We start from the raw sequence: 72089 nt of genomic DNA, 5'->3' as shown, positions 1-72089 counted from the left end.
GCTGGTCGAACTGGCATCCTCTTCACTCGTTTTAAAATATCCTGCCCTGGGCCTCCACGGTAGGGCTCTCGATACAAAGGTGCCGGCAGCATTATTTCCACTAGGTCCTTATACAGCTTTTTCTTGCCAACACTGTACAAATATTCCCGGGAAAAACGCACTTCTAACAACTTGTAAGAGAGAACTACCTCGCGCAAATATCCTGTGACAGCACCACGCATGTTTTCACTTGAGGAGACAACAAATCCGGGTAACAGCCTTTGCAGCCGCACTTGCATGACTGTTCTTAAAAAGGTGTCATTTTGGTCGCGAAGAAAAAAAAAACCACGATACCACTTGGCGCAGAAAGAAATGAATCAAACCGACTCCTCCGCTTTTTAAAGAAAAAAATAAATTCGTTCGCCTCGTCTTTTCCCAGGTCGAAGTCCAACGAAAAACCGCAAACACACGAATTTTTTGAATGGCAGTTCGTGACGCACATAGAACATTCATTACATACCATATCTTTGAAATAAAAAAAACATTGCAGATGAACGCGCGTGAAAAGATTGACAGTTGCCTTCCCTGCCATGCTTCCGCTTTCTCTCGCACTCTATTTGTTTCTTCCTTCCAATGTAAGCTAGGATCGCGATAACATTGTAGGGGCACACCCAGATACTGCATTGGCACGGAAGACCATTGCAATCGGGAGAAAGAAGCCGGTTCAGCATCCCATAAGCCGTGCCAAAATCCGGAGCTTTTTTCCCAGTTAACCCGACATCCAGTCTGGTCACAAAACTTTTCAACAACGTTAACCAATTCACAAATGCTCTCTCTGTTTTCACAAAATACTGCAATGTCGTCCATGTATGCAAGTAGCTTCACATGCGCCGATTGAAGCTTGAAACTCGAGATGCATTCATTATTGAGAATGGCCAAGCATAATGGCTCGAGATAGGCTGCAAAAAGCAGAGGAGAGAGTGGGCATCCTTGCCTCACCGAAGAACGCACTGCGAGACTGTCAGTGAGATCGCCATTCACTATAATGCGCGTCGAGCAGTTTGCGTACGCCATTCTCACTCTCTCCACGATTACCGAGCCCAGGTTACAATGCTCTAGAATGGAGAAAAGGATGTCGTGTGATACGCGATCGAACACTTTTTCCAAATCCAGCTGAATCATGGCAGCCTGACTTCCAAGCGTGTCTACACATTCCAGTACGGTTCGTGCCGCATGTATATTTGTGGCGATGCTGCGACCTCTTATGCCGCACGTTTGGTGCGGTCCGACTAATTTGGCTACTACACTCTGCAATCTCTTCGCTAAAACCTTCATGAAGATTTTGTAATCAACATTTGTCAGGCTTATTAGCCTATAGGACTTCACCAACAGGCGTTTCTTCGGATCATCAGTTTTTGGAATAAGTACGATGTGTGACGTAGTAAATGATAATGGCACTTGTTTGCGTTCGTAGGCTTCTCTTATCACTTCCAACATAAGGCTGGAAACATGGTTTTTAAATGCTTTGTAAAAGGAGGCGCTCAGCCCATCTGGTCCAGGGGCTTTCCCACATGGGAGGTCATCTATGGCCCTTTCTATCTCTTGCAATGTAATAGGCATTTCAAGGCTCTCTTTCACATGATCTTCGAGCGTTGGCATTAGCCGTAAATATTCTTTTGGAAACCCTTCACTATGTTCGCGCGTATTACTCAGACGCTCAGCAAAATGTTTCAGAATCGCACACTTTATATCTTTAGCATCGTTTGTAATCTGCCCTTCATGTCTTATTTGCCTGATTTCCTTCTGGCAAGCATACCTTTTTTCATCTGATTGCGCTCGCTTTGTCGGCGCCTCGCCAGCCCACAGTTTATCGCTTCTTGCACGTATAACCGCGGCTCTGTACTTCTCAGCGTCGATTCTTTCTAAATGAGATTTCACATCTCTTATTTGCTTCGTGAACTTTCCTGGCGCACAGCTTTCCATGCACAACAGGCACTCAAGTTGTCCATGAAGTTCCTTTTCTGTTTCTTTCTGTTTGTGCGGAATAACACTGCTCTTTTCTATTGCTTTTATCTTCACCTGCTCTTTAAATCTTTCCCATTTATCTGCATGGCTTTCTTCATGCACCTTAAGCAAACATTCCAAATCGTTCGTGATTGCCTTAACAAACTCTTCGTCCTCCAAAATTTTTTCGTTCAGTTTCCATAGATACCAGTTGAAAACAGATTTCTCAACCTTCATTCCAAAAGTCGCACTAACAAGGCAATGATCACTAAACGAAATAGGTTTTACATTATAGTCGGTACAGATTGGAACGAGATCAATAGATACATACAGCCTGTCTAGTCTCGCATGACTATCGCGTTGAAAGTGCGTGTATTCCGGACGGGTTCCAGCAGAAAACACATTTCCAATGTCTTCCAAGCAATAGTCATGCACCAATACATTCAACAGTTCAGGCTCTTGTCTTTCACTGGTCTAATCTTCACTCGATCAGTAGCAGCACACACACAGTTAAAATCGCCCAATACAAGCGAAATTTTGTCACATTTCAAGTACGGCTCGACTGAATAAAAGAAGTTTTGACGATCACTTTCAACATTGGGGCGTACATACAGACAGCACGCCAAAATAAATTTGAGAACAAAAAGTCAACAACCAAGAGTCGGCCACTTTCGCATGCAAATACGCAGTGTACGCTTATACCCAAAGTATTGCGAATGAAAAGAAGGCATCCGCTTGGTGCCCCCACAGAGTGACAAACACACACATCAAAGTTTGCATGGAAAACAGACACCATGCGATCTGCATGGTCCTGAGATTCTATCTTCGACTCTTGAACGGCTAATAAGTCTTCATTATCTTGCAGCAGGCGATTCAACTGGCATTGCCGCCTTCGGGCTCCAAGCCCTCTAAAATTCAAGGTTGCTACACGTAATGGGACATCTAGCTTAATTGCTATTCATCTAGAGAAAAAGGCGGCCGATCCATGCGATGCCTACCTCAATCGTCCATGTTGCTCTGCTTGTCCGAGGTTCCAAAGCGTACGTGCTCGTATCCGGCCTCCCAAAGGGATGTCTGAATGCGTACTGAGGCGTGCCTGACCCCCGCACTTGCCACCTTCCATGAACACAGTCAAAGAGCCAAAGCCGAAAACAGGCTATGACGGCTGACGCACCCCCTGCACTCACATGCATTAGGTCACGTCCAAACTACGGAGGCGGTTTCCCCGCCTGCCGCGTCTCGGACGAAACGTTCATCCGAGGCCTCAGCGTCGAACGTCGAACCCCCGGTGCTTTCGATGGCGGCTCGTCACTGCCACCACCAGGCTGCAGATCCTCACCGGCGCTCTCATCATGGGGCCGCTTCCCAACGGGTAGGCCGCTTACTCCTGCGTTGAAGTCCATAACTTCGGAGTTGGGAGACTCCGCGCTGCTTGGCTTTCGAGCACAGGTTATCTGGCGTCCGCCACGCTGTTACTTGCGTCCAGTTGGGAACCATTCTCCACTGGTGCAGAATCCGCTGTCGCAACGGCCGTGGACGTCCTCCTCATTGTCAAAGGGGTCAACACAGGCCCATCATTCCTTGCCGGTTGCCCGGTTGTTTTGGCTGCCTCTTCCGCGTCCGCCTCATCCATCAGATGCTCGGAAAAATCTTCGCTGTTCCCAGGTCCAGCGATGCTTGCGTAGCTGCGAGAACACTGCCCTTCTTCGTGGCCAAAACGACGGCATGCTCCACAACGCGGAACCTTACACTCTCGGCGAATATGGCCGGTACTTCGACACCGGAGACATAACGGAGGCCTTCCAGGTACTACGACGAGCGCCAACTCACCGCCGACGTTCAGCTGGTGCGGCAAGTCGTCCAGTTTGACCCCCACTTTCATCTTCAAGGTGACAACCTGCTAGTTGAACCCTTATCCGATATGCCATGCACGCGCCAGCGCTCCCTGGCCACTTCGGAAACCTTTCCATACGGCGCGAAGGCCACACGCACATCTTCATCCGGAACGTTGTGAAGCAACCAGTGGAGCTTCAGCCTCACATCCTGGTTAGCGGGATCAATAACGAGGCAGCGACGTTGCTTCACACACAACTCACCCACTCCTGCAATCTTCTTCACAGCATCCGCGTCTTTCATAGTGATGGCCCAGACGTGTCTCATGCGATACGCCCCCATGGCGATAACGTCAGGGAGCAGCGAACGCTGAGCCAACGCGTCTCGGAAATCTTCCACCCGGTACGGGCGGGCCCTGATATCCGCGTGCAAAAAAACTGTGTTTAACACAAAACGCCCTGTTGGAAGACTTGGCAGAACAACCTGGTAGCCATTATTCTGTTCCATAGCCCTGTTACCGCGGCCCGACATGGCCGCTGAAGCCGCTCCTGCGGAGGCCTGCATCCTGCGTCCGTTCACTGGCGTGGCCGGAAGCAGAATGTCACTCAGCCACGAGTTCGATGCTTGAAAGCGGTACAAAAGCGCTTCAAGTGAATGCGGTGTTGCCTTAGAAACGTGCCGTAGAACGTTATACTGCGGTGTATATCGGTAATTATGAGCATGTTACTTACAGAAGTCGCAGTTACACGAGTAGCGAAGTACGTTTCCGCTACATTTCTTCTGCGCTCTGCGCACATGCGGAGCCATCTTGCGGCAAACACAGAAGAACCCCTCCTCGCAATGTGCGGCGCTGCCGCGACACGTGGCGCGCCACTCGCCCTTGACGTTTCGCCGTGCACCCTCACAGATTGTAGAATTAAGCGTCTTTCCTTTCGTTAGATCACTATCTTCGCTCACCCGCTTCTTCCCTTCGGGCCGCGCGGGTACCGATGCGAGGATGCCCCAATACCCTTGCGTTTAAAAGTTTTCGCTATCGCGTTCCACTCTTGAAGGCGAAGCTTAAGCGTCCTCCAATTTTTTTTCCCCGTCTTCCTACAGCCACAACAACAACAGTGGTAAGAGACCCGACTACTGTGCCGGAGTACCCGGGTTCGAACCCGACCTCGGAGGCTGCGTTTCGATGGAGGCGAAACGAAGAGGCGTCCATGTGCTGTACGATGCCAGCGTATGTTAAAGATCCCCAGGTGGTCGATTGATTGAATAACTATTTTATCAGGGTAGCCCTCCACTACAGCTCCTCCTCTTTCTTTCCATTTTCACTCCCACTTCATCCCTTCCCTTACGGCGCGGAGCAGGTGTTCAAAGAGCAAGTGTGACCGATAGTGCGCCTTTCCCCTCCTGTGAACCATTTTATATTATTATTAATATTATAGATATTATTATTATTAATAAAGCATGTCTGCCTGGCGTGGCCCCCTGGTGGGGCGACGCTCTGGGCACACGAGACAAGCGCCAGCTGCGTCTTCTTGTCTGAGCACGTAAGAAGATGGTCTCAGCTCTCTTCGGAGGGAGCTGGCAGTAGAGTAAGAGGGGTGGGGGTCTTCCCCTACATCCCCAAACGGTGTGTGCCAAGTGGCCTTTACTGCACAGTCACAATTGGGTGGGCTTAGGAGAGCAGCAATGATGCAGACGTTGCTTAAACCGTTCGTTTTCATTACCCAATTGCTGGTCGTCCCCTCCCCGTGGTATGCTGCCTTTCTTCAAGTGCCCTTGGAAACGCCGACACTGCTATCCATCGACGAAAGCCCTTACTCTGCCCCAGCAGCCTGTGGAATACCAGTTGTCGTTTCACCGCCCCCCATCGTTGGAGCAACACCAGGGCTCTGGCAGTACAAGATAACCGCATCAACAGTGACAGCGGCGACACTACCTTTGAATTACCTGTTCTCAAGCGCGCACACCAGTGGGCGTGGGAGAGCGGCAAGGATGCAGACGTCGCTTAAACCGTTCGTTTTCATTACCCATGTTAGTCACTGTTATCCCCTTTATTCTAAACGCACGAACAATAGGTGTTTTCTGGCTCATCCCATGCTCACAAATATTGTCATAATTTGTTGCTGAATGTGTGGATTTAGCTACGTTACTTTTGATGTCGGGTAGCGTTGAACTCAACCTCGGCTCTCCGGTGAATGATGGTGACAATTTTAGCAGCCATAAAATCCTTGGCAAATACAATGGAATCACGTCACGCAGAAGTAATGTTGACTTTTATTGAGGTGAAAGCCAGTCAAAAAATTCTCGAGGAACGTGTTTCCAATATTACCGCGAGGCTAGCAGCACTTGAGACCAGAGTGGACTCGCTGGAAGGGCTTCCCAATATTGCGGAACTTAACCGCGTGGTCACTGAAGCTGTTCAAGATCAGACATCCACGATCCAGTCTCGTTCCGATGAGTATGAAGATCGGTCACGCCGAGATAATTTAATTTTCTATTGATTTGAAGATGAACCAGATGAGAGTTGGGCCCAAACCGAACAAAAGTACGTTCATTCTTGACTGATATTCTCTTTGCAACTGAGTCATGAGGCAATATCCCGCGCACATAGATTAGGGCCATTCCTAGCAGCCAAAACCCGTTCGATAAATGTTAAGTTTCTTTCGCCCAAGACAAAGGACCACATCCTATCGAAGAAGTCGAAACTAAAAAACCGCCACATCTCTGTCCAAGAGATTTCTGTAAAGTGACTAGACAATCCCGGAAAAAGCATACAGAATTTGGAAAAAGCACCGGCTCGTTTTAGGACTTACGTTATAACAAACTATACGTGAACAGAAAATGCTACGTTTATTGTTCGCAAACTGATCGTGTGTGCGAAGTCGAGTCCGCTCTGACAGCATCCACAGATGCCCATGATACAGCAGCCTCTTCCAACTCGCCAGTTATTGGCCCTTAGGGGTCAGTGGCCTTTGACGTAGACTGTACAAGTAATGTCAGATTCATTTTCCCAAATATAAGAAGCCTTTTCAATAAACGCGATGCTTCATTGTCCCTGATAGACACGTCAGCAGCCGACGTGATTATTTTAACAGAAACTTGGTTGCCAAGCAGAGTTAATAATTCTGAACTGTTTGATTGTGAGCGGCACTGCACTGTTTATACAGTCTCGGGTGCTCTGGTGGCGGAATTTTGATAGCGGGTGCGGATGATTTTTCGTATGTCTTCATACCATCGAAGCTTGATTTATTTGTAAGTGTATAAAGATAAACCATAAAGAGACTGTTTTTTGTGTGTGTTACCGGCCGCCGCAATCGTCAAGACGTTTTTGTGATGACCTTTATGACTGCATTAACAAAATCATTGTGAGGGTTCCAAAAACGACAATTTTTTTTTGGCGACATTAATTTCCCTGCCATATTGTGGATGAAAGCCGGCCCTACGGTTATTTCCCCTTCATCAGAATCACTAGCCTTCATCAACTTATGCTTAACGTTCAACTTTTCGCAGCTTGTAAAACAGCCAACTCGCGTTACAGCATCAACTGCCAACATTTTAGACCTTGTTTTAACAACCTGCCCTGATTCTGTTTCATCTCTCACACTTCTACCAGGACTAAGTGATGATTTAGTTATCACTTTCACTATACCGTTTCGCTCTCCTCACCTAGTGAAACATCATAAAATAACTCAGGATTACAAAACAGATAATTAGTCTGCAATTAGCATTGAACTAGAACAATTTGCTGACGCGTTTTTTCCCGGATTTTGGGAACGTTCACTCCATTATAACTGGTTTCTAGGGATAGATGGAATGCGTATCGTGCTGTATCATCGCAGTTTAATAATGCTTTATCTAGTGCGAAACGCAAATTTTTTCAAGATACCTTGCCTAGATTACTGACCACTAACCCGCATAAGTTCTGGACTGTTCTTGACGTGAATCCGAAAAAAAAAAGCTATTGTACTGAAAAATATCCGAGGTGATCTCGTCCCATCGAACCAATGTTGCACGTTATTTAATCATGCGTTTTCTTCATGTTTCATGAGAGCTACGCCGGTTAACCTTCCTAACCTATCTTCCTCACATTTGTCATTGATGGATGCTATCACCATTGAGTGGGAGGGCATTTCTAAACTTATTGATAATGCTAAAGTGTCATCATCTGCAGGCGTTGACGGTATCAGCAACAAGTTATTGAAAAACACTGTCACATATTCTTCACTTATGTTGGCAGAACGTTTTAATCAATCATTGCAGTCCGGCACACTCCCTGACGACTGGAAGGTGGGCAAGGTGGTTGCGGGGCACAAGTCTGGTGATGTTCAACGCCCTTTAAATTACAGACCAATATGAATAACGTTTATACCATACAAATTACTTGAACATGCTATCTATTCTGCCTTGTAAAACGTCTTGAGTCCAATTCTTTTTCTAGTCAATCAACATGGTTTTCGACGTAATCATTCCTGCGAAACACAATTAATAGCATTTACTAATGATTTTTTTGCAGCTTTGGATCATTCATCGGTCGTTGATTGCATTTTCAAAGATTTCGCTGGGGCCTTTGACACCAAGTCTCTTCCTCTTCTACTCCTAAAACTTAGTAAACGTAACATAGATATTGACGTGTTACACTGGATTGAATGTTTTTTGGAGGGCAGCACACAATACGTGACAGCTAATGACCATAACTCCAATCTTTCATCAGTAACATCGGGCGTTCCTCAAGGATCTGTACTAGGACCTCTCCTCTTTCTAATCTATATTAATGACCTTCCTGATCTTGTAGCATCTTCTATCCAGCTGGTCGCTGATGACTATGTGATATATAGGGAAATTTCTAACCCATCAGATACTGTTGTTTTGCAGCGCGATATTATTAACATTTTTGCATGGTCTGAAACTTGGCTAATGAAACTTAACGTATCCAAATATAAAGCAATGAAAGTAACACGACTTCCTAAAAAGGTTAACTCACATCCGTACGTTCTTAATGGCTCTTCTTTAGACTTTGATTCAGTATATAAGTATTGTGGCGTATACATCAGCAGTGACCTCTCATAGAAAACGCATATCGAACATGTAAGTAACAACGCTAATCGCATGCTTGGCTTTCTTCGCCGTAATTTTTCACTTACTCCGGTTTCTTTAAAGCTACTACTCTACAAAATGATCGTTCGTAATAAGATGGAATACGCGTCTTTTGTGTGGGATTTTAACATCAATACACTTATTAATGTCTCAGAATCTGTCCAGAATCGTTCAGCTCATTTTATTTTGAATAACTACTCCCGTTCATCTAGTGTCACACTCGAGAAGAGATCTATAGATCTCCCATATCTTTCGGTGCGGCGTCATTTTTCTCGACTTCCCACATTCCACAAAATATATTACAGAAATGAATGCTTGAAACAAAGTCTTTTCACTGCTCCGAGTTACATATTACCGCGAATTGACCATTGTTTTAAAGTTAATGTTCTATACTGCAGGGCTAACCAGTATTTCTAGTCTTTCCTCCCCAAGACCAGCTCAGAATGGAGCCACCTGCCCGCCTGCATCGTTTCTATTTCAGAACCTAAAGCTTTCAAATCTGCGCTTCATCATTCTTCAACATCATCATCGCTCCTTAGTTCTAATTTTTGCACAAACAAATACCACTCCTACCTGTAGCGCCTCAACGGCCGTGATAGTAACCAAAAAGTATCAGTAAATAAATAAATAAATAAATAAATAAATAAATAAATAAATAAATAAATAAATAAATAAATAAATAAATAAATAAATAAATAAATAAATAAATAAATAGGGGCGTAGTCCCCATTCGCAACCAGTGCCAAGCTCGAATAGCTGAGAATAGAATTTGAAGTTTACGCAGCATGGTGGCCTGCGCTCTGTCAAGGTCAGGATGGGAATTCGGGAAGCGTCGTCTGTTCTCTGTGTAGATTAGTAATTTTAGCAAAAGTCAAGGGGGCCTCGACGAAGGCCTCTGGATCCGCGGAGCCGCCCGCTCGGTTTGTCAGTCCTCGGGCTAGTCGGTCGACCCCTTCATTCCCAGGGTTCCCCGCATGGGCGGGTACCAAGACTACGTGGATTTTGTGATCGGAAGTGCGGCTGCGGATTGTGCGTGCAGCGGTTGTGCAGATAAGGCCTTTCGAAGAATGTTGAATCGCGCGTTTAGAGTCAGTAAGGACTGTATGCGTACGCGGGGTGGGCGATGGCCAATGCGATCGCAGTTTCCTCCGCCGCGGTGGGAGAGGGAGCGCTAACTGTGGCAGCAGTGACAAGTGTCGAGTGTGGCGTGGCTACGCATACGGCATATAGATTGTCACTTTGTCTCGCTATATCCACATAGCATGCGTGGTCGTCTGCAAGGTAAGTGGTGTCAAGTATTTCGGCCTTGATTCGACGGCGTGCGTTGTTGCACTCAGCCAGCATATTCTTAGAATTGGGTTTAACCGTGAGGCGGCTGTAGACCCCTATAGAAAGGGGAGCTGCGTGATATGTATCCCCGATAGGAGTTATATGGTGGCGGTCAAGTATAAGGCGACCATACCTGGTGCGTGAGAGGCGGTGAATTTGGGCGATGTTATGTGCTTCGATGAGTTCTGCAAGAGGGTTGTAGACACCCAGGCGGAGCAGTCGCCGTGTACTAGCATAGTGGCGCAGTCCTAGCGCTGCCTTATACGGGGAAGACATTACGCTGTCCACTGTTTCCACATTCTTCTGGCGTAGATGGTAATAATGGAAGGCATAACAAGTGCGGCTAATTAGAAAAGCCTGGGTTATCCTACAAAGGTCCCCTTCTTTCATGCCTCGGCGGCGAGTGGCAATGCGTCAAATGAGGCCGGTAATTTGATGGGCTGTAGGCCAGAGATGTTTGATCCTCCATGTTTTGGGTGTCATTCCGCACCATCACACCGAGGACACGGATGATCGGGACTGAAGGTATGAGAATCTTATCCAGGTGGAGGTAAGTCTTGGATGTGCCGGCGCACCCTGCTGTTTCAGATGGTCAGTAATTATGATTTAGTGGACAAGCAAGAAAGACCTATGGCTCGGACAAAGGCCTGGACAGTGTAAATTGCCATTTGAAGGGAGGTCTCGATGTTCCCGTCCGAGTCGGAGTTTGTCCAGATGGTAATGTCGTCTGCATATAGTGAGTGTTTGACATGTGGTGTGGCGTCGAGGCGCGGCGGGAGGCCTCGCATTGTTGTTTTGAAGAAGAACGAGGATAATACTGCTCCCTGCAGTGTGCCATGAGTGCCTAGCATAATTTTGGCACTTCGGAGGTCTCCAATATGAAGCTCAGCCGTGTGATTGTGGAGACAATTTGCAATATAATATAAGGTGAGAGTGCCGACGCTCATTTGTGAGGGGTTGGTTAAGATGGATGTCATGCGACTTGTTGTCGAATGCTTTGCTGACGTCGAGACTTAACATAGTGCGTGTAGCCTGGATGGGACCTGGGTCGGGTATGTCATGTTGGAGTTGCCACATTACGTCTTGGGTAGAAAGACTAGCGCGGAAGCCAATCATAGTGGGAGGAAAAAGATTGTGCTTATCAGTGTATGCGTGAAGGCAATTAAGGATGACATGTTCCATAACCTTGCCCAAGCAAGATATGAGTGATATCCTTGCCCAGCACCAGCATTTTGCTTGGTTTAAGTATGAAAATGACTTTGACATATTTCTATGTGTGTGGTAGATTACCGTTATGCCAGTGAGGATTAAAACGGTCCGTAATTGCCTCGATTGAATGATCATCGAGGTTAGGGAGTATTTTATTGGTAAAGCGGTCGACACCTGCGACCTCGGCGGTCTTAATGGGATTCAGAGCAGCGCAAACCTCTGCTACTGTGATGCCAGAGTTCATGTCCGGGTTCTGGGTGCCCATTCAACTAGAGGGGAGAGGGATATCGGTAGAGGTATTGATATATTTGTCGCGCAGAGTATTGAGAAGTTCGTCATTTGTGCCCTGAAAAGCATGTCTGACCGGGGTAAGATTTTTTATGAAGCGGATTTGGTTTGGGCAGGTTCTAGCAGATGTTTCAGCAAGAACCAAGAATTCTTGCATCCTATCTACCCATGGAGGTTATCGCAGAGATGATGCCATTGCTCTTGATTTAAATAGGTTGAATATGCCTCGATCTCGCGTTCAAAGCGGATAATACGGAGCTTGAGGTTACTGTTATACTTACGGCGAAGCCAACGGGCGTGGAGGCTGCGCTGAGCTGCCCACATGTGCATTTTTGGCGTAGAGCATGGGGCTTTCCTCCTCCTGAGTTGCCGTGGAGGTGGCATTGGTAGCATCTTGAAGCAAGGAGTCTGTCCATGCGGCTAAATCATCGATAGGGGGTTGGGGTGCATTGCGCTCGCACATACCGAAACGCGTCCCAGTTGACGTGTATAATCGTGCGGCTTGGGGCCTTACAATGTGTATCAGCAAAAGTGGTGCTCAGAACATTGTCACGTGGTGGTGACAAGGCCGTAAACACCAAAAGAAGACACAAGCGTGATGGTACTGAAATTAACTCATTATTGGGCTGTCTTGCGCCCGCAAAAGGTCTAAGCAACTCGGTGGCAGCGATAGCAACAAATGTTCTCGTCTATCGTCGAACAAAGAATGCTCGTAGCACTCGTCAACGCTCAATTTAAAGGCTACTGTGAACGATCTAGATAACGTCGCAAACTGCCACTAGCACGGCCTGGAACATTGTAGAAACATAAGCGAGTGATCGGAATCTTCGTGACAAATCTCGGTGCATCGCTCGTGACAAAGAAAATGGTAAGGCGTCGTACCGTGACAACGAGCATGAACAAATCCGATACAAAATTTATAAGCGCGCCAGAATCACAATGATTAGGCCGCATGCCAGCGGCTGTCACACAGGAAAAAATAAAGATATAAACAGTTTTGGCAATATAATGATCACTACCAAAGTTCAAACCAAGGTTCTCCCAGCGGGCGTCCGGGATGGTACGAGTGAATGTGAGATCTGGGCAAGTGTCTTGCGTAACGCTGTTGCCGAAACGGGTGGGTTGGCCGGTATCGAGGAGTAAAGTGAGGCCCAGTATTTTAACCATCTCCCAAATCTTGGCTCCCTTGCGGCCACAAGTGGTTCTGTACCCCCATTCTGCGTGCAGTGTGTTAACGTCTCCAAGTACAAGGAGCATTCCCGTTCGGGCTCTCATGCAGACTTTTCTAAGTAGAATGGTTAGACGCGTGTTTTTGTCACTGGGCGCGCTATAGACGTGAACAACGTACAGCGGAGTCTGCGTACGAGTGTTTGGGAGGACCTGCACGAAAGTGTGCCGGACCTCGGAGTAGTCTAATTAGAGCTGATTGGCTGTGAGATTTCGATGAACGAGAATTGCGGTTTTAGGGCATTGGTCCCGTGCGATATGCCGTGTAGCTAGTGAGTTTGGCGTGAGTGCATGTTGGCTTTCGCCTAATAGCACGTTATTGGCCCAAAGTGCACTGTAGAACTTCTTGTGCTCAGCAGGTGTGACTAGTCTACTGAAAATTAAAGGCTCGAGGCCTGCACCAGGACAGGTGAGGACATTTCGGAAGGTCATTGGAAACTTGGTATACGAAGAAAAGATATATTTTAAGAATATTTTGCTACCGAATATTAGAGCACAAGAAGCAACCATATGTCATACACTCTTATAGTATCCCACTGTGATTTATTGGCTGGGAACTCGATGCGACCCGAACAGCTCGCATGCTTCATCATATGGTTTGTATAATTTCTGTGGGCTGCAGCTACTATTGAAGTATGTCATGCACTCGTTTGTAGGCCCATTGTGCCGTTGGTTGTCTCGAACGTACACTTCACAGTCAACATTACCTGAAATGGAGAATTAAAGTACTGCTAGATCTTGTTAGTTTAGTGGACCGCCATACGACGGCTTATAAAAATGCGTGACAGTAAACCGGAAATTGATCTCAACGAGAGACGAAATCACATTAAAGTGACTTTACATGCGTAGAAATGGCGGTAAATTTTTCTATGACAAAATATGCAGCACATAAGCGGCTGGCGTAGTTTCAGACTTCCCTTTTCATTTTTTGTTCGCATTGGGACCCTTTTATACGTCAACTCAACGTCCACAGTTGTCTGTCGAACATCTAGAAGTTAATCTTATTATACAGTAGAGAATTATGGTTATGTGTCGGTAAGTTCAGCGAGATGCCGAGCCAGCTTCAGCTTTGAGTACCCATGGAATATTCTGAAACGAAACACTGTTTTAGTTCATTCGCAGAGAAATTCTAGCACCATTAGCCTTGCCTTTGCTGCTTGGTATTTTTTCTGGTTGATAAATAGAGCTGTTAAACTCGACTGCGAATAAATATTGCGTATAAACTGCCATAACTTCAATCCACTTTCGTCAGATGCGGCTAATGCCAGAAAAAGACAGTGTAGGGAAATAAAAAACTATGTTATATCTGAAAGGTCCACTCTACAGCTGCTCATATTCACAGGCAACACAGTTAATTGATTTCATCTACCAATCATGCGATTACAGTGAACTGATATGAAAGCACCCGAAAGTGGCCTAAATATCCTTTATCACTTTGATATTTGTAAGTAAACTGCGTGAACTAGGGAGCAAAAATATTTTGTTGATAATACGGAACTCACCTTGACTCGTGTCATCTTCATAAAATGTGACTGAGAACACGCTACAGCCTCCATGTTCATCAGCGTACCCAAGCTTCATTGCAAACAGCGGGCCGCTACCTGCATACAAATATTCGCATTTATAATATTCACTTGATTTTTACCGTCACGTGCGCTTGTGGACAAAACTAAAGGAAGCAGGCAGTTACTCTAGAACTTTCGGAACAACTTTTGCTCTCGCTCCTGTTTTCGAGTCTGCAGCAGCATTGAACGTAAACTGAAGTTGTCAAATTGAGCGTGGTGTCTATAACTGGAGGATGTTCACCCCGGATCGTCCAGGTGGTGTTTACTGTGGAATGAGGGCAGCTTGGGGACGCGAAAGAGTGCGTAACCGGTGTGCTGTTATTGGGAAGAAGGTGGTCATAGTGAGAGCATAAGAAAACGGAAGTCGAGGGTGATTGTACTGGAACCATTCGTGGTGTGGTTGATGTGCAAGAGGGAAGACTGCTGAGTGCGAGTATACTGAGCAACCGGAGGGTAGCTTCAATAGGCGAAATCTGCAAAGGCGGCTCTCTTCTGTGCGAAGCAGAGGGAAAGTATGGCTACTGCGGGCAACTGTAGGATGGTCAGTCTACGGCGGATGCGGTGAACTGTTCCGCCAATGAAGTGTTTAGACGGAGGTCGCACCCCCCACACGGAACGGCGAACTGGAGTGAAATGCTGGTCAAAAGCGACATATAATGTGGAAAATCAGAAAAACGTTTTATTTTTGCACGAATATGCTTTATTTACTGAGGCTCCACCTCAAGTTACATAGAAAAAAAATCAGGAGTGCAAAAGTCTGCCTAGTGCAGTAATACAAAAACTTTGAAAGTTTTGTCACGCAACTTCGTGGATTTGCCCTACACTTCTTTAGCGAAACTCGACTGCATTCGGTACAGTTTGCGTATCTGGCGTATTTACTCAGGTTAAACGCGGAAGCGGCGCAGAAGCAAGCTCATGAAAACGACGATGTTTGATGCCCAGTGTATTGCAGTGAGAACGTGATAGGACGACTATGTTTATTGCCAAACGCAGGAGTGTGAGCAACTTGGCACAAGGCGTTCCGAATGGTCCCTTTTTCAATGTCCTCTGAAAATAGTAAACCGGCCCTTGGCCAAGGTACTGTTCCGGCTGCCACACGCAGCAATATGTATCGTACAGTTCTCCCGCGTCTTCATGCGGGTAAGCTCATCTACAGTGCTGTTTTTCTGCACTAGGCTTTTTCGGACACCCCTACCATGCTCAGGGCTTTGAGACACTATGCGTTCTTTCGTCGGCTTGAGTGATATTAGTTACAGGAAAATTTCAAGCGTCTCTTTGGTGGTTGGTTAACAGCAAGTCAACGTTAACAAAGTCAACACTCGATAACAATGAACAACTACACGTCAAAAGCCGTCGGTGCATCGTAATTGACATTGAGCCGAAAGTAGTGAACGTGAATCTCCTGTGGCTTCCAGAACAACAGCGAACAGATCAGCTTCGCCGGACCAGGCTCGAGATCTCAAGCCTGGGCCAAGGAAGCGGATCTGATCGCTAAAAGCTATTTTCTCGCACAGTGCATCGTCTTCACACTAAAACACGTGAACTCGACGCTCCAGGGTAGGTGCAAAATCAGCAAATTGAAATTTGAGCATTCATTCTTTTTGGTACAGTATTAATCATTAGAACGCGCTTCCTAACGAACTGATGGCTGCGTCTACTATTGAAAATTCAATTGAATGTGTTATTCACTGAATGTTATTTTATTTATTTGTGAATTCGTGCGGCAGTTTGGACATTTTGTTTTGGTATGTACGCTTCATCAGTTTATATATTATGATAAAGTATCTTAGTGTTTTTCAATGCTTATATGTTGGATTTACTGATGCATTTATTTGTGGGACACTGCTACTATAAAGCTGCCCAGGCGATGTCGGCATACGAAAGAAACAAACAAACAAATAAAAAGTGTGTACCGCATGGTGTGGGCCTGTGACATAACACATATATAAACATTTTAGATCAGCCAACTAGGGAGAGCTGGAAGGTAGCCCTATTCTTGTCGGATCAGGAGGCCTGGTGGGCTATGGTCCAGCTAGCTTGGTCAGCGGTGACGGCCTATGGTGTCCCGGAACCGAGAATACCATCCAGTGCCCCAAGCAACCCTACCCGCGTTCCCAAATAATTCTTGTGCATGAATAAGCTTTGTCCCCTGCCCTTTCCTCGCCGCCTTCATCAACCTCATTCATGATATCAGGTTTGTGGCAAAGTGAGGCCACGCAAACAATTGCACGTGCAAGTTAAAATTTAACGAATTGCCGTTTCACGAATAAGTGCCTAGTACCTCTTGTCAAATGTTTCAGGTCAATCCACCAAGGTGGAACAGATTTGTAGGAAAGAAGTAATTAACCATTATCATTTATACGATGGCAGCTGTATGACGACAAAGAAATCTGCAGATTTCTCAAATACGAAATTTCTAACAAAGCTGTAGCCTTCCACTGTAATCTACTCCGATCGGGTAGATGTTTATTAGCAATTACTTCAATTGGCCTTGTAGGGAGACTGCGGGGGGGGGGGGGGGTGCTTCTATTTATCTAGCACTTATACCCGATGTGCTTGGGAAGCCGTGTCGGGTCGTAGGCGCTGAGGGTTCTTGGACTACTATATGCCGTTGCTTCTCGAAAAAAACAACAACAGGGATACAAAGCAAAACTGCCGCTTGCGCACTCGGTCTAAATTTGGAATGTTCTATCATTCTATACCTTTCGATTGCAATTAGCACACAGCTAATGATTACTGGTGGGCTAGGCCGCTGAGTTACATTTTTTCTTTACAGTGGATTTGCCTGGTTACATCATGTATACAGCAAGTGGCACAAAATTAGAAATTGCTTACCAACTCTACAAATTATTTACTAATCAGCTCTATCAATTCCCTTTTTACTATGAATTACGTATTAAACCTATGTGAATTTATTTAGGAATCAGGTTAAGCCAAATATTTCACATTATTGCGATACTCCTCCAATATGAACTGATGCTGGATCTAGAGGTGCAAAAGGATATCGCCATAGCACAAGATGAGCAGGCTGCGTCTTTATTCTCCCCAAATACTGTATATTCGCGAGCACTTATTGGGGTTAAGAATGACTTATGGCGTGAGGCAATATGTGCAACGTTCATGATTTCTTTGCAGAAAAGGCACCTGCAGTGCAGAGGAAGATGAACCTGAATTTCATTGAAGAATTTTATTGTCTGCTTTGCAACGTTATGATCGGGCTTCAGAAAATATAAACATGTGACATCACCGCTACCATCATCACCAATATAGTGATCATCACCAGCCGGACTATGTCGAATACAGGGCGAAGGCCTCTCTCATGCTCCTTTAGTTAGCCAGATTTTTTGCGAGTTGCATCCACTCGACTCCCGCAGACTTTCAAACCTCATCCTCCAACCTAATTTTCTGCCACCTCTACCACACTTTCTTTAACTCGGAATCCAATATGCTTAGCCTTCGCGACCGTCGGTTATTCTTTATTCGCACAATATACGCAGCCCATGCCCATTCTTAATTTCGACTAAAGTGCCATTAGCTTGCATTTGCCCCCTGACCAACTCTGTACGCTTCCTATCTCTTTACACCGAAAGGTTTCTGTTTCATGCCTCTTTGCGTTGTTCCGAACTTAAGTAGAACCCTTTTCGTTAGCGCCCACGTTTCAGCCTCATAGGTGAGTATAGGTAAGATGCTGCTGTGGTATACTTTCCTTTTGAGCGATAGCGGTAAGCTGCTAGTCGCACATATACTTATTTTACTGCTGCTCAAGAAGAAAGTATATAACATATGCATCTTATGGGATTGAAACCTGGAGGCTAACGGTAAGGGCTCTACTTAAGTTTAGGGTGAGGAAAACGTTGAGAGCTGGGGAACTAAGCATGACAGGTGCGCCTACGAAAGGGGCCCCTGAATAATCCTCACAGGTATACAAGGCAGAAATTAAGTGCCTGATTGAATTTGACGGTAAGACAATCATTGCAATAAAATAGGTCAATTAACTTAATTTTTCATTTCAAAAGCATCATTGCAGAGTTTAAGGCCATCAGCAGAAAAAGGTAGCCCCGTCTTCCAATTTTCCTATTCGCCAGTGTGGCTCCAAGTATCGAATACGAAAAATGGTCATAGAAAGTTTGTTGACTTGGCTTTCCCGCATTGCTTCGTATATAATGTCGTCATTACACGTCGTCATATCGCCAAAACTACATTTCTTTCCGCACCATTATCAATTACACCAGTTGTGCGTCTATGTGGTATGTACAAGAAGTGTCGACGCCAGAAAGTCAGTTAACGAGGTTTCATGTATGTAATTTCATATTAAATAGTTTGAATGAAGTGGATTAGGATTTCAGAAAACTGGCTTACTTTTTCTGTTGACGGCATTTAGTTTCTCAGCCTAATATTGTCCCTTAATAGACTAAGAGAGTTGATAATTTGAGCATGGTTAATTATTTTCGTAACTATTGAGCAATACTGCCGACATGATGTGCGCTTGGTTGTAAACCTCGCCTGCACAGACCGCGCAGCCTTTATTACGTAGATTTAAAAATACACATTTGCAAAGTTAATAAAAAAAATATAGCTGCGGTTTAGCTTGGATACACACGGATATAGATGAAAAAGTATTACTCAGCACTTGTATAGCTGAATATTTAAACGATGCTTCAGGCATTTAATTGTATGAAGGAGGCCATTATTACGGTCTTTAGCACTAAGCTTTATAGAAGGTGAAGACAACGGCATACGAAGCGCAGCTTGAAAGACTGACAGCTTATTACGGGAGGAGACTGGCCCACAAGATGGAGTAGTGTCCAGCGAAGCTTAATCTCTATGTGTCACCCTGGGATGCGAATCCGTGGGCGGTGAGTTGGTTTTAGGGCTGCAGCACTACTACCTGCATTCTCGCAAAATCCCGTTGTCTGAAGTCGAACAAAAAGATGTCATCCCTTACATTAGCTGCAATAATGTTGAAGATATGTGTAACATAAGGCACCTGAACTATAGTTTCCCAAGCTCCACAGGTGCCGCATTGTGACCGGAACACAACTCGCTAGTACGACTACTTACAAGTGCTCACTACATATAGGTCATCAATATGCTTCTTTCTTACTAAATTTTTTCCTTCCAGCCCTACGTTTAAACTAATTCGAGACGTCACCGTCCCATGATCTCAACACGAACTCAGCATGCACTTCCACAAACAGCACAATGCCAGGGCGTGACCGGAGTATAAAATCTATCTCACGATTATTCTCTACCTTCGCGCTCTTCCTGACCACTTTCCGTCTATTTGTTTGCGAATAATGGTGTCTACTAGTTACATCACTCTGCATCCCGCCGTGGTGGCTCAGTGTTTAATGCACTCGACTGATGAACTAGGATCAAATCCCGTTGACGGCGGTCGCTTTTCGATGAAGGTGAAAAGCAAGGCGCCCGTGCGCTGTGCGATGCCAGTGCACGTTAAAGAACTCGTAGATGTCAAAAGTTTCGGAACCCTGCACAATGACAACCCTCATAGCATGAGTGGCTTTGGGTCGTCCAGCCCTTTAAACCTAACCAAACGAAACGTTGCTCTGCGGACTCCATTAAATCTCCCTTCTCCTTCTCCTGTACATATGCCGCAGTCACCCAGAGCCGAGTCGCCAACCTGATAAGTGCGTTAAAGACCGCAATAATAGAGCATACTGTGTTTTACTAAGACTCTGCGGTTTATACGTATTTATAGAAGTGTTTGATAATGATCCTGGCTGCATGTAGGCGCGTGGTCTTGTACAAGCTTCCCTTTTACCACGTATAAGGCTGTTTTGAGATCTTGCATCCTGCTCGTTAATGCTATGATGATACTCTACATGGAAGCTACCTCATTATATATCAGAAATTATGTACATCAGTTCTAGTCTCTGGGCTAAATCCGGATAGCATAGTTGTGCTCGACCTTTAGCGTAGTATATACTTTAACAGCAGCTTTAGTGCCACCAAGCTGAGTACAATTCTTTTATTCTTTGCAAGGTTGTCGAGCATCTCTGGTAGAGCTTTCATGGTCAATTTTTTTTCAGCTGGTCTGGAGAACCACATAAAATATTTTCCCACAAAGCATGATCGGAAATGTCTGCCGTGAGACTGAGAATTTTCTTACCAATATTTCGGTTAAATGAACGATAGCAAGTATTTTCTGCCCTTCCAACACGAACCCGAATTTTACCGCAGGTTTTATGTTCTGTTCAAGCATAAGAACAACGTTTATTACAGCGATCAATTGGTATTGAAAAAATATGTTTGCAGATTGCTCACAACACAACTTAAAATAATAATAACACAGGAGCCAGCTGATTGGTCATATTTGGAGACGTATGCTCTAATTTCTACACAAAGGAATGGAGGAAACGCAATGATGTTTTTCTGGTTTCAGACTACTTTTGATGCCACATATTAAAGTAAAACTGAGCTTGTCATTCTTGATATTTGCCGATTAAAGTGCGAGAAAAAGGCATATGTAGACCTATTCTTCCACACGAGAGGCCACAGCTATATTTGGTTTTCAATTTTAACATAATTGGCACGAGATGGCGATAGGCTCTGGGTGCGGCAAAATATTTTGCCACTATTTGCCATCAACATGGAGCAGGTGCGAAGCATGCACTCCGCCGCCTGTAAGGGTGCAAGAAAACATCTGTCTCGCTGTGTTGTATCCTTTCTTTTTTGCGTAACATGGAATGACTCATTGTTTTTAGGTTTTACAGAAGTGGAAGAGATCTCTCTGCCTCGGTAAAACGTTTATGAGCAGTTTGCGACCACCTTGCAAGAGGCGAGAACGACGCTTCCTGCCGCCCGTCAAGCGGCCAAAACATATGGCTATGTAAGCCATTTTTTATTTTCTCATACGAAAAAGTAAAAGTAGAATTTTTTTTTCAAGTTCTACAGAAGTGACACAAGCTCGCTTTTGTAGTGAAAAAAAATATACTGACCATGAGCGTGAGACTAACATTTAAAAGTTGGATCGACTACTTCCTGCCGCCTGTGAAAGGGGGTAGGATAGCCTCACTGGATGAAGGAGCCTTTAAGCGTTGGATGTCCCAGTTTACAAAGTGAGTAGTCCGAAACCTTTTGCTCAGGTATAAACTACGCTTCGACAAAGTGCTGACCGGCGCCTTGAATAGATGCAGCGCAACCGCTGGTAATTGATTGGTACCTCATTTTATAGCAGTGGTGGCCCGCTGCTTCGCAAAGGTGACCAAATCTTGTTCTGCTGAGAGCGCACGTTGTCGACCGTATATACTAGGGAGATGCTGCCAGCCAGACCTCGTAACGAATTCCACTACAAGGAGAGCCTGTTTATAGCAATCCCCTCGCTTGTGAGGCAGACGTCCACTTCTGTGCACTCAATTACGAGGAAAAATAGAATGTTTGCTACAAATTACTGCGCTCACAGCTAATTGGCTCACAACTATCTTTTAAAAAGGGTGCTGGCGGCACACGTTTGAAAAGCTCGCTGTGAGCCAATTATCAGAGCAGTTAAGATTGTATGGTAACCTTTTATGGGTGCTTTTGCACTTTTATGCATCGCTGATGAAACTGTGATGCGTAATACTGCGGGTATATCAACTATTGGCACTCAGTCCACGATAACTACAAATAATTTCCAGCACCAGCATAATGTGTAAACGCAGTTCCCTAGTCGAAATTCATATTGAATACATCTTTTCACGCCGAGAGCCCTTTGCCTTGCAGATTTATTTTTGTCTCAGGAAATATCTGAAATTAGCATTTTACTTGCGTGTCGCTGTATGGGCAGCCAAATATGTTCGTACCGCTCGCCTCTTTTCGATTGGAGCGTCACAAAAATTGATCAAAATTGTGCTTTTTGCTTCTAATTATTTTATTTGATTTTAAAGTGCGTCGCCTCATTGCAATGACAAGTTCTTAGCTTTTAACAACACAGAACAGTCAGAACAGTCACAACTAATCAAGTCACCTCAATTTCAATCAACGGTCACGCAAGGGCCGGTACGTTTTCTGTGAAGCATACACCAAGTTCATCATCACCATCATCATCCGCCTGACTATACCCACTGCAGGGCGAAGGCCTCTCCCATATTTATCCAGTTAACCTGGTTCTGTGCTAGCTGCGTCTAGTTGACCCCTGCGAACTTCTTAATCTCATCCGCCCACATAACTTTCTGCCGCCCCCTGCTACGCTTTCCTTCCCTTGGAATCCAGTTTGTTACCCTAAGCGACAATCGGTTATCTTCTCTTCGCACTACATGTCCTGCCCGCGCCCATGGGTATACCAAGTTACCGGTATATTTTCTTCATAGGTAGTTTACGTGTTCGAAACCCCAGTTACATATTTTTTTATGCATAGGTGTTTCGATGTCATTAGGATGTTACTGAGTTCATAGCACTAGCGTTGCATGTTATTTCCAGTTTTTCTGAAGCTTTTTTGGCTCACCTGTCTCGTTATAAACTTTCATGGATGTTCGGGGGCCTTTTAAATCGGGACCGCCGTTGTCGAAAATCGCCATGTAATGTAGAGTTTGTCTGAAACCAAGACAAGAAGTTTGCCTTGAAAACGGAGTCAACGCTAAAAAAAAATATTCTTTTCCCACATTTTAAAAGCGGTTCAAAAATTTGAAATCGTTTCGCTATGCTAACAATGTAAGTGCATCCTGTTTAACGGCGATACCGGCTCAAATAAGGGCATTTTTTAAAGTGCGTACACGTTTCTAAGCAGCTCAAACAGGTCACTGAAAAATGAGAAGTTGCACAATGCCCAAAATGGACCACTCTCACAAATGCTGTGGCGATCTATCAATTCTTCACCGAAGGCGCTTTGGATTGTAGGGTTTAACGTCCCAAAGCGACACAGGCTATGAGAGGCGCCGTAGTGAAGGACTCCGGAAAGTTTGACCACCGCGAGTTCTTTAACGTGCACTGACATCGCACAGCACACTGGTGCCTTGCTTTTCACCTCCATCGTGAAACGACCGCCGCGGCCGTGATTGATCCGCATCTTTGCGTACAGTCGTATAGCGCCCTAACCACTGCACCACCACGGCGGGACCGTCATTGAAGATAGCCTTTTTAATAGGATTCATAAGAGCACCATCTCCCTCCACACTAGGATGGGAGATGTACAGGGTCACCCACTTCTAGCTATGACGCGGTCACTTCTTTCAAAGCAACAGTGCGTCCGTACCTGAGGTACTGTGGTAAAATTTCTAAGTGCTGCATAATTAAACTTGAAGCAGCATATAAAATAACACCGCGGTAAAAATCCTAAGAGGCGTTCATGAATGCCGGAGCCAATATTTCGTTTATGTCGGCTTAGCGCGCATAGAAATACATTATTTAGTTAAGGTTTCAATACTGTATTCAGTAGACAGGGCTGTTATGATGTTGTCTCTTTGCGAAAAATGCGGAGTGAAATTTGGAAATGACCGGCAAAGTATAAAACCTCATTTGAAACGCGACAATATTATCAAACAACCCGATAAATGCGCTCAGGAGATAGTACCCACTTCGGGTGCACGGCTGGAACACGACCTCTGAAACAAGAGCCTGCAAAACTTTCAAAAATTATTTTGATGGTTCACAAACCTTCTACTCATTCATTAGTTAATTGCGAATTGGGAAATACATTTGAGACGGGTGTGATAAAGTGCGCTATGTCTTCTCGAAGCTAACTTTTAGGCCGAGCATGATATCAAACTATTCTAGATCTTCTATTTGCTCCTACAAAATGCGAAAGATTCTCGTGTAGTCAAACATGATGCCACGAGCGCTTTGTTTGCTGTCTGTTTCGGTGAGGGGCGGGATCCAGGCCTCCGTGCGGCGCCTTTCATTAGCGCCGCACGGAGGCCTGGATCCGACGCCCGGCGGGGTCAGCTTGGTATGTGTGAATCGCCTAATGATGTCATCGGTCATGACCAGACGTGGGACATGCTGCCGAGAGTTCAGGTTATAAACGCGTAAGCACTGTATGGCTATGTAGTTGGGTTTCGCATGGGCGTGATCTTCTCGGAGCTATAAAAGAGGAAGTAGTTGTATCAGAAAGAGAATGGTACCAACAATAGAGCGTCAAGAGAAGGTGTGCAAGTGCCAAAATGGTTGATGTGGGTTAATTAGGCAATGACATAGAGTCATTTAGTGCGTAATTGGGAGCCAAGGTGGCCGTTAGCCAATAACCGGTTTCGGTTCTTAGCTTCCGGCCACATGTCGCAGTGTAAAAATGCGATAGCTTGAGCGTTGTTGCAGCTGCACATGATATATCGCGCGCCCCTTGTCGAACACAACCAGCGTTCCGTTGAAGGCATCAAAGGTCACCGGCGTTCTATAATTGGTTTACGGGAAAGGAAAGGCGCAGTATCTGTCATTCGAGGAATCCCGCTGACTCATCTCGCGGACAACATAGCAAACGCTTAAGCTTGCGCATTTCTCCAGTGCAGATTGTACAGTGATCTCCAGAAATTTTTATACGTGGCCAGATGCAACGTCACATCCGGTCTTGACGTCACAGTATCTCAATATCCCGCAGAATCTCGCGAAGAAGTTGGACACTTCTCACTAATGCATGCACGAACACACTGCTGAGTCATGAGCAATTGAGGGATTTCGCCCTAACATGCAGGTGCTGGCAGAATCAAAGACCCTTCTTTTAATTATACATCGGAACGCTAACAGTTAATTTGTTAGAAGAAAATCATTTTTTACCGCGGGGAATGCTTTGTTTAAACGGCCAGAAACAATAGACCACTTATTTGTGCATTGTAGAAAAGAGGTTCATTTTTCTGTATTTAAATTAAAAATGGTTGCTACAATACGCGTATTCGGTATGTAGGCGCCGACAACAGGGAAGGGCTTGAGTTCATTTAATACTGCCCAAGTGTCTTCACTGCAAATGGCTCTTGAGAATGATAGATTATCACAGCGAAAAAGATAACAGATCTGCTCGGATTTATTTTCCAGGTTATATGTTAGGTTTGTCGCGATCCAAAACCGACGGCAGAACCCACCGAGGAGTTCTCGAAAGTAGAACAGCTTGTGACGATGCACAGGGTTTAGTAACCGATGCTAGGCGTACGCTGGTGGTTGGGACACTGCAATGTGTAGTGCATGCATGATTGTGGTGTTGGGGCAAACTGCTCCAAAGCAGGGAATAAAAAAAAATGGCACAGTGATCTAACGCAGCGTACAGTGATGCTGGTCTCTGCCTCGGCCTGGGTACCAATCCGACAGGCAGCGAACGTTCTTACATGTGGTTGCTCGTAGGAGGCTTCAGAGCCATCCCCGTTGAAAACCAAGAATGCAGGTAGGAATGCTTCTGCAAATAAAGTGGTTCTCAAACTAGACGACAAGCCTTGATTTTTAAAAAACGACCAACCAGCCTAATATCAGGTGCCGCCCTATGGCAAAGGAAAGTAAGATTACCTATACCACAGTGGCATCGACCTCCGACCTCAGCGAGCACCACCTTCTTCTAAAGTGTCCTGGCTAAAGTTAAATTGGTTCACAGGAAGGGAAAGGCGCAGTAACTGTCACACTTGCTCTGTGGACACCCGAACCGCGCCGTAAGGGAAGGGAGGAAGGTGGGAATGAAAGTGGAAAGAGAGAAAGAGGAGCCGTAGTGGAGGGCTACGGAGTAATTTCGACCACCTGGGGATCTTTAACGTGCGCTGACATCGCACATCACACGACGCCTCTTCGTTTCGCCTCCATCGAAACGCAGCCGCCGAGGTCGGGTTCGAACCCGGGAACTCCGGCACAGTAGTCGGGCGTCTTACCACTGCACCACCCCGGCGGGGCAAGTGTCCTGGCCCAGCTGCGCAATTGTGTGCGACTGTGGGAGGTTTGTACACCATGCTGTTTGAGGAGAGCATTCAATGCGAATCCTGCAAGTCGTGTACTTAGAAAGATGGCCATTACGAAGAAATATAGCTCACGAGAAAGCACATTATACTATATTAGGAGCTTATGCAATTATTCTTCAGGTCAGGGTCCAGGGATTTTAAGCGGCAGTTCGCAAACTGGCCAGAATTCCACAAGGAGAGTGTGCGTTCCCGCGCCAGCACGCGAAGCCTGCCCGCTGCGTCTGCCCTGAAAAAGGGAATGAACACACAATCGCTGTCTTGGTGGGCTGTTCGTGCGACTTCGTCTGCCCGAAGATTGCCCGCTATGCCGCTGTGTCCTGGAAGCCACTGGAAGATGATGTCATGTCCTCCATTAATTGTCCATTAATGCCCTCCGCCTTCCACCCGACCTGCCCCGACGAGAAGAAGCTTTGCTGTGCCGCCTGTGGGTTGGTGTAGCATTCACAAACTCGTATTCTTTTATGATAGGCATGGCAAACAGGCCTACATGTACAAACTGTGGATGCGGGGAGTCTATAGGCCACATTCTTTGTGAGTGCCCGATATACAGTGAGGAAAGGCAATGTCTGTGCCGTTCGCTGGAGCATCTAGATGGACGCCCATTGAGTGAAACTAAGATTTTAGATCCCTGGCCACGGCGATCGTCTGCGGTGAAGGCCTCCCAGGCACTGCTCCGCTTCATGAGAAGCACAGGCCTAGTCGAAAGACTATGCGTTTGCTATGCCATGACTGTAACGTGATGTTATGTGGCGTGTCTGTATGTGACTGCATTAACTTCAACTAACCCTCTCTCAAACTTTTATAGCCACTCATCCCCTTCCTCCAGTGCAGGGTAGCAAACCGGTTGCTTTTACTGATTAACCCCCCTGCCTTTCCTCCTCATCTTCCTCCTCCGCCACCTTGGGCAATTATGCGAATCGCACAGCTAAGAAGAGGCCCGTCGAGGGGTGTCTCCGGCTTGGAATTTTTTTATTTATTATGGCTTAAAAAAAAGCATACAACTAGCGTTCACAAAATTCAAATTTGGCACCTTTGTGCAAAATACTAACCAAATGCAAAAACACAATAGCCACTCCAGGAGTAATCCGTGAAACGGAAAACATATATCGGGAACTTTCGCTTAATTGTCATATGTGGGTTGCGCGGGCGCCCTTTGCTTTCCCGCACGTAACTTATCGCACGTATCGTATCGCACGTATCGCAGTGCTTGAAAAATACATATAATTTGAAATGCTGTTTTTTTCTCCTAAAATTACTTCTTGGTCGTATTCACGTTTCTTTCATGTGGAAAGATATTATCGATAAACGAAGAATAAACAGAAATGGGAATGTGCTATGACAGATTTTGTTTACCTGTAATTTGTAGTGGTGTAATCCTACCATACACTGCAACTAAAGTGGCTAGAGGAGTAGGTGTGTTACTTGCGAGCAGAAATATTTAGTTGCGCATGCATATGCTTAATGACAATTAGAACACCGGGCTTTTCCGTGTGCACCTATAATTTCTATTTTCGCTACACAAGACGGGATACAATCACTGACAACTAAACGCTGGACAAAAAGCGGCAGCTAAGTAGTTTTTCGAAGGACAAAAATGTTTGTTCAGTTTTGGAGGTGATTGCTGGTGTCAACGATACACGAAGCGATTTCTGTAACGTAGAATATAATTCTATATGGACTGAAAGGCTTGGATGACCTTAGGTCGAACCCAAGCGAAGGTTACTCTACACAGCACAACAATCTTTATTGCTTTCCTTTGTAGCCGTAAGGTTGAGCTTGGGTGGATGTCAAGGAGTAATTACTCCCTTATTAGAAATCTACTCCACCTTCATCCATTCCGTTAAATATTTGACCAATAATTTTTATTGTAGCAAGAAACATTTCTGCAGTTTTGTTTAGTATCACTGCGACCAGACTTAATCATTGGATGCCACATTTGCGAGCAGGTCACGATGACGTGCAGCGTTTGCAAAGCAGCACAGCGAGTCAGACTACACCGTCACTTGTTTTAAGGTCTTAGGCTAGCACTACCTTTGTGGTTATCATGTGGCGCACTCATATCCTAATAAATAATCAATGGGTCAAATTGGCAATTTTCTAATTGAAACGAATTGGTCAAAAGCATGTTGTGTTTTTGCCACACATTGTGCCCGACTATTTGATATGAATTGGTGCTTCCGGTTAGAAATAATTGCGCTCCCATCAATAATAAATGGTTTACCTATATAGCTCAAAACGACATAATGGAGCCGAAAGAGTTTGAACTCACACGATTGACAAAAAGGTCGGAAATTCAATTTCGACCTTTGCTGGGGGAGGTGTAGGAGTGTCAACTTTTTACAAGTGGATTGAAAAAAAAATTTTTGACAGCAATAATGAGAAGCTAGCATGCATCACAGATGCAGAACAAACACAGATTCAATGTATACCCACAGGACACATTGCAGACTTACATGCTGCATTTGTTGGACAGCTCAGCTGGGACCAGTGATATGTCTATTATTCAAAGTAAGCTGATTTAGTTATGCCCGTAATGGGGGTGAAGGCGATAAAGTCAACAGGAAGATTAAGCAGCTTATACTTTATATAGGAACTTAAATGTTTCACTATTACCTTTTTCTAAAGATGTATGTATCGCATGTATATATGTGTCCATCTCAGCCAAGGATATCATGCTTGGAATTTCGAATATAGGAATGCTCCCTTTGGACCAGTTGGACCCAGTGAGAAGCCCAGTTGGAAGTCCAAATAGCTTCTTCACTCCCAGTGGGAAACACAATTGGTTTCGCGACTCTCAATTGGAATTGAAGTAACCAATTAGCCACACCAACTGGAAGTGAAGGAACCATCTGAGCGTCTAATCGGGAGCGAAGAAACCAGTTGGGTTGGACAGGACCCATTTGGCAAGTCATTGAAGTCGGCAGAACCCATTAAATCTGACTGGCCGCCCAATCGGACCCATTGCTTTTTTTTTTTTTTACCGGGATTTTACATGCGGAGACACATCCAAAGGAAAAAAAGTGCCGCTCTGCTAAAATGGGAGATAGAGTACGGGCGATCCTATATCGCTCGAAGCGCAGGTACTCAAGTACTGACACGGGGCTGCAAATAGGGCATCTAGCTTTCGACTTCGAGCAGGAACTCAGTGTTCGCATTACCTAGCGCGGCGTTGGATGGTGCGTGAGCGCAGGCATTACCGCTGCTATTACGCAATAAAGGAGAAGACACGTGAACTTGTATTGGCACCCGGAATGTATAAAGGGCATCTCTTTTGGATCTGTTGTGGCTGCTGCAGTATTGTCCATAAAGACGCCCTTTCGGGAATAAAAATATCGACTTGCTTCCCGTAAAACCCAATTTAAGACGTCAAGTCTAAGGAATGCTTTTAGGTCACAGCAGAGTGCACAACCAAGCCAGTCAATTTTTATAGCTTCTGAAGCCTATAAAACTGAAAAATAAAGGCTGCAATAGAATTACAAAGCCTCGGACAAACATTTTAGCTCTTGGTATTGATGACGGTTAAGGAAAAGTCTGGCTGGTGTTAGGGCCACAAGAAATGTGGGCGATAGCAGGCGCCTCTGGGACTGATAGCAAAAAAGGAAAAAGAAGAATCACTTGATGACATTAATACAACAGCAAAGGAGAGAACGCATTGGGGTCCCGTTCTGCATGAATCCCTTATTAAGTGCACAAAATGTATATGGTTTATGAATTCGCATATGTGCATTGAAAACAATGCTGGTATTACTGTTGGTAGTGCGCGTATCGGAAAACATTTCTTTGAACCGGAAAACAACCCCATGTATCCGCTGTTCCAGAAAACGAATATGGAATTTTCGCAAATGTGCTTACCTCCTAAGTGTACACACAAAAAAAGGAAAATTATGGGAATAATAATGACTCGACGACAAACTGCAGATTCCATTATCAATTCGTGCAGCGTCTATCATAAAATGAGAAATTGCCTGAGGCATTTTTTCGAGCACATCCTCATGGCTAAGAAGCCAACACTAAACGAAGATCTTTCCTCCATCTCCGCATGTTTAACGACGAAGACAAAGCTGCCCACATCCTCGTCAATCGCGACTGCTTCGTAATACTGAATTCATGGCGCATCATCACCGATATAAACGGTTTGTTGCTTTTATCACTAAATAAGTACGGCTAAAGCAGCATGTTTCAGAATGCAGGTTGTCGCTCATTATTCGCAGCAATAAGGAGCTAATCATGATATGCATAACTAAAGCACGTATACGTCTTAAGAGGCATTCGTGATGCCTTATTCATTATGTTTATAGTTAAAGGCATCGTCTCATAGACTATATACTTCAAGATTGAGCATGTGTTTACTCTTGTAATGGTTTTAGAGCACTGTTTTAGCTCTCATTTTGTGTCGTTTAATTCTTTCGAGTTTTGTTTCTCATTGCTCGTTTGCACTTTGTATCTGTCCATGAAGAAATAGCGCACAGCCGTCGCGAGATAATTAAAGCCGGGGGCACGCGTCTGAAATACACACATAAGGCTTGTACTATATCGCCTGCGTTAAAATTCTTATGAAATTACGAATATTTTAGATCTTCTACCCTTTAGCGGGTTGGCATCCCAAGAACGCCAATGGAGCCTACAACATGGCTCCGAAACTGTAAACGTTTGGCAGCTAAGCAGCTCTAAAGTGGGCTCGAACTTTTCACAAAGAATGTACATGTTGTTTTCAATAAATTGAATTCTTTTCTTAACCAAATAGATGTTTGGGGTTCTTGGGAAAAGCGCTGCTCGAGGCCTCTTGACAAGGCCCTAAAGCTCCTGGATAAACTACGCGGGACCATGAGGAGTCACGGCAGTGTGAATACTTTGATCCAGAATGAAAAAAAGAAAGCAACTATTGTCACGTGTTAAAACGCTTGAATATTCTATAAAAATTCCCATTTTCACTAAGCACCTTTAGGTTCCTCTAGTACACGGATCAAACCAATGAAGAAACTAAGCCGTCAACAAACTGACTTGCATAAAGGGTCATTTCAAGAAGCGAAGATATGAGAGGGCACTCACCTTTCACCATCTATTATGAGGTTGTGAGTAAAGTTATAAGATTCTTCAGAGATAGTTTTCATCTTATCATAGATGCATGTCTGAGTGAGGTCGAAACCAGCCATCATTGGATCCAGTGATTCTAATGTTTCTAATGATACACCATTGTCATACGTCTGGTAATACAGCCATAGTGGCTCACTGGTATTGAGAACCTGAAAGCAAGAAAAGTGTCGAACTGACATTTTATTTCTTGAAAAATTACAAAACTTTCCTTGAACATTTTACACGCTTTTTCAACAATTAGATATACATTTCATGGAAAGAGACAAAATGGCGCCCCTGAAGTGTCATGCGAAAATTGAGACTGAGCATGGACTAATATAACGTTTTTATGGTATGTCCAAGATTGCATGCAAGAATCACATGACAAAAATTCTGCACAAAGTGTAATGCACCTATTTTATGAACACTTATGCGCAAGATATGCCAACACAGCGGATGCACTGAGATGAAGAAATCAGTAACTATTTGTAAGAATTCCTCTCTTAGCATAAGTGCTGCAGATTTAAGACATTAATGCTTGAAGATGACTAGGACATACCATTGTACCGACTGTACCTGAGCACATGCATTACAAATTATCCTCTTCTCAGAAGACAAAAAATGCCCTCAAAGGTTTCTAGAACACTTAGCTGCAAAAATGTGGTGCAAGACGACTAATATAAAATGTTCCACAGGAATTATAAATGACTGATGTAACTCAATATTTTAAAAATATTTAGGCTTCACCGCAGGAGGCTTTTTACAAGCCAATTTATGCAGCCCGTAGCAAGACTGATCCATATGAATTAGCATAATCTGGAGCCACATCTTCGCTCTGGCGCTGTTTCCGTGGCTCTAAAACAAAACTTTCTCAAATTACCACTAAATTTTGCAGCGTTTGGCTCTTGGCGTTGAAATGACACTATTTCGTTTATTCAAAGAAAGCTGGGCAAAAACCTTTTCGCGCATATGCAAAGCATTTTCTAAATACTGTAACGTGCAATGAAGGCCGCGACTGAAGGGCTCAAAGATATGACAAATAGGTTCTGGTCAAATGGGAGTAGTATGGAAGCTTCATACCACCAAACTGCCGCCTTTATCGTCATCTTGTCTGTGACACAATTAAAAGGCCAGTGGTTTATGCCGAATTGAGCTCGAGATAATAGTTCAAAATGTGCCCCAGTAATTTGGCGCAACACTTGTATTGACTGTTGTTCGCACGGTATGACGGATTAAGTAATTGTCTATTTGCACTCGCAAAAATACAGTGACCAGTTGTGGTTAGTATCTACAACTATGAGATAGGAAGGTACGTACAGCTAAATACGGATACACGTCTTCGCAGAGCGCATAGCAGTGTTATTTATTGAGGAGTGTTAGCTTCCCGCTGCGACCATGTTCATAGAATGGTAAGCATTAAAAGTCCAATATCACAGATTTTTTTTCTGTGCGTCCGTCTGTTTCCAGCGCCCAATGAGAGGAAATTGGATAAATTAAATTATGCTGCTTCCGACTGTAGCGGAATTCCCGCTCGCTTCTCTCAGGAGCGAAAGGAGCAGTAGGCGTCACTGATGCGTGAGAGCAAAGTTTGTTTCCTATTTATTGCCGGGGATGTTTACACGTGCTTTAAAAACGTGACGCATGTAATGACTGGCGTAAGAGGCAAAAATATTTTGTTGCGTTCTGTTGCAAGCGGCTTGCAAGCCCCAAGCGCGTAGGCCTGGCGGCTCGGTGTCCAGCGGAAAGCACCAGCGTTCCCGCAGAATATGAGGCGTCGTTTAATAACAGCATCATTTGATTATGCATCTCGTAATAACGGCCAGGCACACGAGAGAAATGAGACTAAAGAAATTGCATTGTTTGCGATGTTTATTGCATCGGGGCATAAAAAGAATGGTATGAAGGATGAAACAAAAACAGAGGGCTGATGTAATAAAGTCGAGGAGTGAACGATGAAGCGGTCCCTGCGTCGAAGCGGCATATGGCGACGGATTCTGGGGAGAGTACATTTAAAACTTAAAGTACAAAGCAACACACTCACAAAGGGAAAGCTTTTGTCTCAAGCAAGTTTGTACAAAAGTATATTTCTTTGTAGAAGCGGCGCATATTCTGCACCGGGAAATTGAAAACAAGAAAGGTTACTAATTTCAAGCCTCGTATAATGAGATTTTATTTATCTTCCGACAATGGCGCCTCTTTAGAACAAGCACATCGACACACAGCATAGAAGACGATGAAGACTGACCCGTGAGATAGGGGAAGAGGGCGAATAAATGAAGTTGTGCCCGGACCGTACTCGCTTGACTGACCGATAGTTCTGTAGTTCCACATTACCTTCTGAGTAACGTTTTCTTAAAATATAAAGCATTTTTTAATGCTCTGCGCTACATTGACGACGGTCGTGGATACGCGAGAGAATAAAAAGAAAACAGAAAAAAAGGCGAGTGAAAATGGTGTGGTGAGAAATAAATCAAGAAAAACGTGAGAGAAATGACACAAGTTCACACAGCAGGTGTCTCGACGTCAAATCTCTTCGTCGCCTTTATACAATCGGCAGTCTGTAGGGAGAAAGAGAAGGGTTTCAAAAGAGCGCATCTGTTGACCCGATGTTGATGCTCAGGCAAGTATCGCCTAAGCAGGCACACTGGCGCCGGAGAAACCTCCTCGCACAGCCTATGTCGGCTACTCTCTATCCGAGCGCCGCGCTTCATAAGCGTTTGCAAGAATGAAGTAACATGGCAAGGGGACGCGTTTCAACACGTTTACCAGAAAAGGCGGGGATGGTGTAAACTTTATTGGGCATTAAAATGCAGGTGACGGTAGAGCCCCCTCATAGTCTATAGGAGGGGCCCCTGGAGGGCAGCCTGTTAGTGGTACTGGTGATCGTGAGTCGATGATCTTGTAGCGGTGAGCTCGACATGAGCTGTTCCTAATAAGCAATTGACGCCTCTGGGGGCATGTGAAACTGGTGAGTAATATATAAAGGCAATAGGCTGGTTTGCCGCATAGTAAGCAGGAGGCGTAGAAAAAGGTCGCGGAAACGTTCGTGCATGACTATCGGGTATGGAGTGTACCAGTGGTTAGCCGCCGCCTCAGAGTTGATTGCATGTTGGATAGCGATGGCTGAGGAGGAACGTATATCTGTATATTGGAGCTATAGTATTCAGTAATGTCCTTAAAGCTTAGCAGACACTCTCCATCGAAGGATGCGACGTCGTGCCAGGAAGCTGTTCTCTGTCGACAAAAATACTCGTCATCCCGGCCACACACACACACACACACACACGCACACACACACACACACACACACACACACACACACACACACACACACACACACACACACACACACACACACACACACACACACACACACACACACACACACACACACACACACACACACACACACACACACACACACACACACACACACACACACACACACACACACACACACACACACACACACACACACACACACACACACACACACACACACACACACGCACACGCACACACGCACACACACACACACACGCGCTCACACGCACACGCACACACGCACACACACGCACATACACACACACGCGCTCACACGCACACACACGCGCACACGCACGCACACACTCACACACACACACATGTGTGTGTATATGTATATATATATATATATATATATATATGTATATAGTTAAGAAACGTTACGGCTGTTTACTATGAGTTTATTAGCACCAATTGTCTTCATTTCTAGCAAGAGTGAATATGAGATGCTTCACAGCGTTCGTATTTAAAACATAACTCATTTGATCGCGCAAGGAACGCACGCGTACTGGTGTGATTGCTTTTAGGCTCCAGTGGAGAACGCAGTTTTTTTCCTTTAGGGCCGACCTTAACATAGGCAAACACTTTCGAAAGCTAGTTTTTTTCACCACTTAGGGATGAAATATACATGATTTCAATCATTCAAGCATGTCAACATTCCCACCGACTGATATATTTCACTTGGCTTGTGTTCATGGCAGGGGCTTAATAAAGAACGAATCGGTAGAAAAAAAAAAACATGCTGGATGCGCAATTTTTATTTTTTATCGTAAATACCTGAGCTACTGCTGGGAGAAATAAAGAGGACATGCGGAAGACAGCGAAGAGATGCCCAGACTAGCACGATAGCAACAAAGGACAGCCCTAGCTTTATACACAATTTGCAAAACGCAAACGTTAAACAACTTTTTACCGTCCGAGTGCTTTTGCTAGGAGCCGTCAGAAATATACTTAGCCGCAAGCGCAAGTTATTTAGCCAATACAACAATAGGCTAAATATACCTTACATCGCTCGTTTAGTGTCCTGTCGCAAACTGATGGACCTCCTGGGGCCTGAACAGGCCGGGATGGGGCGCTCAGTCGCATACCTTCGTCTTTTACATTCTATGGATCCCTTACTGGGTGGATTTTTCTTATGTGTACGGATTTAAATTTAAACTTTGGTAAGACATTTTGATACCGCCTGTGAATGCAGATTTCTTAACAATGTGGATATGTTGTTACGGATTGAGCGCAAACGATATGCGTTGAATACCCTAGAAAAAGCAAAAAAAGAATTTTATTTCATCCTCGGGCACAATATTTATGCGTCAGGCGTCAGCAGTTATGGCGAGCTCGCTTTTTAAAATTTCTCTAAGTGGCTCTATGCCTCGAAACATCGAAGTTCAAAAATGCGCATTTAAAATTAAGTGACGTTACGTTTCGCCGGTTGCGCATGTATAAAATAGTGTCGAAGCGCATTTTCTTTTCGCCAGAATCATCCTAAATTCTTTTACACCACGAAATACATATACGAAGTCTGTGTTTAGTGCTTGAAAAGTCTCAAATACGCCATTATATCACTGGGCATTGATTGAAAGGAAACTAAGTTACACTTTCAGATGCGCCGTTTCTGACGCTCGATATTTCTCGCCACACTGCCGATAGCTAAAATTGAAAACTTGGATTCACCTTTCATATTTACTTCTTTCGATTCCCCAAAACAATACTGCCAGAAAAATCAAGGCTGAAAAGTTCATCAGGTGTTTGAGGTAGTTATATTGTCATTAATTAGACTCACCAAAGTGCATGACGTGCACTTTACAGTACTACCCCCGTGCAGATATCTCACAGACTTACTTCTCAAAGATCTAAAAATACAAATTTCTAAACGTTTAAAAATGGCTGTATACTTCTGTATTGGCATGCAACGCAAAGGCTATGGCATAGACGTTTCGTGGGTCGTTTTGTCATATGGCTTCGAAAACTGAGCATCTATATAAAACTACGCACAACGAACACCATTTTATGCCGTTTGATCTCGTGTGTCTTTGAGGCTGTGTTTTGCTAGGTAAAGGTACAAAAAAAATTCGTGGTGGCTCTTGGTCTCTCCAGCACCTTCCTGCGTTAAGGGGGGGGGGGGGGGGGGCGGCCTTCAATGATTGGCAGTTGAACAACATGAGGTGTAGAGATGCTGTCGGCCTGATTTATAAAGAGGAATTTCTCTCGACCTGACGTATCATATTTACAAGCCCTTCGTTTTGAGGGTGACCTTTCAGCACCTGATAGCGTTTTCATTGCCAGTGCTGTCATGCCCTGCTTTTCCTATGCAGTTGCCAAACTAACAAATGAGGCTGGCAAAGACGAGATAGTATGGGAGTGTAGACTGAAGTTGGGAGGGTGGACCCGAATCAGTGGAATGCTGGCTACATAATATGTTTTATTCTTTCTATCTCCAAGCTCCATCGGTTGTTGGAGCATTCTATTCACGCGGCTAGTGTCCGTGTCTTTTTTTGACCGATCCCATCGGCCAAAATGGACGCTGCTACGAGAATAAATGCGGCAACGTTTCCAAAGGGACGGGCTCAGTATGGGTCTTAAAACACATTTTCGCACATATCTTCTCAGCATAATACGGCAAGGGATGACTTATAAAGCGTTCGTGCAACCAATTGGAACTGGTGTGTCCAAGTCAGGCATGATATGCTTTATCATGCGCACGAATTCGGCGATATAACGTACTAAGAGGTACGTCACAGCCAGCAGAGACCAATGCGCATACCTGAATCAGACGACACTGACAAGAGCTCATGACTAAACCTCCAGTGGGAAACGATGTACCGTGGCGCCTACGGTATACTGTCCGCGCGTTCACGGTGTGCCGCAGCGCACCACTTCTTCGCAAGCTGCGAGCTGAGATTAGAACAGCTCCAAGCACTTCGAAAGAAACGAGAAGCGTGCCACAGCGGTGCAAAAAGACTTTGCATTGGAGAATAAAACCCGCAGCATGCACAGGAGAGCGAGAGGCAGGTACGGATTATCCAGGTTCAAAGGGCTCAAATGACCCGTGCCCTACGTTTTGAGGGGCCCCCCGAGAGCTGGAAAAGAATGGGCGATTTCGATGTTTGATCTGAAAAATAGTCGAATCATCGTTTTCATGATTTCTCATGTTTAAAATTAGAAGTTATGCACTGCAGTGTCGCATGCTTCAATTAAGCGCTGTTCGTCGCATCGTACGTTTAATCCCAAAGCCAGCCTCATGGGTCGCCAGTCAAAGTATTGTAGCATGTGCAACAGCAGTCGCTAGGCGGCTGCTCATCGAGAGTCTCGTGCACGGACTCGAAGAAGTGCCCCGTGGCGTTCGAGAAGAAGCTGAAGTTAGATGCCGTCTCTCGATGCTCCGACCCTGCTCTTCTGCGCCTGCTAGCTCAACCCCTCATTAAAACCCAATCTTCTGGTTACGGGCCTAAACGGCTACGTGACACTGGTGGAGGTGAGGCCTTGAACTACATGTCTCGGGCCTCTCGCAGCCGCTCATCGAGTCCCAACCGGCTTCCGCTCGTATCTACACCCGTTCATCGCTGCAGCCGTCGCCTCCGGGGTCTGGCGCCGGAATTCGCTCCTCTACCTGAACCGACGCCAGCTGACCAGCAGTTAGAGACTTCTACAATGGCCCAGGCAACTCAGCATCAGTTGCTGCTTCAGCAGCCTCGTACGCCCCCCAGTTTCCATGGCGGTACTGGGGAAGATGTCGACGACTGGATCGACCAGTTCGAGCGAGTGGCGCAATTCAATCAGTGGAACCCGGCTCAGAAGCTGCGCAATGTGTATTTCGCGCTTGAAGACTGTGCTAAAACGTGGTATGAGAATAGGGAGGCCAGTCTTCAAAACTGGGATTCCTTTCGCCAGCAGCTGCGGGAAACCTTTGCCAACCACGACCGCCGTGATCGCGCATGCCGCCTCCTAGAAGCTCGTGTGCAACTACCTAACGAAAGTGTGGCCATGTTCGCCGAGGACGTGACGCGTCTTTGCCGACGGGCTGATCCTGACATGACGGAATCAGCGAAGTTGCGCCACCTGATGCAGGGCGTAGAAGAACCCCTCTTCGCTGGTCTGGTTCGAAGTCCACCTCAAACCGTCGCGGACTTCATCAATGAAGCTACCCTCATTGAGCGAGCCCTGCAGCAACGATACCGGCGCACGGAGTCTGCCTGTGGTCAGCCCTTCAGCAGTGTGGCCACATTGAACAGGTCCACTGACGATCACTGTCTGCGTGAGCTGATCCGCGAGGTAGTTCGCGAGGAGCTCCTCAAGATCAATCTTGGATCGCCTAACCCGACTGCCGTGGCTGTCACCGAAGCCGTGCGGGAAGAAATACGTCAGACATTGTCACCGCCTGAGTCACCGTCGGAGCCACGTTCTATGAACTACGCAGCGGCTCTTCGTCGGCCTGCAGTGCCTCCTGCGCAACAGCTTCGTTTCGAAGCACAGCCACCGCCAACTTTGCAGCCACCGTTCTACCAACCGTCCTACCAGCCGCCATCCCAGCAGAGCCTCGTCATGCAGCCGTCCGCTCCTCAGCCACTGTTCTACCAGCCGCCATCCCAGCAGAGACCCGTCATGCAGCAACCGGTTCGGAAGGCAGACGTCTGGCGCACTCCTCGCCAACGGCCGCTGTGCTACCACTGCGGAGAACCCGGCCACTTGTACCGTCGTTGTCCATACCGGGAACTCGGCCTTCGGGGTTTTGCTCGTGATTCCCCGCGTCCCCGGGTCGGCGAACGCCCTCCAGAAATCGAAGAATATCTGGCAACCCGTGCAACCTCTTCGAGCGGCAGTACACAGCCTTCTCCCGTGCGCTACTCGTCACCCGACCGCCGTGAGTTTAATCATGTTCCGAGGCGCCGGTCGCCAAGCCCACACCGGGGAAACTGAAGGCGGCGACCTCAGGGGGGCAGGATGCTGACGAACGGAATCGATGTCCCGAAGACCCTCCCGTGACGACTCAGACCGATGCTGTGACTACGATGCCTCCGCTGCCCCATGAACCCGAAACTCCCAGTCAACCTCAAGCCGATCACGTTGTTAGCGCCGACCTTTCCGTTCTCGTCGACGAACACCCAGTAACCGCTTTGGTAGATACTGGAGCAGACTTTTCAATAATAAGCAAGAATTTCGCAGATCGGCTCTCCAAAGTTAAAACTGAATGGCTGGGGCCGCAAATTCGTACTGCTGGCGGTCACCTTATGACGCCGATCGGACGATGCACTGCCCGAGTAACCATCGCCGATTCAGCCTTTGTGCCGTTTTTGTTATCCTGCCGCACTGCTGCAAGAACCTCATACTCGGCATGGACTTTTTACGTGAGCATGGGGCCATTATTAATGTTCCTCGCCGTACTGTCACGTTTTCGACGCCTGCAACGACGACCGCTGACTCCGAACGACGCCACGCACCTTTACGCATCGTTGACGCGGATATATCTATGCCGCCACGTTCGTCTGCCCTCGTTACAGTCAGGTGCGACGACCAGTCCTGTGCTGCCGGCGTTACCGAACAGAACACAGAGCTTCTGTTACATCATGGAGTCTGTGTTGCACGCGGTATAGTTCATCTGACTAATGGTCTAGCTCACGGGCTGATTACGAACTTCGGGAACGAACGGCAACGCATCGCTAAAGGCACCACGGTAGCCTACTTTGAAGGTGTCGCAGAAGCAGCCCACGACTGCTTTGTTCTTGAGACCAACACGTCTGCCAGCCAAACGCCCAACTTCGACCCTGATGTGAATCCCGCTCTATCACCGGCAGAGAAGGACAGACTCGTCGGGCTACTCTTTCAGTTTCAAGACTGCTTCTCATCCGCCTCCGCAGTTAAACAGACGCCCTTGACCAAGCACCGCATAATAACCGACAACCGCACCCGACCAGTCTGACAGAACCCTTACCGAGTGTCGCCGCGGGAACGCGAAGTCATTGCTCAACAGGTAGACGAGATGTTAAATGACGGTGTCATACAACCATCGAGGAGTCCCTGGGCTTCGCCTGTTGTCCTCGTTAAGAAGAAAGACGGAAGCTTAAGGTTCTGTGTGGACTACCGTAAGCTCAATCAAGTCACAAAAAAAGACGTCTACCCGCTGCCACGCATTGATGACTCATTAGACCGGTTGCGCCACGCGCGCTACTTTTCATCGCTTGATCTTAAGAGCGGTTACTGGCAGATCGAAGTCGATGAACGTGATCGCGAGAAGACAGCGTTTGTCACGCCCGACGGGCTTTATGAATTCAAAGTCCTACCTTTCGGATTGTGCTCCGCTCCAGCGACATTTCAGCGAATGATGGACGCAGTTCTATCTGGTCTTAAATGGCAGATGTGTCTAGTCTACCTGGACGACGTTGTTGTGTTTTCACCAACGTTCGAGGAACACCTCGAACGTCTCTCCGCTGTGCTACGGGCTATCATATCTGCCGGCCTCACATTAAAACCACAAAAGTGTCACTTTGGCTATGAAGAGCTCCTGTTCTTGGGCCACGTCGTCAGCCATCGAGGAGTTCGTCCCGATCCCGCTAAAACGACAGCCGTCACCAAATTCCCTACTCCATGTAACAAGAAGACAGTTCGCCGTTTCCTGGGCCTCTGCGCCTATTACCGCAGGTTTATTGAAAACTTTTCGCGCATTGCCGCTCCGTTGTTACGTCTCACCCGGGATGATGTCACCTTCACCTGGACGGACGAAGAGCAAAAGGCATTCGACGAGTTACGGCACCGCTTGCAGACAACACCTGTGCTTGCCCATTTCGATGCAAATGCCGAGACTCTGGTCCACACAGATGCCAGCAACGTGGCTCCAGGCGCTGTATTCGTCCAGGGGCAAGACGGTGCCGAGCGAGTTATCGCATACGCCAGCCGGACTTTCTCCCGTGCCGAATCGAACTATTCCACCACCGAAAAAGAATGTCTGGCTGTTGTATGGGCGGTCATGAAATTTCGACCCTATCTTTATGGCCGGCACTTTCGGGTTGTGAGTGACCATCACTCTTTGTGCTGGTTAACGAACTTGCGAGACCCCTCCGGACGCCTTGCACGATGGAGTTTACGGCTACAGGAGTTCGACATGACCATCGTGTATAAGTCTGGACGTCAGCACAACGACGCCGACTGCTTGTCCCGTTCACCTGTCGAGGCTGCGCGAGAAGACGAAGAACCAGACTTCCCCCTTATCGCAGCCGTCGACGCGCTCACTGTTTCGCAGCAGCAACGTGACGACCCGGCGCTCGCACCACTTATCAATTTTCTGGAAGCGCGCTCTACAGTTCCCCGTCTCTTCGCCAGAACGCATTCATTGTTTTGCATGCGAAACAATGTTTTATACAAGATCAACTTCGATCCGACGGGAAGAGATTACCTCCTCGTCTTAACAGAGTCTCTTCGCGAATAAATCTTACAGGCATGTCATGACGAGCCCACCGCGGGTCACCTGGGGTATGCTCGAACTCTGGCCCGAATTAAAAAGAGTTATTACTGGCCAAACCTTGCGGCCGCAGTACGACATTACGTGAGGACATGCCATGATTGCCAGCGACGGAAAACACCGCCTGTGAAACCGGCCGGTTTACTGCATCCTGTTCAAGTACCAAGATACACATTCGAACAAGTTGGCATGAATCTGTTAGGTCCTTTTCCAATTTCTGATTCGGGCAACAGGTGGATAATTGTCACAACAGATTGCCTCACGCGTTACGCTGAAACGAAGGCTCTCAAGCGCGGTACAGCAATCGAGGCAGCGAAATTTTTCATCGAACGCATCGTCCTGAGGCACGGCGCCCCGACAGTTATAATAACGGACCGAGGCACTGCTTTCACTGCCAAGCTACTGGAATCTGTCATGCAACTAACCGGCACTACCCATCACAGGTCAACCGCCTACCATCCACAAACTAATGGCTTAACAGAACGTCTGAACAAAACTCTCGCCGACATGATGTCCATGTACGTGGATGTTGAACATCGGTCGTGGGATAACGTCCTGCCGTACGTCACGTTTGCGTACAACACGGCGCAGCAGGAAACAACGCAAATGACGCCGTTCTCCTTATTGCATGGCCGCGAAGTTTCGACAATGCTCGAAGCCATGTTGCCCCACGACGGCCGTGACCTCGAAGTTGGCGCCGAGGAGTTCACTCAACGCGCAGAAGAAGCGCGACAGCTGGCGAGGGCACGCATCCGGAACCAGCAAGGTCGAGACGCCCAGCGTTACGATCACCGCCACCGTGTAGTGACTTTTGAACAGGGCGATAGAGTGTGGCTTTGGACTCCGATTCGACGTCGGGGACTATCCGAAAAATTTCTGAAGCAGTACTTTGGCCCATACAAAGTGCTCCGTCAGCTGAGCGACGTCACGTACGAAGAGCTACTGGACGGTTTTTCTTCTACTCGTCGCCAGCAGAAATCCGAGGTTGTCCATGTCGTGCGCATGAAGCCGTACTTTTCGCGAGGAAATTAGCGCACCGCCTACCGCATGTTTCTTGCTTTATTTTTTTTTATCTCTGCTTTCGAATTCATCAAGTTGACATTTATTTTTTTTAGAGAGGAGGGTAATGTAGCATGTGCAACAGCAGTCGCTAGGCGGCTGCTCATCGAGAGTCTCGTGCACGGACTCGAAGAAGTGCCCCGTGGCGTTCGAGAAGAAGCTGAAGTTAGCTGCCGTCTCTCGGTGCTCCGACCCTGCTCTTCTGCGCCTGCTAGCTCTACCCCTCATTAAAACCCAACCTTCTGGTTACGGGCCTAAACGGCTACGTGACAGTATAAAACACTGTGCTCGCCCAAAGAGATGAAAAAAAAAATAATCCAAATGGTTTTAGCTCGTTCTAAGTGGCTTCCGTTTATGCTTGAACTAACTAAACCGCCTCAAACTGCCACAAACTGGTTCCAGGTTCCTACCAACTAAAAGTCAGCGGGTGTCAGTTGGGATCGATTAGAATCAATGGGTTTTAGCTGGCTTTCAGATGGGAGTCAGGTCGTACTATCTGGTAAACCAACTGACCTCTACCATTATTGCTGTTGAGGTTACTTGTGTGCTTGCTTAATCGAACCGTAAGCATTAGAAGCTGTGAAGAAAAAAGCAATAAATTATTAGTTAGACATTATGACTGCTATAGCTGATAGACATCTCAGTAATTTGCCGCTGCTGAGAGTTGAGACGCGAGTTTCCCAGGCTCGTTAACGTTGAAGATCTCATCTTGTCCCACTGCCAAAAGACTCAAAAACAATTATAAAAATTCAAATACCTTTCCTCGCTGGAACTAAAGATGTGATGAAAAAAGAAGACATGCTAACAAATACACGCGCCGTCTAAACTTTGAACTGCTGTCAAATATTTAGGCTTATAAGCACTTCTTCTTGCAAGCAGGTAATGCTTCTTCAAAACAATAGCAGGACGCTTAATCTTCGTCTTGTAGACGCGATAGTAAGGCATAAGTGTTCACCCTAAAGTGCATGCTCGTCAATGAGGGTCCGCATGGTGAGTCAGCAAATAGGAGTCAATAACGCTGTCCTATAATACACTTATATATGGAGCTTGAGCATCCATCAATCTTTTCTGACCGCCATCTAGGGCGGCAGCGGCTTCTCGATGGCTCGAGATGCATACGCTATCTCGTAAAATTTAAATGTGTTGTGTAGTAGCGTGGTTTTTTGGGCTTGTTGGTACATGATTCCAAACTTCTTCAAAAAACTTCAAAAAACTTCTTAAAAAATGAAACCAGAAAATCAATGCCACCCAAATCCGGTTCCTCAGGAACGGAAAAAACTTGTTGTTTTAACATATCTGCACAAGATTTCTCACAATTTCAAAAGAATTGGTCAACGAGCAAATGTGACCGTAGTGTTCTCAGCGCCGAAGAAACTTTCTACGTTGTGCAAGCTGAAAGAAACCAACACGAAAAAAAGCGGGCGGATGCGCAATTAGGCACCAGAAGCCGTACGTCACGTGCGATGAAGGTGTTGTATATAAAATTTCCTTGTCATGCGGGAAATACTATATCGGCCAGACGGGGAGATGTCTGAACGAGCGCCTAATGGAACACGCTCGCAACGTCAGAAACGGCCGGCAAGGCGGATCGCTAGTTGACCACATTCTCGAATGCAAGTCAAGAACCTGTAAGCCTTTCTTTGATAAAAGTGTGGTACTAGGAAAAAGCAGAGAAAGAGTAACGCGCGAAATCATTGAAGCCGAAAAGATAAATAGTTCAGGATGCGCGTGTGTAAGCACACCTTCCATTCTCCTCTCAGATAAAGAGCTTGTCTTTCTAAGGAATTGATACTGTTGGCACATGTGATTCCTGGTTTTCTGGCGTTTATATATGGCGCTTCAGGAGAATAAAATTTGTTGGAAGTTAGCGCTCGTGGTGTTCGTCTCTCGTCTCTTGTGTCCTCGTCTTTTGCTGCGCTATAGTGTATTGGAATTGTGTTGTGTAAATTGAAAGCAGCAAAAGTATGTGATACATGCAAGAGCTCCTCCATAAATATAAAAGTGAAACTTATGTGGAGAATGAAAGTACATTGTACTTATAAATGTTTGCAACCTGCAGAAAATGTAATTGTATATGACTTATATGAGCATGTTAAATCTTTAATTTTGTGCCACTTCAGTAACGATGTTGTTTTCTATAGGCGCAACGTTTTCGAAAAGATTTAGTGCCGCCGTATTATGCAGCTTTTGGAGATAAACATTACACGCTGTACTTCAAAGCAGCATATAAAAATATTATCTGAGTTTTTGTAGAAACACTTTCTTATGCGAGCTTAAATAAGTCTTGCTGTATGAATTCACAAACCTATTAGATTATTGGTAACGTATTTATGGTACGAATTTGCGAACAGTTTACGAATAAGACCAATCTGTATTCTGTGCGCACATGCGGCCAGTCGTACTGCGCTATCGATTGAGAAAAAAAAAAAAAAACTGCTGGAGACATTTCTTGCTCATGAATGCCTTTCTAATTTTTGAGGGACAATTTTGTGTGTCTAGTCATCTCCTATAATAGCTCTGTATAGATGCTAGCCTGTCCTTGTGCTTAGCAGGAAAGTGAATGCCCAGGAGATGTTCATAAACCGTCCTCAGATTGTTCGTGTAAATAAGGCCTGTATTCTGTGTAGAAAACTGAAAGGCGTCATATCTCAACCATGACAGTCGATTGGGGGAGGGGGGGTTGTGGGCCCTCCTAATATCTTTTGACCCGGGCCCTCGTCACTGTTAATCCGGCCCTGGCGGGAGGCATCACCTCCCTCTGTCCTGTGCCTGCTGTAACAGGTTTGCGTCCTGCCCAGTCGTCTTCTCCATGCATGACGTAAGTCGTCCGATTCGTGGAAACACCTTTCGCCAACAAGATGATGAGGCCAGGGAGAAAATAACGCTTCTAAATACGACAAAAACTCGGAGTAAGGGTACTGGTGCCTTACCAACTGGCCTGCACATCTACTCTTCTAACTTCAGACTATATCGCACGCAAAGCGAAAAAGCGACAACCTAACGAAACTAGTAAGCAGCTGAATATTAATCTTACCAAAAAGAAGTGACTGAGAAGCAGCATGATAAATGACAGCTTCACCATCGGTACGTATCGAGGCAAGCTAGTCAAATGTGTACCATTCAACTAAGCACCAGTTAAGATATATTGAAGGCAGCGATGAAAAACTGCTTCCTTGACTGAATTGCAAGCACTGCAACAAGAACTGCAAAGCTGCGCTGCAATACAAAACGCAGTTGTTCAAGGTGCGCGATAAACGTGCTGAAATAGAATAGCGAAGCTCAGCAGAAAGCCTTAGAAAACCTCTCAATGTGATTGAAAAAAAAAAAGACGTATTTTATATATATTCTTGCTTTGTTGAAGCCCAGTAGTGGAACTGGAATGTTAAAAATTACTGTTTGATAATGGTTGGGGTATGGCAGATTAGGTTTTAAATTACTTCTCTATTCTGTTTTAACTCTATTGTTGTTTTTAAGGCCACTGTATTCTTGTTGTTTCTGCTGCCCATGTGATTTACGTCTATCATAATAAGTTATCCCAAACTTTGTTCTGTTAAACGTTGGCTGTTCGCGGGCTGTGGCTGTGGAGCATGTAGTGAGGTGGCTAGAATTACCTAGGAAATCAAACCCTCGGCATGCTGTAGGAGAACAATAACTCGCATACCAAACCATCCTGTTTACCTCATGGGTGACATCAATGTCGTAGCGTAGAGCGCACAGAAACGTAGTGTCAAGGGAGCCATTAATTTCCTTGTCATCCATTTTGGCAGCCAAGTAATGCCGTACTTTGACATACTCTAGTGCTGGCCGACATCGTCAGCTGACTTTGAAACCTTCAAGGCTTGGGAAACAAGAAACACTTTTCTGGAATATAGGTTCATATAACTTAAACACAATTCGTAAAGGCGACATCTACTAAACACTAATTGCTCACTCCTCATTATCGCCATTGACCTCTTTGCCATCGTCCTCAAACAGTTATGATTCTTTTTTTCTGTCCAGAACAATCAAAATGAAGCCATTTCTGTAGGATTGTGTGACCAAGTCGTACTAGGTTGCACTAGTCTAGCTCGTACTACATGTAGTGACCCGACCTTCGCGCGGTGTCTTGGGTTTAGTATGCCAATGTACTACCAGTTTACGCACATCTTTGGAGAGCCTGCTGATGCAAACACTATGAGGATTTGATAGTCCGGGTGTTAACACACCCACGTATCGTGTCGAAGTGAGGCGCCTGAAGTAGAACTAGAGGACGAGGAGGGAGGTTTTGATCAGGGCTACTTGTCACCACAATCACAGTTTTCTGATGACAGATGGTTCGAAGCATTACGAAATCGTTGCTGGACCTAAGGCGTCGCGCTAGAAGCCTCATGCCCGTGCTCCGCGGGTTTGCAATTGTTTTCCTATATAGACCAAAACCGGTATCTGACGAACGCAAGATGCGGTGACTCTGCTCTAAACAGGCTGGCCAACCAGGGCTGAAAAGAAGGCCTTAGGGTTATCGACACTTGTAAACAAAGCTTACAAAGCAATTTTTTATTTTGCAGTGCGACTCTCATGTCATCCTTTGGGGCCGAGAAACCATGAACATACTTGAATGATGGTGAAAGTATGAAATCTTGTCACTTAGGCGCACCCATTTAAAACATCAAAAAAGATGGCGGGAGGGCGGGGGCAAGGGTGCACGTGTTTGGAGTGTGACCCATAGAAACACATGAACACGGCAAAGTGTTCTTCGTCATTTCGAAAAAAATATAACTTTAAAATTCCGCAAATAATTTGTATCTAGGCGTATCCCGAAAAGCCCTTTATTCGTTTGGGCTTCTCCCAGTCGGGAAGTGTTCTCGTGCGGTTGAACATGTCGCCGCGCAGGACAAACTTCCTCGTTAATATTTCCTTCCAAACGATACGAACATAGACGCTGAAGGGAGGTCTCAGAAAGCGCGATAAACCAAACATGCAAAGGAGTAGACGACCAAGTGCTTTTATTTAACATGACAGCGTTTAAGGCCCCATTCACCAGAAAATCTGGCATTGACTTCAGCGTCGACATTGTGAGCGATGAGTCATTAACATGGCGCTGTAAGGTGGTAGTAGACAGATGACATGGCTGCGCTGTGACTAGACGTAGGGTTCACTGACGTCACCTTTGCCAGGCATTGCCATCTCGGGCCTCTCCTATGAGATGGTGATATGAAAATCAGCCTGCCAGGACCCTTACATTCAGGTTACTCCTAGGCCACGCAGGCATGTCCATACGGTTTGGTAGCCTCCTTATCGCGTCCTAGCTTTAAAGGTTGAGCTTAAGTGTCCCCCATAATTTTTTAGTCAAGGTTTGCCTAGGATGCGCAGTTTAAATGACAATATTATTATGCATATTTAGCGCTTGAACATAATTAGGGGCTTGTTCGATTCGGAGAAGGAGCCAGCGGATAGTGATATTTTTGGCAGTATTCCTGACTTATAGTGACCTTTAGAGTGATGTTTTAATAACGGATTGCCCTCGGAATGACTTACCATATATTTGTACGCATTCTTTAAAACAACTCGCAATATTTAAGATGGGCAGCACCCGTTCACTGCTGTGTGAATCTTGGAAAAGTTTTCGGTGTGTTTTGCGTTTTGTTTCATTGGGTGAAACTGTCGACTCGCGCCGTAATATGACTCACGGTGTCTAAAAATACTGTACCTTCGAAATGAGGGTTCCTACTTTCTCAACCTTTTCTAGGATATTTATGGTTGCTCTGCTGGAAAAAAAGAAAACGGATCATACGTATCTTGTGAAATCAGAAAATTGCTTTTAAAACAGTCGCTTCCAGGCGTACCAATGGCCCTAACATTTGCCTCCAGCCTGCTGCGACGTTTGCGAGCGGCCCCTTTCGTCTTGAATAGCAATGTTGTTCTTTGTACGCAGACGGCTTAGGCGACGCGGTGGAGCGAAGGTGCATGACCATGGAATATATGAATGATGTCAGTCCCCACCTCTAAAATACTTTTGTCATCTAGTACAGAGCTATTTTATATATAGCACTTTGGATGGATACCACCTGCGTGTCATTTTTCTCAGTTTTATTGAACTCTAGTAATATTTGTATTTAGCGATCATCGAATCCAGGCCGAACCTAAAGTTTTTGTCTTGCGTCCTTGAAGAGCTACAGTGCCAGAAAAATATACTTTTTTAATCTTTTGTAAAAGAGATCAGCAGAAAAGGTAAACAACTCTATAGACGTGTTGCAGTCACTGGTCTGTTTTCTGTCAAATTGTTGGCGCCTGCCCGTATTTTTGTAGCGAAGGCTGCACGAGGCGAGTAGAAGCTCATTCGTGAAGCCAGGCAGAGGTCGCTACTGAGCATGCGCCGTTACAACAGAAACCGTTTGCGCAGCTCTACAGGTGTTCTGCTGCTGCGCTTGCATCAGATTGGAGGAGGGAGGTAGCGGCATCCCAGCAGATGCGCGCGCCGGCACTGAGATAAGGGTAGTTACCGCACTGCGCATGCGCGCCGCCATGGTGAGCTGACCGAGAAAGCCGGAAAATGTCCGCCGGCATCGCATGTGCATGGCATGAAAGTGGATTCTGCCTACACGGTTGGTAAACTTTGATGCGTTCGACGGAACGCTGACCGTGGTCGATGCAACACTCGGTCGTAGCCAAAGCTTTCGCTCCACATTCGGTTCAGCTGCGTTGAGCCCCTCTATTTTTTTTTATTTTCCTGTACGGATCTCAAATGTTGCTTTAAACATTCATTTAGAGCACTGGTCAGGCGCACGTTTCCTTAACTATGTCAGAAATAGTGACAGGGCGTTGGAAAATAATAAATAAATTTATTTGATTAAAAATGCACATTTGGTGCTACACATACGGCGACTGAAACCGAATCAAATTTCTCCACAAAAATTTAAAAATTTTTGGCCTTTGGAAATTTTTGCAAAACGCTTTATTTCAGTTGCTCATGAATTCATCAAATTGAACATAATTATTTATATTTTCGTGTTCTATGCAAGAATGAACCAAAGTGTCGCAAAATATGTGTAGTTATTAGAAAATTTGGATCACATGCACAAGCGTGCAAATTCTTATTTCGGGTTGTTATTAGCTACAAATATTTTTCAAGACATGCCTCACCTTTACGATGTCAATGTCGCTGTTGTCATTTGGTGAGCTCTGTTTCAACGCCTCCGTATATCGTAAGGCGAATGCAGCAAAGGCGAAGACGAAGAGCGTCCCTCTGAATGCCATGTCTGGTACGGTAACTTCGCTCTGCACTAAATGAGCACGCTTTAAAGGCTGCTTAAAGCATGTGGGTACAGCTAAAATATGACGTGTCTTTCCTACTCGCGGATTCATCAGGCTGTTCCTGTACCTCATTTGGGTGGGCTCAGTGCAATTTTCATATCGCATGACGAAGGTCCCATTGTTCAAGAAGCGATGTTCTAAATGTCGCCTCGAAAGATCGATGACGTTGTTAAGACGGTACAGCCGAGCCTTAACCTCTGTATTTCAGAATTTTTTAGTGGTTTTACATTCAAATGTATATATGTATGCGTAAATGAATATTTTGAGGCTTCGTGGTGAATTCATTTATTCCAGTGCATAAAATAACTTTGTGGTCACAGTAGGACCCGTTGATGTGAGGCAACTCTTCATATACGTGCCAGAGCCGCCAAAGCAGTTGTTACAAAAATGTACAAGGATAATTGAGCACTTTTATTTTGTGGCGGTCGCTACTAAAGCGACGTCGTTAAAAGCATCATTATCCGTAGTGTTTTCTTTTATTTACGCCATTGTGGTAGCATCAGTTGAAGCTGCTGGCAGATTTGGGAAATCGTATCATGCAAAAGGAACAAGCTTAGAAACTGCATAAGAAATTGTAAGACACAACAGTAACAAAAACGTCGAGCAGTGACTTGAAACTAGTTAACTGAAAGTAATAAAAATGGCAGTTGCTTAGCTCGGCTATGCCAGGATATACGTAGCGTTAGGCTACTACACAACGCAGGCACACAGCTGAGCACGCACCGGTGCCAGTGCGTCTGCCGCGGCTACATGGGTTCGCGGCTAAGACGTCACTATGGAATGCGCAGACCGGCGAGGCACGCGTGCGGTGGTGGCGGAGCTCGTAGCTCCGTCGCGCCAGCTACGTGCCATGTGACGTCACTGCTCCTCGCGCTTGGGCAGCATGGCTCTTCAGGAGCCACGCGAAACTGCTCAATCTCGGCCAGTGTAGCTAACGCTACAAACAATAAAACATGTGTACACTCACACGATCACAATTATCAGGCCAAGCAACAGACAACTCAGACGCTATTCGATTCGAACGACCTTACGAATAATAAAAAACGCTACACGGCTTATTGATGAATGAAAAAAAAAATATTTCGAGAGCCTTTTGGGCCACTAAAGTGTGATGAGGCGGAAGCGTGTATTGCGCTGTGGTCCGAAGCGCTCCACTACAACCCCTCTTTCTCCTTTTGTTTCGCTCCCATCTACTTTCTTTTCCTTACGGATCTGTTAATACACCCACGGAGAATTACAGATACTGCGGCCTCTTTTCCTGTAAAACAATCTGAAACGTTGCTAATGCCTGCTAAAGTGCTCCTGCTTCGGTATGCTTTGTGGTGCGACTAGTTGTGACGCTATGACCGGATGTGACTGCACCACTTGTTATTACGTCACCAGGTGATGACTTCGTAGTCGGTTATCTTGTCATTATAGCCACTGTCCCTATCATTATCGCTCACTACCTACCCCTACCTAGCGGTGGCTGTTTTCATGGTAACCGCGCTGGCATGACGCTAGACAACGAGGACTAACGGCGACTTCCACTGGTCGATTATAGCTTGGCACTCCAACCAGAATAGAGAAACCTAAACCACTGCAGAGCGAATCACCCGTGGTCGACCAGCGGAACGTGCACAGTGTGCGGCGGAAGTAATGCTGAGCCAGTTCCGCTAGTTGGATCCCAGCGGCGAAATCGCTGCTCTTGATAAAAAGGCAGGAGTGTGGGCCTCTGCAATTTGGTTTCGCATAATTTTAACCATGTAGTCGTTTTTGAATAGACGCACATCGACATAGCGCTAGAAAACGGTGACGCCAAGTGTCGTCTGCCGATATCACTGAAACCGCTAAAAACAGCCGAAAAACTCCAGCAGTGACGCCATAATTGGCTAGAACTTCCAGAGAGATCCAACTCTGGTCGGCGGATCGAGTTAGAGCACCACGAGTTGCACTAGACGACCAGTGGAATACGTGCAACCTATCCCGGTCCACCAGTGGAATTCAAAATTGTCATCCCAGGGCAAGACAACGTTAGCTGGAGGGACCAGTGGAAATCGCCATAAGATATGTTTCTCATGCGGCATGGCCGGCGTGGTTGTCAACAGTATTGACAGCTATAGTGTGACAAGACGCTGCCGTGAGTACGAGGCATTAAAGGCTTTCACCTTAACAGAGTAGCAGCGTTAACATCATCATCATGAGGCAGAAAATTCCAGTCTCTAACCGCTTGGAAAAAAATGAATACCCAAACGAATCCATATTAAACCTATATTAATTCAAATGTTTAGAATGCTTCTTCCGCGTATTGCTTGAAGTCGATGGATACAAAACTTGCGACGATTACGTAACTTCTTAATGTGGAATTTGAGCACAGCTCAACAGCTGTTTCAGCTTTTCGATCGACTAAGGCGAAGAATTCGAGCAAGAGACGTATGTACAGTTAGAGACAACGAGTTATTTTTCGCACATATTTCTTCAAGAAACGCTCCACTAAGAGTGGTTGATCTAAACGCATATATTGTCTGTGCTACAACAGGAAAGACGACGATGGCACTATGCGGAGTGCCTGTGCACGCAGCGGCGGACAAAGGACTTCCACCGGTTGCTTCGCTCATGGCTTAGAAAGAACTGGCAGATAATAAACTATTTATACAATCAGGCGGCTTGCAGTGGCGAACGGCGGCTGATATGCGTTTCGGATCAGGCGGTGCGGGCTACCAGCGTTTCATCGAAAACAACCATGCAACAAAGTTAAAGGCGTTCTAGGGAGAATCCACTTTGATGCGGGGAGCAGGCGATGCCGGCAGACGCTTTCCTGCTGCACTCTGTCAGCCCTCGTCAAAGAGCTGCGCTCTAAATGTGACTGGGGCCCATTTTGAGGTAACCATTTAGAACGAGGAATATGAACTTGAGGTGCTCGAAAAACGTGGCGTGATTCAAAAGGTCGGTCGGTGAATCATCGCTTTTACATCGGTTGGAAACAAATCTTATTGTTTTGCGTGGGAGCTTCTCTATTTTGTGTACATTGTTTTGTTATGAAAACCAGGCGATTATGCTATTTCAAGCATTGGACGAATTACTCCAGTATAAGTCGAAATTTTGGCATCTGGTGCTGAAGATCTGATGGTACCCTTTAGTGAATGGAGAGCAGAAAGAGCCTTGCCTGTAATAAATGTAACATGTTTGCCTTATTTAAGATCTGATGAAGGTGCGACTACTAGGTACTTACAATCCCTCACTTGTTTTATTGGTGTGTGCTCTTAGTACAAGAAAAGAGTGCATTTTTCTTTCTGGTTATCGTTTTGGAAACAGAATTTTCATGGGTAATTTTCATTTGCCGTTTCAAACACCAGTTATCAATGTAAACTAATATTCTTTACTATTAATTTCTTTGTGTATGATAGAATCGTCCGCAAACATGCGAACTCTCGCGCGAAGGCTGCATGCTATGTCGCTAATAATAGAGCAGAAAAAGGACCGGTGCAGGGACTGTGCCTTGCGGTATACGCCAGAGAATACGTCAACTTGATCTGAAGAACAGTTTTCGTAAAATGTAAAATAGCGCCGATTGTCGCGCGAAGGCTGCATGCTATGGCCTATTAATAAAGCAGAAAAAGGACCGTTGCAAGGACTGTGCCTTGCGGTATACGCCAGAGAATGCGTCAACCTGATCTGAAGAATGGTTTTCGCAAATGGAAACTAACGGCGACCTGAGAGATATGCTCCCAACTATTTAGTTGCATTGCATATGCCGAGATAGGCGAGAATTCTGTAAATGAACTTTTTATGAGATACGCAATCAAAAGCTTTTGATAAATCCAAGAATATGAGTTCAATATTTCCATGCTTATGAATTGTGATGGCCAGGGCATATGTGTTTTCTGCTAACTGTGTTGTCATTGATAGACCTTTTCTAAATCAATTCTGGTTCAGGTTGGGGATATTGTTTTGTTGAACGAATGTTATTATGTACTTAAGAATAATATGCTACAGTATCTTACATGAAGTGCACGGGCACTCCCGTGCCCGCGCACAGGGTGGTAGTTTGAGGGGTTCAGGTATCACCTGATATTAAAATCGTAACAACTTTAGCTTGCCAGTGTTTAGGCACCTCAGCATTTTCATGGGACGTTTTTATAAATCAGTATTAAGTGCCTAGAAATTCACTCTGCATATAGTCTGAGAAACGCATTTGGTAAGTTGTCAGGGCCATCATAGATTCTTTCATGATATTGAGCAGCAATTAGAAAATATCGGGCAGATGTAAAGTTAAATTTTCGAGTTTATCGTAACTGCCCTTATTATCACACCAGAGTTGAGACGTGGTGCCGTCATCAAGAGTGAAGACTAATTTAAGACAACTGTTAAATTCATTAGTCTTTCGTAAAGCGCCCTTCGGCGGTAAATTGCTCTTCCTATGTGCCGTGGAAGGTAGATATTACCAAACCTTATTTGCGGACTTCTTATTAAACTCACTCAGCGCAATGTTAATATACTTATGTTTTGCATACTTTAATAATTCTTTATAGGGGTTATGCCATGCTGATAAAATATGTTGCAGTTTTTAATCTGGCAGATAATATCGGACCTTATTATTTTATTTCAAAAGTTTGAGCGCCCTACACGCAATATTTATTCCAAATAAGTGACATGGAGTTGAGACCGCGAAGCTTCTCCCATCGAGAGAGATCGCCATGTTGAGGCGATTGGTGACGTCACAGACTGACCCCGCGTCGTCTGTTGCTGTGCCGGCGCCGATAAGCTGCCGATACACTTCTATGTTCGCGCTTGCTGAAAACCAGCATGCCTCCGCCAGCATTAGTGTACTTAGCATGGTTCTGAAAACAACACAGAGTGTAGTGAAGCGCGATTGAGTTGTGGTCCACACATCCACCTTCAGCGCGACCGCCGCCATCGGCCGCGGCAGCACTATCTTCACAGCCGTAAACACCGTCATAGCGGCCGTGCCCTTTAAGCCTTCCGCAAGCCGTCCGCGCCAGCTATTCGGCAGATTCCTTGCGCCTGTGTCAGAAGGTATGCTAATTTTTTTTTTCATAGCAATTTTAGGCCCCGAAAAAGGGAATTCAAAAATTAAATTCTTTTTGAGAAATGCTGACCCATACGATAGGAGCTTTTGGCTAGAGTAGTATCTGCAGGTGCGGTGCTCGTGTTCTTGCACGCTGCCTCCGCTACTCAGGCGTTGCCGAAAATATTTATTTCCTTCAATACAAAACAATGGGTGTGAGTGGAAGCTTCATGACCGAATGGCTTTTTTAATAAAGCGCCTCGCTGATCACTTACAAATGGTCGTCCTCTGTGGATTTGATACTAAGCAATGTAGGCCTAGGGCGATTAGGAAGCAGCAGATGGCCAGAGCGCCGTCGTGAGCCGCGCTCGCGGGCGGCACCATTGCTGTAAACTTGCAGCAGCTTGTTCTGTAAGTCTCATGAGCTTATCATCTACTTTCATGATGCGGATGGGTCCAGACTTGGGCCCTGACAGCGAGCAGGTTAAACGGCGCTGCTCAGACGGGACGGGGTGTTTGGGTGCCTCGATGTTGCGTGCCGCACTGCTATGCTGCGCTCTTAGATGGTACTCGAAGACTAGAAAAATGGCGTCGGACGGCACTCTATGTGAATTTTGTGGGTTGCTTTTGAGACGAGTTTCATTCAGTGTACAGTGTGTACATTGTTCGAGCGGTGCAGCTCATGAGGGTAATTTCGCACTCGGGTGCCGACGTGCTCTTAAATGCCACCCACAGGCGCCTCTATTGCCTACGTTACAAATTCTAACAGAGATCGAAAAGCAGTCTGCGGTAACAGCAGTTAGCAGCGTGACTTCTGTATGGTCTGCCACATCGGCTTCGTGTAACTATTATATATAGAATAGCACAAGCGCGGTTGACGCCGCTCGTACACAGAACATGCAGCAGACGACGCGGCATCGATACATGTCATCTGTTACGCCGGGGCAGACTCGTAAGCTGTTCACGAAGAAACGAAAATACTAGTTTTAAAAATATCTGCAGGTCCGTTGGAGCGGAAACTTCGAGGTTTAGTTGCTTGGCACATCGTGAATAAGACGCCAGAAACAGTTTATATTCCAAAATTGGGCTCATGACCCGTTTAAGAGTTTCGGATATCTCTCCAATTCTGATTCTATAACCCTATGGCGTTGTATGCGAAGAGTAACATGCTTGTCTATGGCAACTGACAGTTGGCAGGCGACACTGAGGGATATTGATTCATCAGTGGGTCGTGTGATGTGACGATGCTACATGACATCGCACAAACCAATGGCCTGACATTGGTGGTGTATTGGCAAAAGTTGGCCCAACATAGGGCCAATGGACTCCCAACATAGTACCAATATTGGTCCATGATTGTGCTGTCTGGGCAGTTGGCATGAGTTGCCAACTCGAACAGCTTCTCTGATCTGGGAGGGCCAGATGAAATCCAAAAGGGGGACCCTGCGGCTCCTTAATATTGTAGTATTGTGAAATCGGTGTTGGTGGTAAAAAAAAACGTATTTGTATTTCTATGTCTGCTGCCCTTTCATATTACGTGACAGCTTACGACAGTGTGCTACTGAGTATCCCTTAGTTAAGGTAGGCACTGGTTAGGTATTCTAAATTAAGGAAGGTGCACTGGCCATGCATGCGGATGACGGTCAGCAATAGGTGACACGCATAGGGACAATAACATTATCGTGTAGTACATGAAAGCCGAGATTAGGTGCCCTCTAAGCTTTATATTCATTTAGTTGAAAAGCGGCCCAGAATTTTGAATCGAAATTAAAGAAAGTGTTGAGCACAAAATAATACGCGCACTTAATACCCGCGCCATATTTACTTTAATGGTAATGAAAAATATTCGTGCCTTTGCCATTTTTCAGTTCACAATATGCCCATTAACAAAACCTCCGAACATGCATTGTACTATGGCTTTAAAAGGATCTCGCGCTGATGGATACTGACACCAAGATATTGCTGCACTTTTAGCTGAATCTTGATAATTATAATCTTCCAATGAATGGCATTTGAAAGCTCTATGCACTTGTTTCCACTAGTGAATTAAGGTATTTTTCTTGCCGCCTTTCAAACGCTCAACATACGATGACATAGAGGAAGGGTTTACTCTATTTTAAAATTGGTGCACAATAGAGTGTTGGATAAGTAGTTCGTTATATCGCATATTCCTTTTTTGAAGCTCACATTACTTTGACAGGTTGCTCATTAGCAACGATCGATGGTATGATCTGCCCTTTAGAGTGCGCATATTGTACCATGTCATTTTAGCACAGTAGAGGCAAGATCTTGTTTAGCAGAGTAAGGGGCTTTATAGCGAACAACCAGGGGCGCTAGCTGTTTGCAAAATTCGGATGCGTCGAAAATGCTTGACTTACCATGTGCAGCGTTGGAAGAGAAAAGTAGACGTAGCTCGCCGAGAGGCTGCCGCGCACAGACGAAGAGAGGCGGGTCGAATGAAACGTTCCGCTATCGCTTTGTTCACTTTGGTTTAGATGAGTTAAATCTTGGCTAATTTTATTCGCACGTGACGTCGACGCCAACAACATCGATCCGAAATTTCTGCAGATAACGCTGCGTGCAACGCTCTCGCGGCAAACGTCACCTTGGTACAGGAGCGATGTGCGCTGGCAGTGAGCTGTACCTTGCTAGCGTGTACCTCAAACGCGCTTTCTTGGAAAACACCCACCGGGGCGCAAATGCAAAGGGTTACAACACGTTTTCCTCTGTTTAAAATTATATATGCGTTAAGCTTTTCTCACGACGATCAGCTCGGGAGCCCTAAGTGCGCAAAAATGCGGCGAACATGGGGATGTGTCTGAATTTACACATTGGGGCGAAAATTGAGGATTGGCCGCCTGCTCACCGCGCGTATAGCCTTGGAGGGCTGTCGATCACTGTTTCAGTTTCGGACAGTGACCGAAATAAAATCATTGCAATCATTTCACCCTGTTTTCAGCCCTGAAAAAAGGACGCCGATAATAACCAATCATTGGTATTTATGGAATAAATAAAACCATGATATCGCATTTATATTATTCATTGTGGTGATTTCAGGAGTAAGTTTTACATGTCGTTGTCCGTATTAGTGATTTGTTGCACGCTCCGAGTCTCGTTTCTGGGCCAATAAATAAATAAATAGGAAGTGCGAAAATTTTATATCCGTATATTGGCCAACACTGTTTGTGCAATAAAGTGGGGTCTTCTTCAAAAGCGTAATAATTTAAAAAATGAAATTTAAGCATGGATATATCGTTTGTTACAAATGCTGCTTTAAATATTTTCGCTTCTATATACGTGAAAACTAGCGGAATAAGTTAGGAATTCGACATGTTAGAGCTCTTGCCCCAAATACATAAATATTCGCGTGGTTTAGAGAAAAATCACTCACGGATGGGTTATAGGAAATGCTCAAATGTGAAAGGTGAAGTAATACACTCTGAAGGGCTAGTTGGTTCATACTAATTGAACGGGTAAAACTGCGCGAAAAAGACGAGACGAAAGAAACACAACTGCGCCTTGTTTATGCTTGTGGGTTTCTTTCGTCTCGTTTTTTTCGCGCAGTTTTATCCGTGAAAGGTGAATAAATCAACCTTCAAGCATATTGCCGGGTTTGTCTCGTTTAGTGCCTAGTATACTTCCCAAATTTTCCGAGAATGTGGCATTGCAACGAAAAACAGATTTGCACCTCTGTCGCTCATGTTTATAACTATACTAACGCTGCCATGCTCTGTCGTCACTGAGTCGCGGAATAACTTTTGCGCCAGAAACATCAGGAGGGCGATTTGCTAATAATAGTTGACTACCACGCGCAAATTAATAGTTTCTAAACTATGTGCAACCTAATGCGCGGGAATGCGCAGTGTAATGGTACCGTTGAACAAGCGAGGGGTAAAAAATAATTAAGGAACAGAGAAGGCGGTTTTAGCTTGTCGGGAATCTGACCAGGACGAGAAGTGGTTTTAGGAGATTGTTTTGCTAATTTTTAGATATGTTGCTCTTCATGGAAATATTTGGCAGTATTTTAGAAATGGACGTCACATGTTTATATATACACGTCTTTTTTGTAGTTGTTGCTGCCGTAGCTGAGTTCTGGTAAAACAATAATGTACCTAAATATTCACGTTTTGCGGTTTTAGTTCAACGATTTTTTGACTAAATGCTGAACCTCATGAATGGATAAGCTATGCGGCTTTTAAGTTAGATTAAACAAATTCCATAACCATATTAAAGAGAAACGAGCTTTGTAGTGCTGCATGTAGCATTCAAGCTTCATATATAAACAAATGTAGCAAAATTTGTGTGAGAAAATAAATATAGATTAAGCAAGACGACAAGTCCAGTGTCTCAACTGTAAATGGCTTTGAAGGAAGTAAAAAAAAGTCAGTGACTATTCTTTAATGGAGAGTAGATGTGCATGAAATGTGTTCGCTATCGATGCTCTTTGGATAGATCGATTGCTCGAATTAGCAGTTTTGATGGAAACATCGTTTGTTACCCTCGACGCTCAGGGGGTCCTCAAATCGTCCTCAATGTTTCCGCACATGACGACGGGAAAGACGCCTAGACCGATAGAAATGAGCGAGATCTTGTTCCCACTGACGGGAGTGGAGTGTTGAAGACAAAGGGCAAGGGGAAATAGCTTTGCTATCCCGGTTTACATTTGTGCTGATAGCGACGTCAGGAACAGTGATGAATGCTCAGTGCTAATACTGAGAATGCTGCAAAGATAGCAGCGCTGAATAATTGAGTACGGCACTTAGTTCTGCAATGTCAGTTGATATAGAAGAAGATTTGCTCCCCGCAACCTCTCCCCCCCCCCCATTCGTGCTCGCTTAGAGCTTATTGTGCTTGACTGCTGAACCCAGGACGCGGGATTAAAGCGTGACTACACCAGCCGCTGTTCGATGGAGGCAAAAAGCAAGGAGGGCGAGAGACAGAAGCGAATTTTTATGGTAGCAGGAGATGCCTGCCTGGCGGTGAGCCTGGCATGCTACTTATGATTATAGGTGCGAAAGACGAGAAGGAAACATAATATGGAAAAGAAGTCAGTAACATACGATGTCACACGCCCTCAGCTCACACATAGATGAGTTAAAAAGTGTGCCTATCAATCCCGCACCCTTAAGAAAAGTGAAGTGCTTTTGTTGCTCATGCATCCGAATACCCATCTCACAAGGCGCCGAGATGTGTTTAAGGCCCAGGCTTTTTTCATGAACTAATCCTAAATTTGAACGTATGTGGTGGTTCGCCGCACCCGTCAAAAAAGACACCACTGAACACATTCAGACTGATGCCTTTACCCAGGTACCACAGTTAACCGGCCCGACATTGGAAATGTGCTGGCAAAACACGGCCCAAGGGCGGTACTTTGTTGCCAGTAAGTTTCTGAAATTGGTCATGCCATTCTATAAGCTGGTTACAACGGGCCAGGTATGCCATTAATTGCTGACATTGGCACTATGTCTGGAAACCAGAGATATGCTATATGTGTGGCCCGCCAATATTTCGCATATGCTGGTGTGAGTTTGGCTACATCGTCCATCAGATCGATCGGTCTTCCAACATTTCATATACGATTGTGGGCGTTGGCAAATATTGGTCGCTCGTTTAGATTGAAATGCGAACATTTGACATACGTTCGTGTACGTTTGCAAATATTGTTCGCTCATTACGGTATTACTGCCAACATCTGGTAAACGTTTATGTATGCTCACAAATATTGTTCGCTTATTACGATCACTCTGCCAACATGAGGTACTACATTTTGCTAAATATTGATCAACATTACCTGGTTATTTAGCCGTACTGCTAGCGAGCGTAGGTCAACATTTTCCCCCCCTGTCAACATCTCACGTGCCATGCACTTCTTGACAACACTGTTCCGTTGGGTCAAGACATGACTTTTAGGAATGAGACCTTCCTCTACGATTCTCGATGTTTAAAATTAGTATTTACAGCTTTTAGGTAAGCAATAAGCAGCACATTAAACTTGCTCGCGTGTGTAGGTTATCAAGCGCGGTGTACACAAATTTCAGAAATAATTCTTGTCTGCCTTATCTGATAGCGGTCATGAATATTCAGGCTACATTAACTGCCGGACATTGTTATATCATAAAACTAGATGCAGTCGCATCCCTAGGCTACTCCATTCGATCAAATTCTTAGTGCACGTGCGGTTTTCGAGACATACGCCCCGAACTTTACCATTATAATAATTGTGAACACGCACGCAAAACAGGGACAGTCCATGAAAAACATCCTTGACGTGGTTAGCTTTTGATCTGAACATTCCTTCCAGTTCGGCATCCAAAAGCGAACGGTAAAGACCTGCCTGGTATGGCAATTGCCCATGGAGTGTCCTGAGACGCCTCGCCGCAGCTCAAGCCGTTTAGGCGGCCATCGTGAGGCTTACGCAGAAATACGAGAGCTTAAATTAAATATTTAAAGTTCATCTCACAAGATATTTGCAGCACTGCGAAAGGCAGAGGCACCCCGGTCAATCAGGATCACGCGCACTAGAATAGGCAATTGTGCTCTTACTTGCCTCTCGCCCCCGATATTGGCGGGGGTGAGAGTAAGAGTATAATTCTTTGTTATAGTGCACAGGGGCGAGAGGCACTTAGGAGCACAAATGCAAGGTCTCCTCTGGCTTTCGCAGTGCTGCAGATATCTCGTGAGACGAAGTCTCTGCTAACACACGCGCTCTACAAAAGTTCTACAAATTGGAGCTGTCTAGCAATGAGATCGTCTTCAAGTTTACTAACTAATAATATAGGAGGGTAAATAGTTTATTGCTGCATCATATTTAAATAGGGGGTTGGCAACAGCAATTGCTTTTTTTTTCTGTCCGTCTGTCCGCATAGCGTACTTATATATATAAATTATTTATTTATTTCAAAAAATTACATACAAATACGAGCCTGCCCAAGCCAACAATGGGCTTGGGCAGGCTTGCGAAGCAGCTTTAAAGCAGCATTAAAGCTTGCGAAGCAGCTTTAATGTTTGTGATTATTTATTGTTAAATATCTGCAGAATGTGTGATGAGCCAAGCCATACTGTTTTACTGATCGATTTGTATATATTTCCACATCGACAAACTGCAGCAGCCTACATTTGACGACGCATCCTACAAGAATGATGCTGGACTAGACACAGAATAAATAACAAGATCGACAGAGTTTAAAACAGAAGGAAGAATAAAAGTGAGAAACCGGCAATAATAAAGATTGAGACAAGCATCATTGCACACAATCAAAAATTTATAACAACAAATCAGGTAGAAAATATCTCTGTGCTTTGATTTATGTAGAAAGAGAACACGTTGGCGTAATTAGCACGGCCAGTTCGTATCGAACAAGCTCACACGTGACGTCACTTTGATGAAATTTACCAGTTTGGCATTTCAGTTGAGTCTCATAAGGAGAAGCGGCGTCCCGGTTTCCTCTCTGCACATTTCCTTGTGCGTTTTTTCTTTAGCATGCAAGAAATATAGATTAGACATATTGCTACCTATATTCATATGCCTGGGCTGGACGCCTTCTCAAAATAAAGCTAATGTGTTAATATTCATAGGCATCTAATTTTTTATTGCTCACTGCTTCAGCCAAGAGCGCAGATTACGATAAGCCCATTCACGAGAAATATGTGAGAGAATGTTATTCTCGTTACTCGTTAGCAGACAGGTGTATGTAGAATGAAAAAAAAAAGGTCACTAGACCATGCTCAAGCCCATTACTTTATATTTAAGCCTCACAAGCCTCACGAACAGCCTCTCAATGTCTCCAATTATTTTGTTAAATATATTTTTCTGTTCCCAAGCACAGTTGAACCAAGAAGCTTGCCAGGTTCCTGGCGCTCTGTGCTGTTCATCTCCAGCAGAAACTATCCGCCAAGAGGTATGACGCATACACTTGAAAGCGACACAAAAATTCTTGTCGCGGATTCTTAGAAAGAACTGGAGCTGCATACAATGCACTCGCTCCAACACGCGATGGCCTACTGTTTCTTTTCTGACCCCCCCCCCCCCCCCCCTCCCTCCCGTCCAACCTCAAGCTGTTGTTGAAGCAATGAAGACACCTGACAGCAGTACTGGTTCCCGGAAGCCCCTTTGTCCTTGTTACTGCTCACAGAACGCGCTTTCCTTGTTCACAGTTTACTGACCCCTACTACATTGTTTGCTCCTTTCATCCCTCTCATCCTCTGCGAACAATCCCCACGCTGCGCGCTCCCTCTGCTCCCCGCGCCAACACTCGTGCACGCGGCGGCCGACTGAAAAATGAACGTTGGAAAACTACTGATGTGCCTTTTCGACCCAAGAGTTGCCTCTCTGAGCCCAATCAAATTTTTACATTCCATCAATACTCTTACCTGCACTAGCTGCCAAATGAGTCAGTATATTTTTTGGTTCTGTTTTAAAAGTTATATTTTGTACGCACATTTATGGCCTAAAGTCATGCGAGCTGCATAATGCAAAACAAAAAATAATTTACCCCTGCTATTCGCCAAGGCTACACAAAAAGTTTGCTTATTATTTCAGCAGAGGAAACACCCATTTCTAATTATTTAGTTTGCTTTCCATCAACATTTTTGCTTGATTGGAACAGATTTTTATTTTTTTTTAGATCCTGAGCATATCCTAATTTGTTTGCATGTACGAGCAGATATGCTCTTAAGCTGAAATAGTTGCAACTTTCCCAGAAAAGACCCTCATATATATTTGCTCCTACTACATTTTCGTGCTCCACGCTATTGTACACCATGCCTGATGAGTCGCATACAAAAGCAAGCGATTCTAAGTTATTATAGAGCAGTTTTTTTTTTTAAGCCATTACCGTAAAGGTTATCGCTAACGATGGTCGACAAGTTGCTTTTCGCCAAGTCTCAGCCGACTCAAGTTCGAAGTATTTCGCTTTTAATGCCAAAATTAGGGCTCCATTTGCTGTACACAATACTATTGTTTGTTATATTACTTTCCGTTCTTGACAAATGCAGTGAGCTCCAAAAATGCCCAGATGTTATTGAGTGAACATTATGATTTTCTGGATAAAAATGCTATAGTTTGGAAAGAATTTCAAAGCCTCAAGGCTGTTCTGTGAGACATATGTTTTCACATCTGCTTTGTAAACGAAAATTACTTCTACTATTCTCGGAGCGTACACCTACGCGATGATGTGTTACTGCTTCGCACTCTTTATCAATTAGTAGTTGATGTACGCATAGAATGCTATTAGCTCCAACTTCATTTTTAATGAAGAGAAATATTTAGACTGATCTGTTTCTGCTTGAACGTTTCATTTCTTTCTGCTTGGAATGCCCATATGATCTTAAACTCTGCTTTCAGGCTCTGCACCATTTGCAATTACGCTGTACATGCCTCCGGCGACTTCAATACAATACCTTGAGTATCATCAGCATCTATGTCGTAATGAAGCATGAAGAAGAAAGAAAACAAGCACTTAGGTACTTGGAAGCTGAGTGGTGCGGTAGCAGATGACCCTTTATAAAAGCTACTCATAAATCACTTCAGCTTATAACAGCCCTACTTTTTATCTTATTGGCAAGCACTTAGTACCTTCTATTAGCCTTTTTTTTTCTTCTTTAAAGCATTACATATATCCAATGCCTATTAGCAGCCGAACTGTCATAGTGTCTCTCTTTTCCATGAAACTGCACAATAAGTATTCCTCCATGGACCTCTTCACGTGTCTTATGGCCGGAAATTCCGTCGGTCTATACGAACTTTGCCATGCGTCTGAAAGAAATTACGTGAACATGTCCTGCATTTTGTTCCCACTAAATGTCTGCGGTTACACAACGTTCGATGTGGCTCGCTCTCGAGCCGGAAAGCACTCCGCTTTTCGCATTAGCGGAAATGAAGCAGGAATGTAACCTGCCACATGTTTACTATATTCGCACGAGCATGACTAATATGCAGAGCCATTTGTTTGTAAGAAAAGAGCTTTCCTTGATGCTTACTGTAGTACGAACTTCCTATATCTCGATCATTGTTTCCATGCACTGCTGCCTTATAAAACCAAAGTGCAGAAAAAAAATCCCTGGTGGTGTGACTATAAACTTAGAAAGTTCGCTGCAAACGAAAATTATTAAGCATATATTACCCGCCCTGCAAGGCCGTGACAGGTAGACGGCTGCTCAGATTTTCCTGACGGATTTGACGTACGATAACTGCGCGTGGGGAGCCGCCCTAACAGCATATTTGTCTTTATTTTCTTTGTTTTCACAGATGTCATAGCTGTTCCAAGGGCGAGATAAACATAGCTGAATACAGGTGTTCATCATCAGATGGATTGCCAGAGGAATAGACCGTGGGAGAGGCTGTAGGAGACACCTGGTTGAGGTTTCTCAGACAGCATCTGGAACTTCCCACCATTAAGCCCCTTGCCCTGCACTTGGACAGTTCCGGCGCCGCCTTTCCGAAATTTCACCACCGATCTACATACCGACGCTGCTTCCCCTACATCACCACAGGGCCTTCCAGTGAATCTGACACCGGTCACAACTTCCGCACCCGATCTTACTCAAACCTCTGGGCCACATGCGCGCTCTCTTATTTATAAATAAAGAACTCTCATTCACAATATACATTTTTCCTTTTGCTTCAGTGCATTTTCTCACTGAATTTCGAAAACAGCTGTATACATAGTAATGATTCCAAGCAACGGATTGGCAAAATAAAATATGAAAGCAATATATAAATCTCAGTACTAACATTTTGCATGCCATAGGTAGGCTTGCCTTACAAATATTGCGGTGCAAATGAATTTGAAAGAATGAAAATATTCGGAAACCAATGAAGAAAGTCCGATTGCAAATATTACGATAGCGGACAAATACGGTTGGGTTGCCAATATAGAGCAGCCAGTAAATATGAATATATATATTTATCAGTTTGAAACTGCAAAACCAGCATCGTAGATGTGCCGGCGTTTGGAATGGCTAAATATAGGTCCTACGTCTCTTTTAAGCCCGGTTATTTGTTGGCTAGGGTTGCATTTGGGTCAGTGCCAATATAGGTATGACATTATTGCAAATTAGTTGCAATGCTTAGCCGGTATTGTTGCAGTGGTGCTGTGCTCCATTTCTTTCCGGCTCGGCATCTGGCCCTTGCATTACAAGATCACGTTGTCGAGGAAGTAATGCGTTTGATGGGTTCTATCTACAACCACAGTGCCGACGGCCGCGCAGCATGGATGTAATGAATCGTCATTGCTCTGGAACTCTTGCAGCAGACTGCGGTTGTTGGTTGTAGCGAACGTCGTTACCACTGGTAAATCGAACACCTGCTGCTGCCATTAATGTGTCGGTCTCATGGCCGCAAGACAATCTTCTTGAATGACTTTTCAAATGCTTGAGTTTAGCATTCAACACGGAAGGTCCTTGCTTGGTAATCCATGTGTCCGCTGAATTACCATGTCCTGCTTGCGTCGGCCTGTCTCGGGAGTCGTATGCAAGAAGCTTACCGTCCCCGTCCACGGAAACGAAGTTCCCACTTGATTCAGATGCATTAAACTCTGCCCTCCGAGATAAACATGAAGGCCCCGGAAGGTTGGGATGTTTTCGGTCTAAAAGAGGCGGTACACCTTCAATGTTCCCAAGAACCACGTCATACAAAGTGTCCGCCATTCACTTGGCTCATACTGGGTCTGGGAAGAAGGCAGTACTCTGGTAGACCGTAGACTCCGGCAGGTAGCGTACAGAGCGGTGCAGGAGAAAGATAGGACTTTTAGAGACAGTAAAGTTGCGTTTTAGATCAATGATTTTTGGACAACTATATTGCATGCAGAGTCCCGAAGCGCGGTAGCGGGACGGATTTCCAGCAGCCCTTTGACGACTGGCATCTCAGTGCCTACCCGTTTGAAATTCGGGTTACAGTCGCATTGACAATAGGAATGCGATCACCATCCTGGAGAACAAGATATACAGCAGTACTTTGAGACGCAACGTTTCTGTTCTCGGGAGGCAATATACAGGATGCTTGATTTGTAGGCCCTCGTTTCATCGGACATTTCAAATTAACAGCAAGTCCTAGCCGGAATGTTTCGGGTCCGAGACCAACACCTCGAAACATGGTGTCCTGCCTTGCGAAGAGGAAAAAGTGATTTTTCCATTTACCCTCCTTTCGCGATGACTCTACTTTCGACACAGGAACAGTCGCCGGCTCCTTAGGAATTTTATCCGGCCTAAAATGGGCAAACCTGAGCTTCCACGAAGAGACCCGACGCTTCCGAAAGCGCTTTGAGAGTCGTACAGTTGCGCTCTTGAAGGGAAACGCGTAAAGACGAGCTACACCCACACATAAATTGTACTGCGATAATAACATCCCATCCCTCAAACTGTCGTAGCTCATTTCTCGTTTGGCCATTTCTTGCCAGGGATCGAAAAATCCCATCAGTCGCTCCACGTACTGAAGCCCTGATTCATTAACATTTGGCTTAAATTTACGATATTTCTCGCAATATCCTTCTGCGGTGTAGCGGAACCGCTGCAAAACCGCTGCCTTCAGCTGACTGTAGTCCAGCGCAGTCGCAGCATCGAGCTGACCAATCACGGTGACTTTTCCATAAGGCAAAGGCTCAATGAAGGGGGCCATTTCTCACGCGGCCACTCATGTCTCAACGCGACACGCTCGAAGCGCTGTACGTTGGCGTCTAAATCGTCTCGGGTCTCATTGGTTGGCGGAATGAACTTATGCGGGCTAGACAGATTGCCGATGCATCACGTGGCTCATTGCCAGCAGAGTCCTCACCTGAAGTAGAGTGCGCTTGTGCGATCTCTCAGCTGCATTAGTAATTCAAGTAATCGCTGCTAGGCTTTCATTCTAGAAAGCTCCATGTCATTCTCTTTAACCAACGTGCCGAGTTCATTTTTGCGTGCCTCATGCTTGCGAGCACCGTCGTCACGCGCGCGAGATCGTCACACTCTCGGACACGTTCATCGTCAACCCACTGCTTTAAAGCGGCCCCGCTCAAGCAAACATTTTTTTTTTTTTGCCAATAGTAGCTTCTCGAAATCCATCGTTTTCGTCCTGACGGGTGCGTCAGCGAAATGAATCCTAGCAGGCTCGCCATTATGCGTTGGTTCGGCGCATCCGTCGAAACAGAAAACAAAAGACACAACTGAACCCACTCAGACAGATGGATTTATAACAAGGACGTCAGCTCTTCTTAACCTAGAGCCGAGCACAACCATTCCAGTGGCGACGCGGGAAACCTCCAGAGTACAGCGCTCGGACTAGTTTCCTATAGGCGCGTTCACAGTGTCTCGTGCCACTCAGGTGTCGCAGTCAGCGCCGAGAACAAGCGAAGACGCTGGTCCGGAGCACAGCTGACCAGATGTCCACAGGTCAAGCAGACGAAGGAGCGTGCGGGCCAGCGGCGAACAGAAGTTGTCGCGTCCTTGGAGCTCACTGAGACCATGAACAGCGAAAACATGGACCGAAGCCGTCACATTGCTGCTCACACGCGGCGTTCGAAAGGTCGCACCCGTCACGCTAACCGGCACGCTCACATCATGTCGTCGTCATCGCCACACTCCGCCACCATCCGAAGCGGAAACATAGACACGGCTGAAGAGGTCGCAATAGCGCTCGCTTGCGTTGGAAAGAAGGCTAGATTGATCTTTAGCGAAAGTAAAACTGCCCTCTGCAATATCGGAAAAAGCAGGGTCTCGCAAGAAGCCGCCCGAATTCTAAAAGGTGCAACTAAAATCGATCGCAAAATCACCCTAATTTGGGTCCCACCACACACGTCCGTCCCCGGCAACGAGGCGGCCCATGATTTAGCCCGATATCTCTACTTCCGGGCAAACGCGGAGCCGCCCGACTGCCAGGCGATGGACGAACGTTTTGCAAAACTATAAAGAAATAATCGAAAATTGTAGACTAGGAAGACGTCTGATGCCGCCACTGGATCCCAGCTTAAATAATAGAGAGGCCATAGCCTGGCGGCGATTACAAGCCGAAAATTTCCCGAACCCTGTCTGGTTGTTTCACACCCAGGTAGATGAGAGAAAAAATGATAAATGTAAAGCCTGTGAAGCGAGGGGGACCCTCGACCATATACTTTGGGAATGCCCTAAGTCTCCGGACGCTAGGGACAACATTAAAAGTAGAGAAGCCTGGGTAACCCTGCTGCGAAGCGACGTCCCCGCTGACCAGCAGAATCCGTCCGCCTGGCGGCTGAGGCCGCGAATAACCAATGTATATTCGCCAGTGCTTAGTCGCGGAGGTTCCACCCCCCGTTCCTCAGGCATGCGTGCCAGGAGCGGGGAGTAGGGGGCCTCCTAAATCGCTGGAAATTAAGGTTTTAATCAAGCAATCAATCAATCAATCAATGCCGCTGCAACCGCCACAACGTAATATCCTGAAGTGTATGATAAATATTTGGCAGAACCTATTAAGTATTGAAATTGTGCTGGCCCAAAGCGCGGCTGGTTATATCTATTTTGCGAGGGAAATAAGTAGTGTAGGACACGTCCATGCGAATTCGGAGCTGTCAGTGCCCATGTTACCTATACAAATTGTGTGAAAGAGCATTGAACATGTGCTGAGTTGGTGTCTCGGTTCGTAAGCGAAGGTAACGTTTCGGCAAGGGGACTTGTCTTCGTCTGGGCAGCGCGATAATCACTGACGAGGGTTTAAATACACTTATGCTTTCGAAGGAGAAAATCCAGAAAAGGGGAGGGAGGAGGATGGAGGAGAAAAGGAAAGGGCAATGAGTGAAAGGTATGTTTCCTTCTGTATGAATTTCTGAGCCTGGAACCTGGGATTCTGTGGCCTGAAAAAGAAAAGAGAAAATGGGATCATCATATAAAATTACAAATCGGGGTAGATGATGAGACAGCACCCAAAGCAGGTTCGATGATACGGCTTTTTTGGAAGGGCACAGGCATTAGAAAGGATCGCGATAAAGAATACAGCTACAGGAGAATAGCTATCAAGAGCTATCCGCAAGGAGAGAAGGACAAAGCAAAAGAATATCAACAAATCAACTGAATCGTACATTTCACGGCTGACATTATCTGAAGAAAAGGACTCAAGGGGAACCAAAGCGAGAAGTAATAAGAAAGAAACACGTTTGAAAAAACACGAGCAGCTTATGCTAGTACGAAGGTGGTATACACGTGCTGTACCGAAGCTCTACAGTTAACATATATAGGATTGTTTTCCCGACAAGGTATGGCGCAGGGGGAATATATTTAAGTGACTCTACTGTCCCTTTCGAGATATTTACTCCTGTTGGCTCCAGTGTTATAAATTATGGATTAAATATGCTTCCCTATATTTTATGTCCCTTCAGGATTTAAAGCCTTGCTGGAGAATAAACATTTCATTTTCATCAAACTTAATTTTTTTCGATTAAAATGCTGAGAAACGGCTTTCGAGAGCGTTTGCCTGTGCCTGCCCGATGATCATTCAGTCTTATGTTCATTAATTGCCCTTTATCTCCGATGTGCTATTCATGACAGAAGGAACATTTCAGAAAAAAAGTTAATGTTTGCAAATCTGCAATTAAGCCCTTATTATACGTAAAAAGCGAAATCGCCCACAGTGCGTTTGACTGTGTCTTTTTCTGAATGATTGAACGTCTTTGAAATGCCCATGTGACAGGGGTATAACAAACCTCCATGCGAATAACATTTTCTGGGGAGTTCATGGCTTGCTCTTCGTTTTAAAGTGTTGGGCTTTGAAAACGTGTCGCCTGTCCTACAAGCATGGCTTGCTTGAGGAGTCTCGGATGACGACTGCTGAAATCTAGGAGCTGATGTTAAGTTTTCAATTTTTTACTGAAACCGTGGTGTCGAGAAAATTGGATTTCAATTTCGAAGACTGACAAATAAATTTAACGCCACTGTGATGATTATTAATATGGAAGACGAACAATTGGGGTGATTCTGATTCATAGTGCTATATGAAGACACAGTCAATATCGCGAACGTATATGAGCGATTTATCGGAAATTAATTTATTATTTTGGATTTGAAAACTCACATTATCATATTCGCTTAAGGCGGCGCGAATGGAGTGCCCATGCTGGTTTTGAATATCTTCAGAAGATGAATCCAACTCTAAATAACTCATTGTTAGGATTAGTTTAATGAGGGACAAACTTCCGATTCATGCAGGATTATTACTTGAGAGAGGGCATCCACATATTCACCGATGGGTGCACTGCACTGTTTGCAATGGCAAGCCTAATAATCTGCCAACACTTGCTTACACCGATTCCAGCTAACTGTCGGTGGCTGTATCCTCAAAAAGCTTACCTATCTTAATCTAGGAGGATTTCGATAGCTCCCATGTGTATATCACGACCATAATTTTGCCGCAATTATTTTTTTGACCTGTGCTTTGGCTTGCCGCGTTTGATTGCTCCTTTTTTTCGCTATAATGTTACGTATATGCCACCGAAGAGGACGACGATAGAAAATAGAGTGAGAGACGACGAAGCTGAAGAAACCATTGGGGCTTGCCTGAACAC

General features: G+C 45.3%; 1 protein-coding gene and 1 pseudogene across 1 annotated transcript; both read right to left on the bottom strand.

The window, feature by feature from the left end:
- Nucleotides 1-3274: 3274 nt before the first annotated feature.
- Nucleotides 3275-4380, bottom strand: LOC146174543 (uncharacterized; annotated as a pseudogene).
- A 9100-nt stretch (nucleotides 4381-13480) lies between these two features.
- Nucleotides 13481-50614, bottom strand: LOC146174542 (uncharacterized). The gene is made up of 5 exons (XM_084584950.1): nucleotides 50409-50614; nucleotides 31433-31626; nucleotides 22966-23054; nucleotides 14460-14558; nucleotides 13481-13664 (listed from the first exon to the last, which is right to left on the bottom strand). The coding sequence occupies exons 1-5, from the start codon at nucleotides 50520-50522 to the stop codon at nucleotides 13501-13503; spliced, it is 660 nt and encodes a 219-aa protein (XP_084441076.1). The 5' UTR covers nucleotides 50523-50614; the 3' UTR covers nucleotides 13481-13500.
- Between the last annotated feature and the right edge of the window lie 21475 nt (nucleotides 50615-72089).

The sequence above is a fragment of the Amblyomma maculatum genome, chromosome 11 (genome assembly GCF_055883805.1).
Source record: "Amblyomma maculatum isolate TAMU_Amacu chromosome 11, ASM5588380v1, whole genome shotgun sequence".
NCBI lineage: Eukaryota > Metazoa > Arthropoda > Arachnida > Ixodida > Ixodidae > Amblyomma > Amblyomma maculatum.
This window is presented reverse-complemented; position numbering and strand designations above follow the sequence as displayed.

Excerpts from the sequence above, each read along its gene's own strand:
- LOC146174542 (XM_084584950.1), bottom strand. The coding sequence starts at position 50,522 with ATGGCATTCAGAGGGACGCTCTTCGTCTTCGCCTTTGCTGCATTCGCC. Across the intron at positions 23,055-31,432 it reads CTCATAATAGATGGTGAAAG|ACAAACTCTACATTACATGG; the intron begins GTGAGTGCCCTC and ends TCTTGGTTTCAG. Across the intron at positions 14,559-22,965 it reads GAAAGTTTATAACGAGACAG|GTAGCGGCCCGCTGTTTGCA; the intron begins GTGAGCCAAAAA and ends ATTTGTATGCAG.